Source organism: Leuresthes tenuis, unplaced genomic scaffold (genome assembly GCF_036924035.1).
Source record: "Leuresthes tenuis unplaced genomic scaffold, fLeuTen1.0.hap1 SCAF_40, whole genome shotgun sequence".
NCBI classification, from domain to species: Eukaryota; Metazoa; Chordata; class Actinopteri; order Atheriniformes; family Atherinopsidae; genus Leuresthes; species Leuresthes tenuis.
Window position 1 is genome coordinate 583703 of NW_027325394.1, and position 52854 is coordinate 636556.

A 52854-nucleotide genomic window follows, 5' to 3' on the forward strand; every position below is an offset into this window, starting at 1 on the left:
CAAACTATGGTCGGCCATTCACAGCTTCCTCTCCACCATACTTGTATGGTGGGATATTCACACCCACTTGCATCCGAAGACCTCCGCCCCCACTTTTGTTGATATTTAGTCGGTCATTCGCACCTTACCCGCTTTTGGCAAACTATGGCCTTCTTGCAGCCAAAAACCTCTGATCTCGCTTTTGATGATGTAAGGTTGGGCATTCAGACCTTGCTTCACCTGCTTTTCACCAAATATAGTCGGACATTCACACCTTCTTGCAGCCGAACACTTCCGCTCCACCTTTTAGTTTTCTATGGGGCATTCACACCTTTATTTTCACCGCATTTTATAAAAACACCACAGGAACACCGTATTGAGGCTTTGTTCTGACCGCTCATTCGGTGTCGCGTTTCTTTCAAGCATTTCTCCTGGTTAGCCCGCACTCGGCTCGCTCCCAGAGCCGTGTTAAAGTCTACTTCGCATTCACTCTCTTTTCTCAGCAGACTAAAAGAAACTTCCATCCTGCACCGCTGTTAGCTTTTTCACAAGAGCAGAGGAGAGCGCACCGTTCCCAGCGGCACTGCAGCACCGGGTCGATGCTTGGAGTGAACGGAGCAAGCTCCTTTTTCAACTCCTATTGATAAAAATCCATTTAATATGTAGTCCTTGCATAGACATATCACATATTAAACTGATAAGTACAGATGGATTATGTGCAATTAGTAAAGAGAGTAGAGGACGATCTCTCTCGTTGGAAGTCCTTACCTATATCACTTATGGGGAGAGTTACAACCATTAAAATGATGATACTACCAAAAGTTAACTATTTGTTCTCAATGATCCCCATAAAACCATCTGCTACTTGGTTTAAGTCACTAGATTCATGCATCTCCAAATTTCTGTGGAAAAACAAACCACCACGTATTAGTTTAAAAACCCTACAGAAGACCAAGGACAGTGGTGGATTAGATTTACCTCATTTTCAGCACTATTCCTTAGCCAATAGGTTACAATATATATCAAAATGGTTTAAACCTTGTTGTTGTCACAGTTCCCAGAGACGTTGTAATCGTTGAGGATTCTATATTCACCCCCTCATTAGAGGCACGTGTTGCAGATTGATGACACTGAATCTTCTTCTCTGTTCATTGCTGGCATCATTCCCAGCATCGTAAGTGTTCGTGGCATTGTTAGCCTCTTCTTCTGGATCTTGATATCGAGCATCCTTTTGTATTTCTGGTTTGTAAGTCCTCTCTCTTCGTTCACCGGAGTCTTCGTCTCTTTGTCCTTGAGTTTGGTGATTTTTTCTTCTTTTGATGCCTTGACACAGTGTGACAGGTGATACCACATGGGAGATCCTTTAACTTGGACTGCTGTCCCTGTGCTGCGAAATGGCTGTGCTGCTCAAATGGTCTCTCCTTCATCATATACACAGTTATTTATACATCACCTTCCACCATGAAGCGTTGTCCCTTTTTGTTTCTCTCTTTGTTCTTAAAATGCTGTTATGCATGTCTAAACCAATCCATTAAACTAGATCATTTTGGCAGTAAAGCGATCTACAATGTGCTTGGTCGCAAAGCTGCTCATCTGTGGTAAACAGCTCTTCAGAAAGGCATTCTTCAATTGATTTCACTCATTTTATGTAATAATTTTGTGATTTCCTACAAAACTACACTTCTTCTCCCATCTGTCTGAGTATTTAATATTGTCTGGGTCCCGTTAAAACATGTATTTTTCCCATCTAATTCCTTGTTTGCTTTAAAACAAGTATTCCCCATTTTCTATCCCTTCAGTAGCCAACCAGTTTGTATGGAGTACACTGGAGCAACTTGACTGATCAGTAAAACACTGCTTTTGTTGTCACCGCAAGGCTTCCCCCGTCGGTTGTTTCACTGAGACACTACTGAGTAACTACAACTCAACACAGTTTATACACATAACATTCATATACATACTAACAAACAAACAAACAATAATTTATCGCAATTTTCTCATCTCTGTTTGAACGTACACCCAGGTAAATATTCCTGTAGTCTTCTCATACCGACTATGGACCCATTCATTGTTTAACTTCACTGTTTTGCAAATCCTAATTGAATATTACACATTGACATTGAACTTTACTGGATAAGCAGGTCTTCATTGCATTCAGCAGCCTATATGTGAGCATTTATGTGTAAGCTGTTCTTCTTTGCATTTATCAGCAGCAAGCAATTCTTCACTGCACATGCATATGTAAATAGTAAAACAATTCCAATGTGTTAGCGAAACCTTCTATATCACAGTGGTTTCTAAGGTCTATTTTAAGTTCTTTGCCATCAGTGAGATGACATTGTTTACAAAGTGTGTCAAATTATCACTGAAGATCTTTTCAGGAATTTCAAATCTAGAAATGAGTTATTTTACGTGTGATTTTGCTACTGAGAGTGCATCTGCTTGTGCACATGGAAATATTTCAGACCATTTGGTAAAAACCTCTGTTGTCACTGAGCAGAATCGTTTCCCTTAACATTAATTTAGTTCAATGAAATCTACAAAATAATGAAATAATGAAATCCAAACAAATATGTTGAAAAAGATACACTGGCTTAGGGAATTATCTTCGTTTTGGTCTTAGATTGCCCTGTGGAATGTATTTTGCACATATTTGACCTGCTAGACAAAACTTTATTCATTTATTTATTCTAAAAAAATGTTTTTAATAATTAGTAAAACCATATGCTGTAAAAACCTGGTTCATTATTGCTTCCATCCCTCCCGTTGAGACATGACATGGTCCGTGGCTCAATACTGCAGCATATTTAAACAAATTCTTTGGCAGTATGGTTTTCCTTCCGGTCATTCATACGAGTCTATTGTAGATGGCAATTGAATAACATCTAATAATGCTAAAATATTTGTAGTTTATACATTTAGCTGTGGATGTCAACATACCTGTTTTTCCAATGCTGTGTTAACACATGTACAGTTGAGAAGGCATACTGACTGTCAGTATAAACGTTAACAACCTTTTTGTTATTTAATTTACAAGCTTCAGTTAAAGCTACCAATTCGACTGCTTGAACAGAGTAATTTTTTGGTAGTGGTTGTTTTAAGAAAACTTCAGTTTCTGTTACTACTGCAAATCCTGTAGCATTTGTGCCATCAGGGTTTTTTTCCTTGATCTGTTGAATAAATATAGTTATTTCTGCATTTTCATAACGTATATCAGTTAAGTCTGGCCTGGGTAAAACACTGATGGTTATTTCTGGCTTTCCATCTGTGGGGTAGGTAGCAGTGTGGATGGATTAAGTGTAGCACATCTCTCGACAACAAGGTGTGGCTGTGAAAGAAGAACTGTTATGTAGGAGAGATGTCTGGTAAAGATATTTTGTTAAGTAACCATATCACAGCCACTGCATGAGGTACCTTAAGTGTTAATGGGTGAAATAACACCATTATTGTTGATGCCTGCACTGCCAATGGCTTCTGGCCATTGATTCAAAAGTACGATCTCGTCCCTTTTTCCCCCTTTCAGTGGACACTGGCCCCTAATTACCGCAATTCAGCAGGGGGTCTTTCATTAGGAGTACTGTGCACGGTTTCAGCTCCGACCCTGGACAGCGGAAAAAACGTTGAGATCTGGTTTGAGGACCCAATTGTTGAGAAAAGTCTCTCAATGAGACTCAGAGTTGCTGGAGTCAGTTAATGCAAAGGTTTAATCTTGCAGCAAGTTCAAGAATGTGTGTGTGTATGGGTGTATGTGTGCGAACGTGTGTGAGTTTGTGTGTGTGAGAGTTTAAAGAACCTGTTATCCACAGGCAGGCCTTAACTAGTATGGCACGGGTCCAGCCTGTCTCATCTTTTTTGGAAGGTCCAGCGCTCGGCCGTAACCCTTCTGTCTGTTTGGACTCTCACATACATTCGGTTAATCATAGAAAAACGAGAACAAAACTTTTTAGCCCCTTAAATTCATAAAACAGACATGGTGCAGTTATTTCCATTCTAGAAAATAAGAGTAATCACCACCATTCCTATAAATTCTGGATATTCTAACAATCTGAATCTTTTTTAAATGTTCGATGAAGCCATTTGCTGTTCTGTTTAGAGACTCAGCTGATCATAAACCAAGTTTTGCTCTTGAACCAAGCTTCTAAACTCTTCACCTTTTTCATTTCTCAGTTAGTATTCACTTTAAAACTGATTAAAAGAAAAATTAAATGAATGCCTATCAACAAATGTGGGATCTAAACTCTAGTGCTTCCTCTAAAATAATTTCCTTTCTCAATTCAGAAATGTGTGTGTGTAAGTCACAACACCCGTGACACCAAAACGGCTTTCTTTTCTCTCTTTTCTCTACACTCTGCACTGTGAGCACACACAACAAATCAGAAAGGCTTTTTTCTCTCTTTTCTACATTATGGACTGTGGGGACACAAAACCGCTCTCTCTTTTTTTTTTTTTGATTGTGTGCCAGGGCGTTGTCTCACGTATTAGATTATGCTTAAGATACGAATGAGTTTATCAGTCACATCAGAATCCATACATACTGATCCTCCCGTAATAAAATGGTCGGATCTTATCAAACACACTTTGTTTCTTGTGACAAGTCAGCGAAACAGCGTATACACGTCAAGACACTGAATCAAGTTTGCCACAAGAACTCATAAGTTTGGCAGTATTGCTCTGCCGTCAGCAATCATACACCCATTTTATTTTCATGAGACATGTGCAGGCACCTGTTCATCTACTGTTCTATCACTATGAATTAGTTTATCTATTATCAATAAGGATACTTCTACAACTACTATCAAAGTATGTCCGGACTTCTTATGTTGTCAGTTGCTATATATGAATAAGTGGGTTGCTACTGAAAAGCATTAAGCATGTCACACAGCCCAAACATATAACATTTCAGGACACACCACACAGTTAACAACCACAGTGAAGCGTGTCAAAGCCCAAACATGTAACATTCAACAGGACACTTACACAACACATTCAAATCAAACAGTCAGACAACATACAAGAACCTATACCCCAGCCGGCATTGCTCCCTGCCTATTTTCCTACAACTCACTATGTGTGCGCACACCTTTATTCACAAACTCTTCAACTTATACTCTTTTACCGAAGCTGCTACAGCTCGATTGGCCAAATACCCTTAGATCCTATTTCGGTGAATTTGACATCTGCCTTGCATGTAACAGATTAGCGGTTTAGCAGTTTTAATTTAGTTTGAGTGAAGGAATTCATTTTATAGAAAAATCCGAAATCGTGAAGAACTCATGGAAGTAAGCTTATTCTCGGATTCCTGAATCTTTAGATTTGCTCTTTGTTTTACTGCAAAGTACAACGTTGAGCAGCACTAATGAGTTGTTTCTATTTTTGGCAGGCTTTACCTTTGCGGATGAAGCCCTTTCTGTCTGTGCAAAAGAAATCTTGTTACTGTGCAGAGTGACTTCTCTGAGTAGAGTCGCCTTACTTGTTGCGACTGTGCCAATGTTCGAAGCTGGAGTGCAAAGTTGTTGCTTGAATGGTGCTCGCTGGAGCGTGCGGTAGTGTAAAGTTATACCATTTAAAAGGGCTGAAGAGTGCTCAGTGCAGCGGGTGGGCCGAGGTGCAAAGTGACAATATGGCCATAAAAAGAACACCGCTACAAGTGCGCATTGTGCCAGGAAGGGCCCTCGGACGTGAACCAGTGGACAGTTATCGCTTCTCGGCCTTTTGGCTAAGATCAAGTGTAGTATCTGTTCTTATCAGTTTAATGTCTGATGTGTCCTCTATGCGAGGACTACATATTAAATGGATTTGTATCAATAGGAGTTGAAAAAGGAGCTTGCTCCGTTCACTCCAAGCATCGACCCGGTACTGTAGTGCCCCTGGGAACGGTGCGCTCTCCTCTGCTCTTGTGAAAAAGCAAACAGCGGTGCAGGATGGAAGTTTCAGGGAGCCCAAGATGAAACTTTCTTTTAGTCTGCTGAGAAAAGAGAGTGAATGCGAAGTAGACTTTAACACGGCTCTGGGAGCGAGCCGAGTGCGGGCTAACCAGGAGAATTGCTTGAAAGAAACGCGACACCGAATGAGCGGTCAGAACAAAGCCTCAATACGGTGTTCCTGTGGTGTTTTTATAAAATGCGGTGAAAAAAAAGGTGTGAATGCCCCATAGAAAACTAAAAGGTGGAGCGGAAGTGTTCGGCTGCAAGAAGGTGTGAATGTCCGACTATATTTGGTGAAAAGCAGGTGAAGCAAGGTCTGAATGCCCAACCTTAGATCATCAAAAGCGAGATCAGAGGTTTTTGGCTGCAAGAAGGCCATAGTTTGCCAAAAGTGGGTAAGGTGCGAATGACCGACTAAATATCAACAAAAGTGGGGGCGGAGGTCTTCGGATGCAAGTGGGTGTGAATATCCCACCATAGAAGTATGGTGGAGAGGAAGCTGTGAATGGCCGACCATAGTTTGCAAAAAGCGGGTGAGAAAAGGTGCGAATGTCCAACCATACATGATCAAAACAGGGAGCGGAGGTGTTTGGCTGCGACAAGGTGTGAATGTCCACCCATAATTAATGAAAAGCGGGCAACAAGTAGGTTCGAATGCCCAACCATACATCATCAAAAGCAGGAGTGGATGTGTTCGGCTACAAGAAGGTTTGAATGTCCGAGCATAGTTTGTAAAAAGCTGGTAAGAAAAGGTTCGAATGCCTGAACATACATCATCAAAAGCAGGACTGGATGTGTTCGGCTACAAGAAGGTTTGATTGTCCGACCATAGTTGGTAAAAAGTGGGTATGAAAAGGTTCGAATGCCCAAGTTCGGCTGAAAAAAACTGTGTTCGGCTGCAAAAAGGTGTGAATGTTTGACTAAAGTTTGTAAGACAAGGTTCGAATGCCTGACAATGTATGATCAAAAGCGGGAGCGGAGGTGTTCAGCTGCAAGAAGGTCTAAATGTCCATCATTAATTGCTAGAAAACATGAAAGAAAATTTTCGAAAATCAATCTGCACATGATCATAAGTGGGAGAGGAGGTGTTCAGCTGCAAGAAGGTGTGAATGGCCTACCATAATTGCTGAAAAATGTGTTAGAAACGGTAAGAATGCCGGACCATACATCATCAAAAGCTAGAGAGGTGGTGTTCGGCTGCAAGTAGGTGTGAATGTCTGACTAAAGTTCAAATATATTAACAAAAGCGGGAGGAGAGGTCTTCGGATGAGTGGTTGAGAATTTCCAACCATAATCTATAAAATGCGGTGAAAAAAAAGGTGTGATAGAAACCTAAAAGGTGGAGCGGAAGTGTTCGGCTGCAAGAAGGTGTGAATGTCCGTCTATAGTTGGTGAAAAGCAGGAAAAGCAAGGTCTGAATGCCCAATCTTACATCATCAAAAGCGAGATCAGAGGTGTTTGGCGGCAAGAAAACGGGTAAGGTGTGAACGACCGACTAAATATCAACAAAAGTGGGGGCGGAGGTCTTCGGATGCAAGTGGGTGTGAATATCCCACCATACAAGTATGGTGGAGAGGAAGCTGTGAATGTCCGACCATGGTTTGTAAAACGCGGGTAAGACAAGGTGCGAATGTCCGACAATGTATGATCAAAAGAGGGAGCGGAGGTGTTCGGCTGCAAGGTCTGAATTTCCAACCATAATTTGTAAACACCGTTGAAGAAAAGCCTCGAAAGCCCGACTATACACCATCAAAAGCAGAAGTGGATGTGTTCGGCCACAAGAAGGTTTGAATGTCCGACCATAGTTTGTAAAAGGCGGGTAAGAAAAGGTTTGAATGCCCGAACATACACAATCACAAGAGGGAGCGGAGGTGTTTCGCTGCAAGAAGGTGTGAATGTCCGAGCATAGTTTGTAAAAAGCGGGTAAGAAAAGGTTCGAATGCCCGAACATACACCATCAAAAGAGGGAGCGGAGGTGTTCCGCTGTAAGAAGGTGTGAATGTCCAACCATAGTTGGTAAAAAGCGGGTAAGAAAAGGTTAAAATACCCGACTCTACACAATCAATAGCGGGAGCGGAGTTGTTCGGCTAAAAGAAGGTGTGAAAGTCCGACCATGGTTTGTAAAAAGCGGGTAAGAAAAGGTTCGAATGCAAAAATACACACCATCAAAAGCGGAAGCCGAGGTGTTCGGCTGCAAGAAGGTATGAATGTCCACCCATAATTAATGAAAAGCGGGCAACAAGTAAGTTCGAATGCCCAACCATACATCAACAAAAGCAGGAGTGGATGTGTTTGGCTACAAGAAGGTTTGAATGTCCGAGCATAGTTTGTAAAAAGCGGGTAAGAAAAGGTGCGAATGCCCGACAATGTATGATCAAAAGAGGGAGTGGAGGTTTTCGGCTACAAGAAGGTTTGAATGTCCAACCATAGTTTGTAAAAAGCGGGTAAGAAAAGGTGCGAATGCCCGAAAATACACCATCAAAAGAGGGAGCGGAGGTGTTCCGCTGTAAGATGGTGCGAATGTCCGACCATAGTTGGTAAAAAGCGGGTAAGAAAAGGTTCGAATGCCCGAATATATACCATCATAAGCGGAAGCGGAGGTGTTCGGCTGCAAGAAGGTGTGAACGTCCGACCAAAGTTTGTAAAAAGCAGTTAAGAAAAGGTTCGAAAATCCAACCAAACATAATCAAAAGTGGGAGCAGAGCTGTTCGACTGCAAGTAGGTGTGAATTTCCACCCATAATTCCTGAAAAATGGGTAAGAAAAGGTGCGAATGCCCAACCATACATCATCAAAAGAAGAAGTGGATGTGTTCTGCTACAAGAAGGTTTGAATGTCCGACAATAGCTTGTAAAAAGTGGGTAAGAAAAAGTTCGAATGCTCGAACATACACCATCAAAATTGGGAGCGGAGGTGTTCCGCTGTAAGACGGTGTGAATGTCCGAACATAATTGGTAAAAAGCGGGTAAGAAAAGGTTAGAATACCCGACTGTACACAATCTATAGCGGGAGCGGAGTTGTTCGGCTACAAGAAGGTGTGAAAGTCCGACCATGGTTTGTAAAACGCGGGTAAGACAAGGTGCGAATGCCCGACAATGTATGATCAAAAGAGGGAGCGGAGGTGTTTGGCTGCAAGGTCTGAATTTCCAACCATAATTTGTAAACACCGTTGAAGAAAAGCCTCGAAAGCCCGACTATACACCATCAAAAGCGGGAGCAGAGGTGTTCAGCTGCAAGAAGGTCTGAATGTCCACCAATAATTACTGAGAAATGGGTAAGAAAAGGTGTGAATGCCCAACTATACATCATCACAAGCAGAGGTGGATGTGTTCGGCCACAAGAAGGTTTGAATGTCCGACCATAGTTTGTAAAAGGCGGGTAAGAAAAGGTTTGAATGCCCGAACATACACAATCAAAAGAGGGAGCGGAGGTGTTTCGCTGCAAGAAGGTGTGAATGTCCGAGCATAGTTTGTAAAAAGTGGGTAAGAAAAGGTTCGAATGCCAGAACATACACCATCAAAAGAGGGAGCGGAGGGTTTCCGCTGTAAGAAGGTGTGAATGTCCGACCATAGTTGGTAAAAAGCGGGTAAGAAAAGGTTAAAATACCCGACTCTACACAATCAATAGCGGGAGCGGAGTTGTTCGGCTAAAAGAAGGTGTGAAAGTCCGACCATGGTTTGTAAAAAGCGGGTAAGAAAAGGTTCGAATGCAAAAATACACACCATCAAAAGCGGAAGCCGAGGTGTTCGGCTGCAAGAAGGTATGAATGTCCACCCATAATTAATGAAAAGCGGGCAACAAGTAGGTTCGAATGCCCAACCATACATCAACAAAAGCAGGAGTGGATGTGTTTGGCTACAAGAAGGTTTGAATGTCCGAGCATAGTTTGTAAAAAGCGGGTAAGAAAAGGTGCGAATGCCCGACAATGTATGATCAAAAGAGGGAGTGGAGGTTTTCGGCTACAAGAAGGTTTGAATGTCCAACCATAGTTTGTAAAAAGCGGGTAAGAAAAGGTGCGAATGCCCGAAAATACACCATCAAAAGAGGGAGCGGAGGTGTTCCGCTGTAAGATGGTGCGAATGTCCGACCATAGTTGGTAAAAAGCGGGTAAGAAAAGGTTCGAATGCCCGAATATATACCATCAAAAGCAGAAACGGAGGTGTTCGGCTGCAAGAAGGTGTGAACGTCCGACCAAAGTTTGTAAAAAGCAGTTAAGAAAAGGTTCGAATATCCAACCAAACATAATCAAAAGTGGGAGCAGAGCTGTTCGACTGCAAGTAGGTGTGAATGTCCACCCATAATTCCTGAAAAATGGGTAAGAAAAGGTGCGAATGCCCAACCATACATCATCAAAAGAAGAAGTGGATGTGTTCTGCTACAAGAAGGTTTGAATGTCCGACCATAGTTTGTAAAAAGTGGGTAAGAAAAAGTTTGAATGCCCGAACATACACCATCAAAAGAGGGAGCGGAGGTGTTCCGCTGTAAGACGGTGTGAAAGTCCGACCATAATTGGTAAAAAGCGGGTAAGAAAAGGTTAAAATACCCGACTGTACACAATCAATAGCGGGAGCGGAGTTGTTCGGCTACAAGAAGGTGTGAAAGTCCGACCATGGTTTGTAAAACGCGGGTAAGACAAGGTGCGAATGCCCGACAATGTATAATCAAAAGAGGGAGCGGAGGTGTTCGGCTGCAAGGTCTGAATTTCCAACCAATAATTACTGAAAACTGGCGGGTAAGAAAAGGTGTGAATGCCCAACTATACATCATAAAAAGCAGAAGTGGATGTGTTCGGCCACAAGAAGGTTTGAATGTCCGACCATAGTTTGTAAAAAGCGGGTAAGAAAAGGTTCGAATGCCCGAACATACACAATCAAAAGAGGGAGCGGAGGGGTTTCGCTGCAAGAAGGTGTGAATGTCCGAGCATAGTTTGTAAAAAGTGGGTAAGAAAAGGTTCGAATGCCAAAATATACACCATCAAAAACGGAAGCCGAGGTGTTCGGCTGCAAGTAGGTGTGAATGTCAGATCATAATTTGCAAAAAAGTGATGAGAAAGGTGTGAATGACCGACAATAATTACTGAAAAATGTGTTAGAAAAGGTAAGAATGCCGGACTATTCATCATCAAAAGCAGAGAAGAGGTGTTCGGATGCAAGAAGCTGTGAATGTCCAGCCATAATTACTCAAAAACGGTTAAGAAAAGGTAGTATTGCCAGACCATAAATGATCAAAACAGGGAGCGGAGGTGTTCCGCTGTAAGAAGGTGTGAATGTCCAACCATAATTGGTAAAAAGCGGGTAAGAAAAGGTTAAAATACCCGACTGTACACAATCAATAGTGGGAGCGGAGTTGTTTGGCTACTAAAAGGTGTGAAAGTCCGACCATACATCCTCAAAAGCAGAACTGGATGTGTTCGGCTACAAGAAGGTTTGAATGTCCGACCATAGTTTGTAAAAAGCGGGTAAGAAAAGGTTCGAATGCCCAAACATACACCATCAAAAGAGGGAGCGGAGGTGTTCCGCCATAAGAAGGTGTGAATGTCCGACCGTAGTTGCTAAAAAGTGGGTAAGAAAAGGTTAAAATACCCGACTGTACACAATCAATAGCGGGAGCGAATGTGTTCGGCTACAAGAAGGTGTGAAAGTCCGACCATGTTTTGTAAATAGCGGGTAAGAAAAGGTGCGAATGCCCGACAATGTATGATCAAAAGAGGGAGCGGAGGTTTTCGGCTAAAAGAAGGTCTGAATGTCCAACCATAATTTGTAAAAACCGGGGAAGAAAAGGCTCGAAAGCCCGACTATACACCATCAAAAGCGGGAGCAGAGGGGTTCAGCTGCAAGAAGGTCTGAATGTCCATCAATAATTGCTAGAAAACATGAAAGAAAATTTTCGAATATCAAACCGCACATGATCATAAGTGGGAGCGGAGGTGTTTAGCTGCAAGAAGGTGTGAATGTCCACCCATAATTCCTCAAAAATGGGTAAAAAAAAAGGTGCGAATGCCCAACCATACATCATCAAAAGCAGGACTGGATGTGTTCGGCTACAAGGTTTGAATGTCCGAGCATAGTTTGTTAAAAGCGGGTAAGAAAAGGTTCGAATGCCCGAACATACACCATCAAAAGAGGGAGCGGAGGTGTTCCGCCATAAGAAGGTGTGAATGTCCGACCGTAGTTGGTAAAAAGCGGGTAAGAAAAGGTTAAAATGGCCGTCTGTACACAATCAATAGCGGGAAGGGATGTGTTCGGCTACAAGAAGGTGTGAAAGTCCGACCATGTTTTGTAAAAAGCGGTTAAGAAAAGGTGTGAATGCCCGACAATGTATGATCAAAAGAGGGAGCGGAGGTTTTCGGCTGCAAGAAGGTCTGAATGTCCAACCATAATTTGTAAAAACCGGGGAAGAAAAGGCTCGGAAGCCCGACTATACACCGTCAAAAGCGGGAGCAGAGGTGTTCAGCTGCAAGAAGGTCTCAATGTCCATCAATAATTGCTAAAAAACATGAAAGAAAATTTTCGAATATCAAACCGCACATGATCATATGCGGGAGAGGAGGTGTTCAGCTGCAAGAAGGTGTGAATGTCCACCCATATCTCCTGAAAAATGGGTAAAAAAAGGTGCGAATGCCCAACCATACATCATCAAAAGCAGGTGTGAATGTCAGATCATAATTTGCAAAAACTTGATGAGAAATGGTGAGAATGCCCGACTATACACCATCAAATGCGGGAGCGGAGGTGTTCGGCTGTGAGTAGGTGTGAATGTCCGACCATACTTGCTGAAAAATATGACAAAGCAGTTTTCACTTGGTTTGAGTGAAGGATTTCATTTTATATAGAAATCCGAAATTGTGTAGAACTCGTGGAAATAAGTTTATTCTCGGATTCCTAAAGGTTTAGTGTTGTTCTTTGGTATACTGCAAAGTAATACTTTTTATTTTGTTGAAACCGATTCAGACATGGATAAATATCAAGGAAAAAGCAGTTTTAACTTGGTTTGAGTGAAGGAATTCATTTTATATCAAAATCCGAAATTGTGTAGAACTCGTGGAAATAAGTTTATTCTCGGATTCCTAAAGGTTTAGTGTTGTTCTTTGGTATACTGCAAAGTAATACTTTCTATTTTGTTGAAACCGATTAAGTTAAAACTGCTTTGTCCTTCATATTTATCCATGTCATAATAGCTTTAAACAAAAAAGAACGTTGTACTTTGCAGGATAGGAAAGAACAACACTAAACCTTTTCAGGAATCCGAGAATAAGCGTCGATTGACGAGTTCTACACAATTTCGGATTTTGATATAAAATGAATTCCTTCACTCAAACCAAGTGAAAACTGCTTTGTCATATTTTTCAGCAAGTATGGTCGGACATTCACACCTACTCACAGCCGAACACCTCCGCTCCCGCATTTGATGGTGTATAGTCGGGCATTCTCACCATTTCTCATCAGGTTTTTGCAAATTATGATCTGACATTCACACATGCTTTTGATGTTGTATGGTTGGGCATTTGCACCTTTTTTTACCCATTTTTCAGGAATTATGGGTGGACATTCACACCATCTTGCAGCTGAACACCTCCTCTCCCGCATATGATCATGTGCGGTTTGATATTCGAAAATTTTCTTTCATGTTTTCTAGCAATTATTGATGGACATTGAGACCTTCTTGCAGCTGAACACCTCTGCTCCCGCTTTTGATGGTGTATAGTCGGGCTTTCGAGCCTTTTCTTCCCCGGTTTTTACAAATTATGGTTGGACATTCAGACCTTCTTGCAGCCGAAAACCTCCGCTCCCTCTTTTGATCATACATTGTCGGGCATTCGCACCTTTTCTTAACCACTTTTTACAAAACATGGTTGGACTTTCACACTTTCTTGTAGCCGAACACATCCCTCCCCGCTATTGATTGTGTACAGTCGGGTATTTTAACCTTTTCTTACCCGCTTTTTACCAACTACGGTCGGACATTCACACCTTCTTATGGCGGAACACCTCCGCTCCCTCTTTTGATGGTGTAGGTTCGGGCATTCGAACCTTTTCTTACCCGCTTTTTACAAACTATGCTCGGACATTCAAACCTTCTTGTAGCCGAACACATCCAGTCCTGCTTTTGATGATGTATGGTTGGGCATTCGCACCTTTTTTTTTACCCATTTTTGAGGAATTATGGGTGGACATTCACACCTTCTTGCAGCTGAACACCTCCTCTCCCACTTATGATCATGTGCGGTTGGATATTCGAACATTTTTTTTCATGTTTTCTAGCAATTATTGATGGACATTCAGACCTTCTTGCAGCTGAACACCTCCGCTCCCGCTTTTGATGGTGTATAGTCGGGCTTCCGAGCCTTTTCTTCCCCGGTTTTTACAAATTATGGTTGGACATTTAGACCTTCTTGCAGCCGAAAACCTCCGTTCCCTCTTTTGATCATACATTGTCCGGCATTCGCAACTTTTCTTACCCGCTTTTTACAAACCATGGTCGGACTTTCACACCTTTTACTAGCCAAACAACTCCGCTCCCGCTATTGATTGTGTACAGTCGGGTATTTTAACCTTTTCTTACCCGCTTTTTACCAATTATGGTGGGACATTCACACCTTCTTACAGCGGAACACCTCCGCTCCCTGTTTTGATCATTTATGGTCTGGAAATACTACCTTTTCTTACCCGTTTTTGAGTTATTATGGCTGGACATTCACAGCTTCTTGCAGCCGAACACCTCTTCTCCCGCTTTTGATGATGAATGGTCCGGCATTCTTACCTTTTCTAACACATTTTTCAGCAATTATTGTTGGTCATTCACACCTTTCTCATCAGCTTTTTACAAATTATGATCTGACATTCACACCTACTTGCAGCCGAACACCTCGGCTTCCGCTTTTGATGGTGTATATTTTGGCATTCGAACCTTTTCTTACCCGCTTTTTACAAACCATGGTCGGACTTTCACACCTTCTTTTAGCCGAACAACTCCGCTCCCGCTATTGATTGTGTAGAGTTGGGTATTTTAGCCTTTACTTACCCGCTTTTTACCAACTATGGTCGGACATTCACACCTTCTTACAGCGGAACACCTCCGCTCCCTCTTTTGATGGTGTATGTTCTGGCATTCGAACCTTTTCTTACCCACTTTTTACAAACTATGCTCGGACATTCACACCTTCTTGCAGTGAAACACCTCCGCTCCCTCTTTTGATTGTGTATGTTCGGGCATTCGAACCTTTTCTTACCCGCCTTTTACAAACTATGGTCGGACATTCAAACCTTCTTGTGGCCGAACACATCCACTTCTGCTTGTGATGATGTATAGTTGGGCATTCACACCTTTTCTTACCCATTTTTCAGTAATTATTGGTGGACATTCAGACCTTCTTGCAGCTGAACACCTCCGCTCCCGCTTTTGATGGTGTATAGTCGGGCTTTCGAGCCTTTTCTTCAACGGTGTTTACAAATTATGGTTGGAAATTCAGACCTTGCAGCCGAAACACTCCGCTCCCTCTTTTGATCATACATTGTCGGGCATTCGCACCTTGTCTTACCCGCTTTTTACAAACCATGGTCGGACTTTCACACCTTCTTGTAGCCGAACAACTCCGCTCCCGCTATTGATTGTGTACAGTCCAGTTTTTTAACCTTTTCTTACCCGCTTTTTACCAACTATGGTCGGACATTCGCAGCATCTTACAGCGGAACACCTCCGCTCCCTCTTTTGATGGTGTATGTTCGGGCATTCGAACTTTTTCTTACCCGCTTTTTACAAACTATGGTCGGACATTCAAACCTTCTTGTAGCAGAACACATCCACTTCTTCTTTTGATGATGTATGGTTGGGCATTCGCACCTTTTCTTACCCATTTTTCAGGAATTATGGGTGGATATTCACACCTACTTGCAGTCGAACAGCTCTGCTCCCACTTTTGATTATGTTTGGTTGGATATTCGAACCTTTTCTTAACTGCTTTTTACAAACTTTGGTCGGACGTTCACACCTTCTTGCAGCCGAACACCTCCGCTTCCGCTTTTGATGGTATATATTCGGGCATTCGAACCTTTTCTTACCCACTTTTTACCAACTATGGTCGGACATTCACACCGTCTTTCAAGTGTAACACTTCCGCTCCCTCTTTTGATGGTGTATGTTCGGGCATTCGCACCTTTTCTTACCCGCTTTTTACAAACTATGGTCGTACATTCAAACCTTGTAGCCGAAAACCTCCACTCCCTCTTTTGATCATACTTTGTCGGGCATTCGCACCTTTTCTTACCCGCTTTTTACAAACTATGCTCGGACATTCAAACCTTCTTGTAGCCAAACACATCCACTCCTGCTTTTGTTGATGTATGGTTGGGCATTCGAACCTACTTGTTGCCCGCTTTTCATTAATTATGGGTGGACATTCACACCTTGTCACAGCCAAACACCTCCGCTCCCTGTTTTGATCATGTATGGTTGGACATTCGCACCTTTTCTCACCCGCTTTTTGCAAACTATGGTCGGCCATTCACAGCTTCCTCTCCACCATACTTGTATGGTGGGATATTCACACCCACTTGCATCCGAAGATCTCCGCCCCCACTTTTGTTGATATTTAGTCGGTCATTCACACCTTACCCGTTTTCTTGCCGCCAAACACCTCTGATCTCGCTTTTGATGATGTAAGATTGGGCATTCATACCTTGCTTTTCCTGCTTTTCACCAACTATAGATGGACATTCACACCTTCTTGCAGCCGAACACTTCCGCTCCACCTTTTAGGTTTCTATCACACCTTTTTTTTCACCGCATTTTATAGATTATGGTTGGAAATTCTCAACCACTCATCCGAAGACCTCTCCTCCCGCTTTTGTTAATATATTTGAACTTTAGTCAGACATTCACACCTACTTGTAGCCGAACACCACCTCTCTAGCTTTTGATGAGGTATGGTCCGGGATTCTTACCGTTTCTAACACATTTTTCAGCAATTATGGTAGGATATTCACACCTTCTTGCAGCTTAACACCTCCTCTCCCACTTATGATCATGTGCGGATTGATTTTCGAAAATTTTCTTTCATGTTTTCTAGCAATTAATTATGGACATTTAGACCTTCTTGCAGCTGAACACCTCCGCTCCCGCTTTTGATCATACATTGTCAGGCATTCGCACCTTGTCTTACCCGCTTTTTACAAACTTTAGTCGAACATTCACACCCTTTTGCAGCCGAACACAGTTTTTTGCAGCCGAATTTGGGCATTCGCACCTTTTCATACCCACTTTTTACCAACTATGGTCGGACATTCACACCGTCTTACAGCGGTACACCTCCGCTCCCTCTTTTGATGGTGTATGTTCGGGCATTCGAACCTTTTCTTACCCGCTTTTTACAAACTATGCTCAGACATTCAAACCTTCTTGTAGCCGAACACATCCACTCCTGCTTTTGATGATGTATGGTATGGCATTCGAACCTACTTGTTGCCCGCTTTTCATTAATTATGGGTGGACATTCACACCTTGTCGCAGCCAAACACCCTGTTTCGATCATGTATGGTTGGACATTCGCACCTTTTCTCACCCGCTTTTTGCAAACTATGGTCGGCCATTCACAGCTTCCTCTCCACCATACTTGTATGGTGGGATATTCACACCCACTTGCATCCGAAGGCCTCCGCCCCCACTTTTGTTGATATTTAGTCGGTCATTCGCACCTTACCCGCTTTTGGCAAACTATGGCCTTCTTGCAGCCAAAAACCTCTGATCTCGCTTTTGATGATGTAAGGTTGGGCATTCAGACCTTGCTTCACCTGCTTTTCACCAAATATAGTCGGACATTCACACCTTCTTGCAGCCGAACACTTCCGCTCCACCTTTTAGTTTTCTATGGGGCATTCACACCTTTATTTTCACCGCATTTTATAAAAACACCACAGGAACACCGTATTGAGGCTTTGTTCTGACCGCTCATTCGGTGTCGCGTTTCTTTCAAGCATTTCTCCTGGTTAGCCCGCACTCGGCTCGCTCCCAGAGCCGTGTTAAAGTCTACTTCGCATTCACTCTCTTTTCTCAGCAGACTAAAAGAAACTTCCATCCTGCACCGCTGTTAGCTTTTTCACAAGAGCAGAGGAGAGCGCACCGTTCCCAGCGGCACTGCAGTACCGGGTCGATGCTTGGAGTGAACGGAGCAAGCTCCTTTTTCAACTCCTATTGATAAAAATCCATTTAATATGTAGTCCTTGCATAGACATATCACATATTAAACTGATAAGTATAGATGGATTATGTGCAATTAGTAAAGAGAGTAGAGGACGATCTCTCTCGTTGGAAGTCCTTACCTATATCACTTATGGGGAGAGTTACAACCATTAAAATGATGATACTACCAAAAGTTAACTATTTGTTCTCAATGATCCCCATAAAACCATCTGCTACTTGGTTTAAGTCACTAGATTCATGCATCTCCAAATTTCTGTGGAAAAACAAACCACCACGTATTAGTTTAAAAACCCTACAGAAGACCAAGGACAGTGGTGGATTAGATTTACCTCATTTTCAGCACTATTCCTTAGCCAATAGGTTACAATATATATCAAAATGGTTTAAACCTTGTTGTTGTCACAGTTCCCAGAGACGTTGTAATCGTTGAGGATTCTATATTCACCCCCTCATTAGAGGCACGTGTTGCAGATTGATGACACTGAATCTTCTTCTCTGTTCATTGCTGGCATCATTCCCAGCATCGTAAGTGTTCGTGGCATTGTTAGCCTCTTCTTCTGGATCTTGATATCGAGCATCCTTTTGTATTTCTGGTTTGTAAGTCCTCTCTCTTCGTTCACCGGAGTCTTCGTCTCTTTGTCCTTGAGTTTGGTGATTTTTTCTTCTTTTGATGCCTTGACACAGTGTGACAGGTGATACCACGTGGGAGATCCTTTAACTTGGACTGCTGTCCCTGTGCTGCGAAATGGCTGTGCTGCTCAAATGGTCTCTCCTTCATCATATACACAGTTATTTATACATCACCTTCCACCATGAAGCGTTGTCCCTTTTTGTTTCTCTCTTTGTTCTTAAAATGCTGTTATGCATGTCTAAACCAATCCATTAAACTAGATCATTTTGGCAGTAAAGCGATCTACAATGTGCTTGGTCGCAAAGCTGCTCATCTGTGGTAAACAGCTCTTCAGAAAGGCATTCTTCAATTGATTTCACTAATTTTATGTAATAATTTTGTGATTTCCTACAAAACTACACTTCTTCTCCCATCTGTCTGAGTATTTAATATTGTCTGGGTCCCGTTAAAACATGTATTTTTCCCATCTAATTCCTTGTTTGCTTTAAAACAAGTATTCCCCATTTTCTATCCCTTCAGTAGCCAACCAGTTTGTATGGAGTACACTGGAGCAACTTGACTGATCAGTAAAACACTGCTTTTGTTGTCACCGCAAGGCTTCCCCCGTCGGTTGTTTCACTGAGACACTACTGAGTAACTACAACTCAACACAGTTTATACACATAACATTCATATACATACTAACAAACAAACAAACAATAATTTATCGCAATTTTCTCATCTCTGTTTGAACGTACACCCAGGTAAATATTCCTGTAGTCTTCTCATACCGACTATGGACCCATTCATTGTTTAACTTCACTGTTTTGCAAATCCTAATTGAATATTACACATTGACATTGAACTTTACTGGATAAGCAGGTCTTCATTGCATTCAGCAGCCTATATGTGAGCATTTATGTGTAAGCTGTTCTTCTTTGCATTTATCAGCAGCAAGCAATTCTTCACTGCACATGCATATGTAAATAGTAAAACAATTCCAATGTGTTAGCGAAACCTTCTATATCACAGTGGTTTCTAAGGTCTATTTTAAGTTCTTTGCCATCAGTGAGATGACATTGTTTACAAAGTGTGTCAAATTATCACTGAAGATCTTTTCAGGAATTTCAAATCTAGAAATGAGTTATTTTACGCGTGATTTTGCTACTGAGAGTGCATCTGCTTGTGCACATGGAAATATTTCAGACCATTTGGTAAAAACCTCTGTTGTCACTGAGCAGAATCGTTTCCCTTAACATTAATTTAGTTCAATGAAATCTACAAAATAATGAAATAATTAAATCCAAACAAATATGTTGAAAAAGATACACTGGCTTAGGGAATTATCTTCGTTTTGGTCTTAGATTGCCCTGTGGAATGTATTTTGCACATATTTGACCTGCTAGACAAAACTTTATTCATTTATTTATTCTAAAAAAATGTTTTTAATAATTAGTAAAACCATATGCTGTAAAAACCTGGTTCATTATTGCTTCCATCCCTCCTGTTGAGACATGACATGGTCCGTGGCTCAATACTGCAGCATATTTAAACAAATTCTTTGGCAGTATGGTTTTCCTTCCGGTCATTCATACGAGTCTATTGTAGATGGCAATTGAATAACATCTAATAATGCTAAAATATTTGTAGTTTATACATTTAGCTGTGGATGTCAACATACCTGTTTTTCCAATGCTGTGTTAACACATGTACAGTTGAGAAGGCATACTGACTGTCAGTGTAAACGTTAACAACCTTTTTGTTATTTAATTTACAAGCTTCAGTTAAAGCTACCAATTCGACTGCTTGAACAGAGTAATTTTTTGGTAGTGGTTGTTTTAAGAAAACTTCAGTTTCTGTTACTACTGCAAATCCTGTAGCATTTGTGCCATCAGGGTTTTTTTCCTTGATCTGTTGAATAAATATAGTTATTTCTGCATTTTCAAGAATGTGTGTGTGTATGGGTGTATGTGTGCGAACGTGTGTGAGTTTGTGTGTGTGAGAGTTTAAAGAACCTGTAATCCACAGGCAGGCCTTAACTAGTATGGCACGGGTCCAGCCTGTCTCATCTTTTTTGGAAGGTCCAGCGCTCGGCCGTAACCCTTCTGTCTGTTTGGACTCTCACATACATTCGGTTAATCATAGAAAAACGAGAACAAAACTTTTTAGCCCCTTAAATTCATAAAACAGACATGGTGCAGTTATTTCCATTCTAGAAAATAAGAGTAATCACCACCATTCCTATAAATTCTGGATATTCTAACAATCTGAATCTTTTTTAAATGTTCGATGAAGCCCTTTGCTGTTCTGTTTAGAGACTCAGCTGATCATAAACCAAGTTTTGCTCTTGAACCAAGCTTCTAAACTCTTCACCTTTTTCATTTCTCAGTTAGTATTCACTTTAAAACTGATTAAAAGAAAAATTAAATGAATGCCTATCAACAAATGTGGGATCTAAACTCTAGTGCTTCCTCTAAAATAATTTCCTTTCTCAATTCAGAAATGTGTGTGTGTAAGTCACAACACCCGTGACACCAAAACGGCTTTCTTTTCTCTCTTTTCTCTACACTCTGCACTGTGAGCACACACAACAAATCAGAAAGGCTTTTTTCTCTCTTTTCTACATTATGGACTGTGGGGACACAAAACCGCTCTCTCTTTTTTTTTTTTTGATTGTGTGCCAGGGCGTTGTCTCACGTATTAGATTATGCTTAAGCTACGAATGAGTTTATCAGTCACATCAGAATCCATACATACTGATCCTCCCGTAATAAAATGGTCGGATCTTATCAAACACACTTTGTTTCTTGTGACAAGTCAGCGAAACAGCGTATACACGTCAAGACACTGAATCAAGTTTGCCACAAGAACTCATAAGTTTGGCAGTATTGCTCTGCCGTCAGCAATCATACACCCATTTTATTTTCATGAGACATGTGCAGGCACCTGTTCATCTACTGTTCTATCACTATGAATTAGTTTATCTATTATCAATAAGGATACTTCTACAACTACTATCAAAGTATGTCCGGACTTCTTATGTTGTCAGTTGCTATATATGAATAAGTGGGTTGCTACTGAAAAGCATTAAGCATGTCACACAGCCCAAACATATAACATTTCAGGACACACCACACAGTTAACAACCACAGTGAAGCGTGTCAAAGCCCAAACATGTAACATTCAACAGGACACTTACACAACACATTCAAATCAAACAGTCAGACAACATACAAGAACCTATACCCCAGCCGGCATTGCTCCCTGCCTATTTTCCTACAACTCACTATGTGTGCGCACACCTTTATTCACAAACTCTTCAACTTATACTCTTTTACCGAAGCTGCTACAGCTCGATTGGCCAAATACCCTTAGATCCTATTTCGGTGAATTTGACATCTGCCTTGCATGTAACAGATTAGCGGTTTAGCAGTTTTAATTTAGTTTGAGTGAAGGAATTCATTTTATAGCAAAATCCGAAATCGTGAAGAACTCATGGAAGTAAGCTTATTCTCGGATTCCTGAATCTTTAGATTTGCTCTTTGTTTTACTGCAAAGTACAACGTTGAGCAGCACTAATGAGTTGTTTCTATTTTTGGCAGGCTTTACCTTTGCGGATGAAGCCCTTTCTGTCTGTGCAAAAGAAATCTTGTTACTGTGCAGAGTGACTTCTCTGAGTAGAGTCGCCTTACTTGTTGCGACTGTGCCAATGTTCGAAGCTGGAGTGCAAAGTTGTTGCTTGAATGGTGCTCGCTGGAGCGTGCGGTAGTGTAAAGTTATACCATTTAAAAGGGCTGAAGAGTGCTCAGTGCAGCGGGTGGGCCGAGGTGCAAAGTGACACTATGGCCATAAAAAGAACACCGCTACAAGTGCGCATTGTGCCAGGAAGGGCCCTCGGACGTGAACCAGTGGACAGTTATCGCTTCTCGGCCTTTTGGCTAAGATCAAGTGTAGTATCTGTTCTTATTAGTTTAATGTCTGATGTGTCCTCTATGCGAGGACTACATATTAAATGGATTTGTATCAATAGGAGTTGAAAAAGGAGCTTGCTCCGTTCACTCCAAGCATCGACCCGGTACTGTAGTGCCCCTGGGAACGGTGCGCTCTCCTCTGCTCTTGTGAAAAAGCAAACAGCGGTGCAGGATGGAAGTTTCAGGGAGCCCAAGATGAAACTTTCTTTTAGTCTGCTGAGAAAAGAGAGTGAATGCGAAGTAGACTTTAACACGGTTCTGGGAGCGAGCCGAGTGCGGGCTAACCAGGAGAATTGCTTGAAAGAAACGCGACACCGAATGAGCGGTCAGAACAAAGCCTCAATACGGTGTTCCTGTGGTGTTTTTATAAAATGCGGTGAAAAAAAAGGTGTGAATGCCCCATAGAAAACTAAAAGGTGGAGCGGAAGTGTTCGGCTGCAAGAAGGTGTGAATGTCCGACTATATTTGGTGAAAAGCAGGTAAAGCAAGGTCTGAATGCCCAACCTTACATCATCAAAAGCGAGATCAGAGGTTTTTGGCTGCAAGAAGGCCATAGTTTGCCAAAAGTGGGTAAGGTGCGAATGACCGACTAAATATCAACAAAAGTGGGGGCGGAAGTCTTCGGATGCAAGTGGGTGTGAATATCCCACCATAGAAGTATGGTGGAGAGGAAGCTGTGAATGGCCGACCATAGTTTGCAAAAAGCGGGTGAGAAAAGGTGCGAATGTCCAACCATACATGATCAAAACAGGGAGCGGAGGTGTTTGGCTGCGACAAGGTGTGAATGTCCACCCATAATTAATGAAAAGCGGGCAACAAGTAGGTTCGAATGCCCAACCATACATCATCAAAAGCAGGAGTGGATGTGTTCGGCTACAAGAAGGTTTGAATGTCCGAGCATAGTTTGTAAAAAGCGGGTAAGAAAAGGTTCGAATGCCTGAACATACATCATCAAAAGCAGGACTGGATGTGTTCGGCTACAAGAAGGTTTGAATGTCCGACCATAGTTGGTAAAAAGTGGGTATGAAAAGGTTCGAATGCCCAAAATCGGCTGAAAAAAACTGTGTTCGGCTGCAAAAAGGTGTGAATGTTTGACTAAAGTTTGTAAGACAAGGTTCGAATGCCTGACAATGTATGATCAAAAGCGGGAGCGGAGGTATTCAGCTGCAAGAAGGTCTAAATGTCCATCATTAATTGCTAGAAAACATGAAAGAAAATTTTCGAAAATCAATCTGCATATGATCATAAGTGGGAGAGGAGGTGTTCAGCTGCAAGAAGGTGTGAATGTCCTACCATAATTGCTGAAAAATGTGTTAGAAACGGTAGGAATGCCGGACCATACATCATCAAAAGCTAGAGAGGTGGTGTTCGGCTGCAAGTAGGTGTGAATGTCTGACTAAAGTTCAAATATATTAACAAAAGCGGGAGGAGAGGTCTTCGGATGAGTGGTTGAGAATTTCCAACCATAATCTATAAAATGCGGTGAAAAAAAAGGTGTGATAGAAACCTAAAAGGTGGAGCGGAAGTGTTCGGCTGCAAGAAGGTGTGAATGTCCATCTATAGTTGGTGAAAAGCAGGAAAAGCATGGTCTGAATGCCCAATCTTACATCATCAAAAGCGAGATCAGAGGTGTTTGGCTGCAAGAAAACGGGTAAGGTGTGAATGACCGACTAAATATCAACAAAAGTGGGGGCGGAGGTCTTCGGATGCAAGTGGGTGTGAATATCCCACCATACAAGTATGGTGGAGAGGAAGCTGTGAATGTCCGACCATGGTTTGTAAAACGCGGGTAAGACAAGGTGCGAATGTCCGACAATGTATGATCAAAAGAGGGAGCGGAGGTGTTCGGCTGCAAGGTCTGAATTTCCAACCATAATTTGTAAACACCGTTGAAGAAAAGCCTCGAAAGCCCGACTATACACCATCAAAAGCGGGAGCAGAGGTGTTCAGCTGCAAGAAGGTCTGAATGTCCACCAATAATTACTGAAAAATGGGTAAGAAAAGGTGTGAATGCCCAACAATACATCATCAAAAGCAGAAGTGGATGTGTTCGGCCACAAGAAGGTTTGAATGTCCGACCATAGTTTGTAAAAGGCGGGTAAGAAAAGGTTTGAATGCCCGAACATACACAATCAAAAGAGGGAGCGGAGGTGTTTCGCTGCAAGAAGGTGTGAATGTCCGAGCATAGTTTGTAAAAAGTGGGTAAGAAAAGGTTCGAATGCCCGAACATACACCATCAAAAGAGGGAGCGGAGGTGTTCCGCTGTAAGAAGGTGTGAATGTCCAACCATAGTTGGTAAAAAGCGGGTAAGAAAAGGTTAAAATACCCGACTCTACACAATCAATAGCGGGAGCGGAGTTGTTCGGCTAAAAGAAGGTGTGAAAGTCCGACCATGGTTTGTAAAAAGCGGGTAAGAAAAGGTTCGAATGCAAAAATATACACCATCAAAAGCGGAAGCCGAGGTGTTCGGCTGCAAGTAGGTCTGAATGTCCACCCATAATTAATGAAAAGCGGGCAACAAGTAGGTTCGAATGCCCCACCATACATCAACAAAAGCAGGAGTGGATGTGTTTGGCTACAAGAAGGTTTGAATGTCCGAGCATAGTTTGTAGAAAGCGGGTAAGAAAAGGTGCGAATGCCCGAAAATACACCATCAAAAGAGGGAGCGGAGGTGTTCCGCTGTAAGATGGTGCGAATGTCCGACCATAGTTGGTAAAAAGCGGGTAAGAAAAGGTTCGAATGCCCGAATATATACCATCAAAAGCGGAAACGGAGGTGTTCGGCTGCAAGAAGGTGTGAACGTCCGACAAAAGTTTGTAAAAAGCAGTTAAGAAAAGGTTCGAATATCCAACCAAACATAATCAAAAGTGGGAGCAGAGCTGTTCGACTGCAAATAGGTGTGAATGTCCACCCATAATTCCTGAAAAATGGGTAAGAAAAGGTGCGAATGCCCAACCATACATCATCAAAAGAAGAAGTGGATGTGTTCTGCTACAAGAAGGTTTGAATGTCCGACCATAGTTTGTAAAAAGTGGGTAAGAAAAAGTTCGAATGCCCGAACATACACCATCAAAAGAGGGAGCGGAGGTGTTCCGCTGTAAGACGGTGTGAAAGTCCGACCATAATTGGTAAAAAGCGGATAAGAAAAGGTTAAAATACCCGACTGTACACAATCAATAGCGGGAGCGGAGTTGTTCGGCTACAAGAAGGTGTGAAAGTCCGACCATGGTTTGTAAAACGCGGGTAAGACAAGGTGCGAATGCCCGACAATGTATGATCAAAAGAGGGAGCGGAGGTGTTCGGCTGGAAGGTCTGAATTTCCAACCATAATTTGTAAACACCGTTGAAGAAAAGCCTCGAAAGCCCGACTATACACCATCAAAAGCGGGAGCAGAGGGGTTCAGCTGCAAGAAGGTCTGAATGTCCACCAATAATTACTGAAAAATGGGTAAGAAAAGGTGTGAATGCCCAACTATACATCATCAAAAGCAGAAGTGGATGTGTTCGGCCACAAGAAGGTTTGAATGTCCGACCATAGTTTGTAAAAAGCGGGTAAGAAAAGGTTCGAATGCCCAAACATACACAATCAAAAGAGGGAGCGGAGGGGTTTCGCTGCAAGAAGGTGTGAATGTCCGAGCATAGTTTGTAAAAAGTGGGTAAGAAAAGGTTCGAATGCCAAAATATACACCATCAAAAACGGAAGCCGAGGTGTTCGGCTGCAAGTAGGTGTGAATGTCAGATCATAATTTGCAAAAAGCTGATGAGAAAGGTGTGAATGACCGACAATAATTACTGAAAAATGTGTTAGAAAAGGTAAGAATGCCGGACTATTCATCATCAAAAGCAGAGAAGAGGTGTTCGGATGCAAGAAGCTGTGAATGTCCAGCCATAATTACTCAAAAACGGGTAAGAAAAGGTAGTATTGCCAGACCATAAATGATCAAAAGAGGGAGCGGAGGTTTTCGGCTAAAAGAAGGTCTGAATGTCCAACCATAATTCGTAAAAACCGGGGAAGAAAAGGCTTGAAAGCCCGACTATACACCATCAAAAGCGGGAGCAGAGGGGTTCAGCTGCAAGAAGGTCTGAATGTCCATCAATAATTGCTAGAAAACATGAAAGAAAATTTTCGAATATCAAACCGCACATGATCATAAGTGGAAGCGGAGGTGTTTAGCTGCAAGAAGGTGTGAATGTCCACCCATAATTCCTCAAAAATGGGTAAAAAAAAAGGTGCGAATGCCCAACCATACATCATCAAAAGCAGGTGTGAATGTCAGATCATAATTTGCAAAAACCTGATGAGAAATGGTGAGAATGCCCGACTATACACCATCAAATGCGGGAGCGGAGGTGTTCGGCTGTTAGTAGGTGTGAATGTCCGATCATACTTGCTGAAAAATATGACAAAGCAGTTTTCACTTGGTTTGAGTGAAGGATTTCATTTTATATCAAAATCCGAAATTGTGTAGAACTCGTGGAAATAAGTTTATTCTCGGATTCCTAAAGGTTTAGTGTTGTTCTTTGGTATACTGCAAAGTAATACTTTTTATTTTGTTGAAACCGATTCAGACATGGATAAATATCAAGGACAAAGCAGTTTTAACTTGGTTTGAGTGAAGGAATTCATTTTATATCAAAATCCGAAATTGTGTAGAACTCGTGGAAATAAGTTTATTCTCGGATTCCTAAAGGTTTAGTGTTGTTCTTTAGTATACTGCAAAGTAATACTTTCTATTTTGTTGAAACCGATTAAGTTAAAACTGCTTTGTCCTTCATATTTATCCATGTCATAATAGCTTTAAACAAAAAAGAACGTTGTACTTTGCAGGATAGGAAAGAACAACTCTAAACCTTTTCAGGAATCCGAGAATAAGCTTCTTATCACCAGTTCTACACAATTTCGGATTTTGATATAAAATGAATTCCTTCACTCAAACCAAGTTAAAACTGCTTTGTCCTTCATATTTATCCATGTCTGAATAGGTTTCAACAAAAAAGAAAGTATTAATTTGCAGTATACCAAAGAACAACACTAAACCTTTAGGAATCCGAGAATAAGCTTCTTATCACCAGTTCTACACAATTTCGGATTTTGATATAAAATGAATTCCTTCACTCAAACCAAGTTAAAACTGCTTTGTCCTTAATATTTATCCATGTCTGAATAGGTTTCAACAAAAAAGAAAGTATTACTTTGTAGTATACCAAAGAACAACACTAAAACTTTAGGAATCCGAGAATAAGCTTCTTATCACCAGTTCTACACAATTTCGGATTTTGATATAAAATGAATTCCTTCACTCAAACCAAGTTAAAACTGCTTTGTCCTTCATATTTATCCATGTCTGAATGGGTTTCAACAAAATAGAAAGTATTACTTTGCAGTATACCAAAGAACAACACTAAACCTTTAGGAATCCGAGAATAAACTTATTTCCACGAGTTCTACACAATTTCGGATTTTGATATAAAATGAATTCCTTCACTCAAACCAAGTGAAAACTGCTTTGTCATATTTTTCAGCAAGTATGGTCGGACATTCACACCTACTCACAGCCGAACACCTCCGCTCCCGCATTTGATGGTGTATAGTCGGGCATTCTCACCATTTCTCATCAGGTTTTTGCAAATTATGATGACATTCACACCTGCTTTTGATGTTGTATGGTTGGGCATTCGCACCTTTTTTTACCCATTTTTCAGGAATTATGGGTGGACATTCACACCATCTTACAGCTGAACACCTCCTCTCCCGCATATGATCATGTGCGGTTTGATATTCGAAAAATTTTCTTTCACGTTTTCTAGCAATTATTGATGGACATTGAGACCTTCTTGCAGCTGAACACCTCTCCTCCCGCTTTTGATGGTGTATAGTCGGGCTTCCGAGCCTTTTCTTCCCCGGTTTTTACAAATTATGGTTGGACATTCAGACCTTCTTGCAGCCGAAAACCTCCGCTCCCTCTTTTGATCATACATTGTCGGGCATTCGCACCTTTTCTTAACCACTTTTTACAAAACATGGTTGGACTTTCACACTTTCTTGTAGCCGAACACATCCCTTCCCGCTATTGATTGTGTACAGTCGGGTATTTTAACCTTTTCTTACCCGCTTTTTACCAACTACGGTCGGACATTCACACCTTCTTATGGCGGAACACCTCCGCTCCCTCTTTTGATGGTGTAGGTTCTGGCATTCGAACCTTTTCTTACCCGCTTTTTACAAACTATGGTTGGACATTCAAACCTTCTTGTAGCCGAACACATCCAGTCCTGCTTTTGATGATGTATGGTTGGGCATTCGCACCTTTTTTTTTACCCATTTTTGAGGAATTATGGGTGGACATTCACACCTTCTTGCAGCTGAACCCCTCTGCTCCCACTTATGATCATGTGCGGTTGGATATTCGAACATTTTTTTTCATGTTTTCTAGCAATTATTGATGGACATTCAGACCTTCTTGCAGCTGAACACCTCCGCTCCCGCTTTTGATGGTGTATAGTCGGGCTTCCGAGCCTTTTCTTCCCCGGTTTTTACAAATTATGGTTGGACATTTAGACCTTCTTGCAGCCGAAAACCTCCGTTCCCTCTTTTGATCATACATTGTAGGGCATTCGCACCTTTTCTTACCCGCTTTTTACAAACCATGGTCGGACTTTCACACCTTTTAGTAGCCAAACAACTCCGCTCCCGCTATTGATTGTGTACAGTCGGGTATTTTAACCTTTTCTTACCCGCTTTTTACCAATTATGGTGGGACATTCACACCTTCTTACAGCGGAACACCTCCGCTCCCTGTTTTGATCATTTATGGTCTGGCAATACTACCTTTTCTTACCCGTTTTTGAGTTATTATGGCTGGACATTCACAGCTTCTTGCAGCCGAACACCTCTTCTCCGGCTTTTGATGATGAATGGTCCGGCATTCTTACCTTTTCTAACACATTTTTCAGCAATTATTGTCGGTCATTCACACCTTTCTCATCAGCTTTTTACAAATTATGATCTGACATTCACACCTACTTGCAGCCGAACACCTCGGCTTCCGCTTTTGATGGTGTATATTTTGGCATTCGAACCTTTTCTTACCCGCTTTTTACAAACCATGGTCGGACTTTCATACCTTCTTTTAGCCGAACAACTCCGCTCCCGCTATTGATTGTGTAGAGTTGGGTATTTTAGCCTTTTCTTACCCGCTTTTTACCAACTATGGTCGGACATTCACACCTTCTTACAGCGGAACACCTCCGCTCCCTCTTTTGATGGTGTATGTTCTGGCATTCGAACCTTTTCTTACCCACTTTTTACAAACTATGCTCGGACATTCACACCTTCTTGCAGTGAAACACCTCCGCTCCCTCTTTTGATTGTGTATGTTCGGGCATTCGAACCTTTTCTTACCCGCCTTTTACAAACTATGGTCGGACATTTAAACCTTCTTGTGGCCGAACACATCCACTTCTGCTTGTGATGATGTATAGTTGGGCATTCACACCTTTTCTTACCCATTTTTCAGTAATTATTGGTGGACATTCAGACCTTCTTGCAGCTGAACACCTCCGCTCCCGCTTTTGATGGTGTATAGTCGGGCTTTCGAGCCTTTTCTTCAACGGTGTTTACAAATTATGGTTGGAAATTCAGACCTTGCAGCCGAACAACTCCGCTCCCTCTTTTGATCATACATTGTCGGGCATTCGCACCTTGTCTTACCCGCTTTTTACAAACCATGGTCGGACTTTCACACCTTCTTGCAGCCGAACACCTCCGCTTCCGCTTTTGATGGTATATATTCCGGCATTCGAACCTTTTCTTACCCACTTTTTACAAACTATGCTCGGACATTCAAACCTTCTTGTAGCCGAACACATCCACTCCTGCTTTTGATGATGTATGGTATGGCATTCGAACCTACTTGTTGCCCGCTTTTCATTAATTATGGGTGGACATTCACACCTTGTCGCAGCCAAACACCCTGTTTCGATCATGTATGGTTGGACATTCGCACTTTTTCTCACCCGCTTTTTGCAAACTATGGTCGGCCATTCACAGCTTCCTCTCCACCATACTTGTATGGTGGGATATTCACACCCACTTGCATCCGAAGACCTCCGCCCCCACTTTTGTTGATATTTAGTCGGTCATTCGCACCTTACCCGCTTTTGGCAAACTATGGCCTTCTTGCAGCCAAAAACCTCTGATCTCGCTTTTGATGATGTAAGGTTGGGCATTCAGACCTTGCTTCACCTGCTTTTCACCAAATATAGTCGGACATTCACACCTTCTTGCAGCCGAACACTTCCTTCCGCTCCACCTTTTAGTTTTCTATGGGGCATTCACACCTTTATTTTCACCGCATTTTATAAAAACACCACAGGAACACCGTATTGAGGCTTTGTTCTGACCGCTCATTCGGTGTCGCGTTTCTTTCAAGCATTTCTCCTGGTTAGCCCGCACTCGGCTCGCTCCCAGAGCCGTGTTAAAGTCTACTTCGCATTCACTCTCTTTTCTCAGCAGACTAAAAGAAACTTCCATCCTGCACCGCTGTTAGCTTTTTCACAAGAGCAGAGGAGAGCGCACCGTTCCCAGCGGCACTGCAGTACCGGGTCGATGCTTGGAGTGAACGGAGCAAGCTCCTTTTTCAACTCCTATTGATAAAAATCCATTTAATATGTAGTCCTTGCATAGACATATCACATATTAAACTGATAAGTACAGATGGATTATGTGCAATTAGTAAAGAGAGTAGAGGACGATCTCTCTCGTTGGAAGTCCTTACCTATATCAATTATGGGGAGAGTTACAACCATTAAAATGATGATACTACCAAAAGTTAACTATTTGTTCTCAATGATCCCCATAAAAAACTATTTGCTACTTGGTTTAAGTCACTAGATTCATGCATCTCCAAATTTCTGTGGAAAAACAAACCACCACGTATTAGTTTAAAAACCCTACAGAAGACCAAGGACAGTGGTGGATTAGATTTACCTCATTTTCAGCACTATTCCTTAGCCAATAGGTTACAATATATATCAAAATGGTTTAAACCTTGTTGTTGTCACAGTTCCCAGAGACGTTGTAATCGTTGAGGATTCTATATTCACCCCCTCATTAGAGGCACGTGTTGCAGATTGATGACACTGAATCTTCTTCTCTGTTCATTGCTGGCATCATTCCCAGCATCGTAAGTGTTCGTGGCATTGTTAGCCTCTTCTTCTGGATCTTGATATCGAGCATCCTTTTGTATTTCTGGTTTGTAAGTCGTCTCTCTTCGTTCACCGGAGTCTTCGTCTCTTTGTCCTTGAGTTTGGTGATTTTTTCTTCTTTTGATGCCTTGACACAGTGTGACAGGTGATACCACATGGGAGATCCTTTAACTTGGACTGCTGTCCCTGTGCTGCGAAATGGCTGTGCTGCTCAAATGGTCTCTCCTTCATCATATACACAGTTATTTATACATCACCTTCCACCATGAAGCGTTGTCCCTTTTTGTTTCTCTCTTTGTTCTTAAAATGCTGTTATAAATGTCTAAACCAATCCATTAAACTAGATCATTTTGGCAGTAAAGCGATCTACAATGTGCTTGGTCGCAAAGCTGCTCATCTGTGGTAAACAGCTCTTCAGAAAGGCATTCTTCAATTGATTTCACTCATTTTATGTAATAATTTTGTGATTTCCTACAAAACTACACTTCTTCTCCCATCTGTCTGAGTATTTAATATTGTCTGGGTCCCGTTAAAACATGTATTTTTCCCATCTAATTCCTTGTTTGCTTTAAAACAAGTATTCCCCATTTTCTATCCCTTCAGTAGCCAACCAGTTTGTATGGAGTACACTGGAGCAACTTGACTGATCAGTAAAACACTGCTTTTGTTGTCACCGCAAGGCTTCCCCCGTCGGTTGTTTCACTGAGACACTACTGAGTAACTACAACTCAACACAGTTTATACACATAACATTCATATACATACTAACAAACAAACAAACAATAATTTATCGCAATTTTCTCATCTCTGTTTGAACGTACACCCAGGTAAATATTCCTGTAGTCTTCTCATACCGACTATGGACCCATTCATTGTTTAACTTCACTGTTTTGCAAATCCTAATTGGATATTACACATTGACATTGAACTTTACTGGATAAGCAGGTCTTCATTGCATTCAGCAGCCTATATGTGAGCATTTATGTGTAAGCTGTTCTTCTTTGCATTTATCAGCAGCAAGCAATTCTTCACTGCACATGCATATGTAAATAGTAAAACAATTCCAATGTGTTAGCGAAACCTTCTATATCACAGTGGTTTCTAAGGTCTATTTTAAGTTCTTTGCCATCAGTGAGATGACATTGTTTACAAAGTGTGTCAAATTATCACTGAAGATCTTTTCAGGAATTTCAAATCTAGAAATGAGTTATTTTACGCGTGATTTTGCTACTGAGAGTGCATCTGCTTGTGCACATGGAAATATTTCAGACCATTTGGTAAAAACCTCTGTTGTCACTGAGCAGAATCGTTTCCCTTAACATTAATTTAGTTCAATGAAATCTACAAAATAATGAAATAATGAAATCCAAACAAATATGTTGAAAAAGATACACTGGCTTAGGGAATTATCTTCGTTTTGGTCTTAGATTGCCCTGTGGAATGTATTTTGCACATATTTGACCTGCTAGACAAAACTTTATTCATTTATTTATTCTAAAAAAATGTTTTTAATAATTAGTAAAACCATATGCTGTAAAAACCTGGTTCATTATTGCTTCCATCCCTCCTGTTGAGACATGACATGGTCCGTGGCTCAATACTGCAGCATATTTAAACAAATTCTTTGGCAGTATGGTTTTCCTTCCGGTCATTCATACGAGTCTATTGTAGATGGCAATTGAATAACATCTAATAATGCTAAAATATTTGTAGTTTATACATTTAGCTGTGGATGTCAACATACCTGTTTTTCCAATGCTGTGTTAACACATGTACAGTTGAGAAGGCATACTGACTGTCAGTGTAAACGTTAACAACCTTTTTGTTATTTAATTTACAAGCTTCAGTTAAAGCTACCAATTCGACTGCTTGAACAGAGTAATTTTTTGGTAGTGGTTGTTTTAAGAAAACTTCAGTTTCTGTTACTACTGCAAATCCTGTAGCATTTGTGCCATCAGGGTTTTTTTCCTTGATCTGTTGAATAAATATAGTTATTTCTGCATTTTCATAATGTATATCAGTTAAGTCTGGCCTGGGTAAAACACTGATGGTTATTTCTGACATGCAATCATGAGGCTTTCCATCTGTGGGGTAGGTAGCAGTGTGGATGGATTAAGTGTAGCACATCTCTCGACAACAAGGTGTGGCTGTGAAAGAAGAACTGTTATGTAGGAGAGATGTCTGGTAAAGATATTTTGTTAAGTAACCATATCACAGCCACTGCATGAGGTACCTTAAGTGTTAATGGGTGAAATAACACCATTATTGTTGATGCCTGCACTGCCAATGGCTTCTGGCCATTGATTCAAAAGTACGATCTCGTCCCTTTTTCCCCTTTCAGTGGACACTGGCCCCTAATTACCGCAATTCAGCAGGGGGTCTTTCATTAGGAGTACCGGACTCCCCCGTGCACGGTTTCAGCTCCGACCCTGGACAGCGGAAAAAACGTTGAGATCTGGTTTGAGGACCCAATTGTTGAGAAAAGTCTCTCAATGAGACTCAGAGTTGCTGGAGTCAGTTAATGCAAAGGTTTAATCTTGCAGCAAGTTCAAGAATGTGTGTGTGTATGGGTGTATGTGTGCGAACGTGTGTGAGTTTGTGTGTGTGAGAGTTTAAAGAACCTGTAATCCACAGGCAGGCCTTAACTAGTATGGCACGGGTCCAGCCTGTCTCATCTTTTTTGGAAGGTCCAGCGCTCGGCCGTAACCCTTCTGTCTGTTTGGACTCTCACATACATTCGGTTAATCATAGAAAAACGAGAACAAAACTTTTTAGCCCCTTAAATTCATAAAACAGACATGGTGCAGTTATTTCCATTCTAGAAAATAAGAGTAATCACCACCATTCCTATAAATTCTGGATATTCTAACAATCTGAATCTTTTTTAAATGTTTGATGAAGCCCTTTGCTGTTCTGTTTAGAGACTCAGCTGATCATAAACCAAGTTTTGCTCTTGAACCAAGCTTCTAAACTCTTCACCTTTTTCATTTCTCAGTTAGTATTCACTTTAAAACTGATTAAAAGAAAAATTAAATGAATGCCTATCAACAAATGTGGGATCTAAACTCTAGTGCTTCCTCTAAAATAATTTCCTTTCTCAATTCAGAAATGTGTGTGTGTAAGTCACAACACCCGTGACACCAAAACGGCTTTCTTTTCTCTCTTTTCTCTACACTCTGCACTGTGAGCACACACAACAAATCAGAAAGGCTTTTTTCTCTCTTTTCTACATTATGGACTGTGGGGACACAAAACCGCTCTCTCTTTTTTTTTTTTTGATTGTGTGCCAGGGCGTTGTCTCACGTATTAGATTATGCTTAAGATACGAATGAGTTTATCAGTCACATCAGAATCCATATATACTGATCCTCCCGTAATAAAATGGTCGGATCTTATCAAACACACTTTGTTTCTTGTGACAAGTCAGCGAAACAGCGTATACACGTCAAGACACTGAATCAAGTTTGCCACAAGAACTCATAAGTTTGGCAGTATTGCTCTGCCGTCAGCAATCATACACCCATTTTATTTTCATGAGACATGTGCAGGCACCTGTTCATCTACTGTTCTATCACTATGAATTAGTTTATCTATTATCAATAAGGATACTTCTACAACTACTATCAAAGTATGTCCGGACTTCTTATGTTGTCAGTTGCTATATATGAATAAGTGGGTTGCTACTGAAAAGCATTAAGCATGTCACACAGCCCAAACATATAACATTTCAGGACACACCACACAGTTAACAACCACAGTGAAGCGTGTCAAAGCCCAAACATGTAACATTCAACAGGACACTTACACAACACATTCAAATCAAACAGTCAGACAACATACAAGAACCTATACCCCAGCCGGCATTGCTCCCTGCCTATTTTCCTACAACTCACTATGTGTGCGCACACCTTTATTCACAAACTCTTCAACTTATACTCTTTTACCGAAGCTGCTACAGCTCGATTGGCCAAATACCCTTAGATCCTATTTCGGTGAATTTGACATCTGCCTTGCATGTAACAGATTAGCGGTTTAGCAGTTTTAATTTAGTTTGAGTGAAGGAATTCATTTTATAGCAAAATCCGAAATCGTGAAGAACTCATGGAAGTAAGCTTATTCTCGGATTCCTGAATCTTTAGATTTGCTCTTTGTTTTACTGCAAAGTACAACGTTGAGCAGCACTAATGAGTTGTTTCTATTTTTGGCAGGCTTTACCTTTGCGGATGAAGCCCTTTCTGTCTGTGCAACAGAAATCTTGTTACTGTGCAGAGTGACTTCTCTGAGTAGAGTCGCCTTACTTGTTGCGACTGTGCCAATGTTCGAAGCTGGAGTGCAAAGTTGTTGCTTGAATGGTGCTCGCTGGAGCGTGCGGTAGTGTAAAGTTATACCATTTAAAAGGGCTGAAGAGTGCTCAGTGCAGCGGGTGGGCCGAGGTGCAAAGTGACACTATGGCCATAAAAAGAACACCGCTACAAGTGCGCATTGTGCCAGGAAGGGCCCTCGGACGTGAACCAGTGGACAGTTATCGCTTCTCGGCCTTTTGGCTAAGATCAAGTGTAGTATCTGTTCTTATCAGTTTAATGTCTGATGTGTCCTCTATGCGAGGACTACATATTAAATGGATTTGTATCAATAGGAGTTGAAAAAGGAGCTTGCTCCGTTCACTCCAAGCATCGACCCGGTACTGTAGTGCCCCTGGGAACGGTGCGCTCTCCTCTGCTCTTGTGAAAAAGCAAACAGCGGTGCAGGATGGAAGTTTCAGGGAGCCCAAGATGAAACTTTCTTTTAGTCTGCTGAGAAAAGAGAGTGAATGCGAAGTAGACTTTAACACGGCTCTGGGAGCGAGCCGAGTGCGGGCTAACCAGGCGAATTGCTTGAAAGAAACGCGACACCGAATGAGCGGTCAGAACAAAGCCTCAATACGGTGTTCCTGTGGTGTTTTTATAAAATGCGGTGAAAAAAAAGGTGTGAATGCCCCATAGAAAACTACAAGGTGGAGCGGAAGTGTTCGGCTGCAAGAAGGTGTGAATGTCCGACTATATTTGGTGAAAAGCAGGTGAAGCAAGGTCTGAATGCCCAACCTTACATCATCAAAAGCGAGATCAGAGGTTTTTGGCTGCAAGAAGGCCATAGTTTGCCAAAAGTGGGTAAGGTGCGAATGACCGACTAAATATCAACAAAAGTGGGGGCGGAGGTCTTCGGATGCAAGTGGGTGTGAATATCCCACCATAGAAGTATGGTGGAGAGGAAGCTGTGAATGGCCGACCATAGTTTGCAAAAAGCGGGTGAGAAAAGGTGCGAATGTCCAACCATACATGATCAAAACAGGGAGCGGAGGTGTTTGGCTGCGACAAGGTGTGAATGTCCACCCATAATTAATGAAAAGCGGGCAACAAGTAGGTTCGAATGCCCAACCATACATCATCAAAAGCAGGAGTGGATGTGTTCGGCTACAAGAAGGTTTGAATGTCCGAGCATAGTTTGTAAAAAGCTGGTAAGAAAAGGTTCGAATGCCTGAACATACATCATCAAAAGCAGGACTGGATGTGTTCGGCTACAAGAAGGTTTGAATGTCCGACCATAGTTGATAAAAAGTGGGTATGAAAAGGTTCGAATGCCCAAGTTCGGCTGAAAAAAACTGTGTTCGGCTGCAAAAAGGTGTGAATGTTTGACTAAAGTTTGTAAGACAAGGTTCGAATGCCTGACAATGTATGATCAAAAGCGGGAGCGGAGGTGTTCAGCTGCAAGAAGGTCTAAATGTCCATCATTAATTGCTAGAAAACATGAAAGAAAATTTTCGAAAATCAATCTGCACATGATCATAAGTGGGAGAGGAGGTGTTCAGCTGCAAGAAGGTGTGAATGTCCTACCATAATTGCTGAAAAATGTGTTAGAAACGGTAAGAATGCCGGACCATACATCATCAAAAGCTAGAGAGGTGGTGTTCGGCTGCAAGTAGGTGTGAATGTCTGACTAAAGTTCAAATATATTAACAAAAGCGGGAGGAGAGGTCTTCGGATGAGTGGTTGAGAATTTCCAACCATAATCTATAAAATGCGGTGAAAAAAAAGGTGTGATAGAAACCTAAAAGGTGGAGCGGAAGTGTTCGGCTGCAAGAAGGTGTGAATGTCCGTCTATAGTTGGTGAAAAGCAGGAAAAGCAAGGTCTGAATGCCCAATCTTACATCATCAAAAGCGAGATCAGAGGTGTTTGGCTGCAAGAAAACGGGTAAGGTGTGAATGACCAACTAAATATCAACAAAAGTCGGGGCGGAGGTCTTCGGATGCAAGTGGGTGTGAATATCCCACCATACAAGTATGGTGGAGAGGAAGCTGTGAATGTCCGACCATGGTTTGTAAAACGCGGGTAAGACAAGGTGCGAATGTCCGACAATGTATGATCAAAAGAGGGAGCGGAGGTGTTCGGCTGCAAGGTCTGAATTTCCAACCATAATTTGTAAACACCGTTGAAGAAAAGCCTCGAAAGCCCGACTATACACCATCAAAAGCGGGAGCAGAGGTGTTCAGCTGCAAGAAGGTCTGAATGTCCACCAATAATTACTGAAAAATGGGTAAGAAGAGGTGTGAATGCCCAACTATACATCATCAAAAGCAGAAGTGGATGTGTTCGGCCACAAGAAGGTTTGAATGTCCGACCATAGTTTGTAAAAGGCGGGTAAGAAAAGGTTTGAATGCCCGAACATACACAATCAAAAGAGGGAGCGGAGGTGTTTCGCTGCAAGAAGGTGTGAATGTCCGAGCATAGTTTGTAAAAAGCGGGTAAGAAAAGGTTCGAATGCCCGAACATACACCATCAAAAGAGGGAGCGGAGGTGTTCCGCTGTAAGAAGGTGTGAATGTCCAACCATAGTTGGTAAAAAGCGGGTAAGAAAAGGTTAAAATACCCGACTCTACACAATCAATAGCGGGAGCGGAGTTGTTCGGCTAAAAGAAGGTGTGAAAGTCCGACCATGGTTTGTAAAAAGCGGGTAAGAAAAGGTTCGAATGCAAAAATATACACCATTAAAAGCAGAAGCCGAGGTGTTCGGCTGCAAGTAGGTCTGAATGTCCACCCATAATTAATGAAAAGCGGGCAACAAGTAGGTTCGAATGCCCAACCATACATCAACAAAAGCAGGAGTGGATGTGTTTGGCTACAAGAAGGTTTGAATGTCCGAGCATAGTTTGTAAAAAGCGGGTAAGAAAAGGTGCGAATGCCCGACAATGTATGATCAAAAGAGGGAGTGGAGGTTTTCGGCTACAAGAAGGTTTGAATGTCCAACCATAGTTTGTAAAAAGCAGGTAAGAAAAGGTGCGAATGCCCAAAAATACACCATCAAAAGAGGGAGCGGAGGTGTTCCGCTGTAAGATGGTGCGAATGTCCGACCATAGTTGGTAAAAAGCGGGTAAGAAAAGGTTCGAATGCCCGAATATATACCATCATAAGCGGAAGCGGAGGTGTTCGGCTGCAAGAAGGTGTGAACGTCCGACCAAAGTTTGTAAAAGCAGTTAAGAAAAGGTTCGAATATCCAACCAAACATAATCAAAAGTGGGAGCAGAGCTGTTCGACTGCAAGTAGGTGTGAATTTCCACCCATAATTCCTGAAAAATGGGTAAGAAAAGGTGCGAATGCCCAACCATACATCATCAAAAGAAGAAGTGGATGTGTTCTGCTACAAGAAGGTTTGAATGTCCGACCATAGCTTGTAAAAAGTGGGTAAGAAAAAGTTCGAATGCTCGAACATACACCATCAAAATTGGGAGCGGAGGTGTTCCGCTGTAAGACGGTGTGAATGTCCGACCATAATTGGTAAAAAGCGGGTAAGAAAAGGTTAAAATACCCGACTGTACACAATCAATAGCGGGAGCGGAGTTGTTCGGCTACAAGAAGGTGTGAAAGTCCGACCATGGTTTGTAAAACGCGGGTAAGACAAGGTGCGAATGCCCGACAATGTATGATCAAAAGAGGGAGCGGAGGTGTTCGGCTGCAAGGTCTGAATTTCCAACCATAATTTGTAAACACCGTTGAAGAAAAGCCTCGAAAGCCCGACTATACACCATCAAAAGCGGGAGCAGAGGTGTTCAGCTGCAAGAAGGTCTGAATGTCCACCAATAATTACTGAGAAATGGGTAAGAAAAGGTGTGAATGCCCAACTATACATCATCACAAGCAGAAGTGGATGTGTTCGGCCACAAGAAGGTTTGAATGTCCGACCATAGTTTGTAAAAGGCGGGTAAGAAAAGGTTTGAATGCCCGAACATACACAATCAAAAGAGGGAGCGGAGGTGTTTCGCTGCAAGAAGGTGTGAATGTCCGAGCATAGTTTGTAAAAAGCGGGTAAGAAAAGGTTCGAATGCCCGAACATACACCATCAAAAGAGGGAGCGGAGGTGTTCCGCTGTAAGAAGGTGTGAATGTCCAACCATAGTTGGTAAAAAGCGGGTAAGAAAAGGTTAAAATACCCGACTCTACACAATCAATAGCGGGAGCGGAGTTGTTCGGCTAAAAGAAGGTGTGAAAGTCCGACCATGGTTTGTAAAAAGCGGGTAAGAAAAGGTTCGAATGCAAAAATATACACCATCAAAAGCGGAAGCCGAGGTGTTCGGCTGCAAGTAGGTCTGAATGTCCACCCATAATTAATGAAAAGCGGGCAACAAGTAGGTTCGAATGCCCAACCATACATCAACAAAAGCAGGAGTGGATGTGTTTGGCTACAAGAAGGTTTGAATGTCCGAGCATAGTTTGTAAAAAGCGGGTAAGAAAAGGTGCGAATGCCCGACAATGTATGATCAAAAGAGGGAGTGGAGGTTTTCGGCTACAAGAAGGTTTGAATGTCCAACCATAGTTTGTAAAAAGCGGGTAAGAAAAGGTGCGAATGCCCAAAAATACACCATCAAAAGAGGGAGCGGAGGTGTTCCGCTGTAAGATGGTGCGAATGTCCGACCATAGTTGGTAAAAAGCGGGTAAGAAAAGGTTCGAATGCCCGAATATATACCATCAAAAGCGGAAACGGAGGTGTTCGGCTGCAAGAAGGTGTGAACGTCCGACCAAAGTTTGTAAAAAGCAGTTAAGAAAAGGTTCGAATATCCAACCAAACATAATCAAAAGTGGGAGCAGAGCTGTTCGACTGCAAGTAGGTGTGAATGTCCACCCATAATTCCTGAAAAATGGGTAAGAAAAGGTGCGAATGCCCAACCATACATCATCAAAAGAAGAAGTGGATGTGTTCTGCTACAAGAAGGTTTGAATGTCCGACCATAGTTTGTAAAAAGTGGGTAAGAAAAAGTTCGAATGCCCGAACATACACCATCAAAAGAGGGAGCGGAGGTGTTCCGCTGTAAGACGGTGTGAAAGTCCGACCATAATTGGTAAAAAGCGGGTAAGAAAAGGTTAAAATACCCGACTCTACACAATCAATAGCGGGAGCGGAGTTGTTCGGCTACAAGAAGGTGTGAAAGTCCGACCGTGGTTTGTAAAACGCGGGTAAGACAAGGTGCGAATGCCCGACAATGTATGATCAAAAGAGGGAGCGGAGGTGTTCGGCTGCAAGGTCTGAATTTCCAACCAATAATTACTGAAAAATGGGTAAGAAAAGGTGTGAATGCCCAACTATACATCATAAAAAGCAGAAGTGGATGTGTTCGGCCACAAGAAGGTTTGAATGTCCGACCATAGTTTGTAAAAAGCGGATAAGAAAAGGTTCGAATGCCCGAACATACACAATCAAAAGAGGGAGCGGAGGGGTTTCGCTGCAAGAAGGTGTGAATGTCCGAGCATAGTTTGTAAAAAGTGGGTAAGAAAAGGTTCGAATGCCAAAATATACACCATCAAAAACGGAAGCCGAGGTGTTCGGCTGCAAGTAGGTGGGAATGTCAGATCATAATTTGCAAAAAGCTGATGAGAAAGGTGTGAATGACCGACAATAATTACTGAAAAATGTGTTAGAAAAGGTAAGAATGCCGGACTATTCATCATCAAAAGCAGAGAAGAGGTGTTCGGATGCAAGAAGCTGTGAATGTCCAGCCATAATTACTCAAAAACGGGTAAGAAAAGGTAGTATTGCCAGACCATAAATGATCAAAACAGGGAGCGGAGGTGTTCCGCTGTAAGAAGGTGTGAATGTCCGACCATAATTGGTAAAAAGCGGGTAAGAAAAGGTTAAAATACCCGACTGTACACAATCAATAGCGGGAGCGGAGTTGTTTGGCTACTAAAAGGTGTGAAAGTCCGACCATACATCCTCAAAAGCAGAACTGGATGTGTTCGGCTACAAGAAGGTTTGAATGTCCGACCATAGTTTGTAAAAAGCGGGTAAGAAAAGGTTTGAATGCCCAAACATACACCATCAAAAGAGGGAGCGGAGGTGTTCCGCCATAAGAAGGTGTGAATGTCCGACCGTAGTTGCTAAAAAGTGGGTAAGAAAAGGTTAAAATACCCGACTGTACACAATCAATAGCGGGAGCGAATGTGTTCGGCTACAAGAAGGTGTGAAAGTCCGACCATGTTTTGTAAATAGCGGGTAAGAAAAGGTGCGAATGCCCGACAATGTATGATCAAAAGAGGGAGCGGAGGTTTTCGGCTAAAAGAAGGTCTGAATGTCCAACCATAATTTGTAAAAACCGGGGAAGAAAAGGCTCGAAAGCCCGACTATACACCATCAAAAGCGGGAGCAGAGGGGTTCAGCTGCAAGAAGGTCTGAATGTCCATCAATAATTGCTAGAAAACATGAAAGAAAATTTTCGAATATCAAACCGCACATGATCATAAGTGGGAGCGGAGGTGTTTAGCTGCAAGAAGGTGTGAATGTCCACCCATAATTCCTCAAAAATGGGTAAAAAAAAAAGGTGCGAATGCCCAACCATACATCATCAAAAGCAGGTGTGAATATCAGATCATAATTTGCAAAAACCTGATGAGAAATGGTGAGAATGTCCGACCATACTTGCTGAAAAATATGACAAAGCAGTTTTAACTTGGTTTGAGTGAAGGAATTCATTTTATATCAAAATCCGAAATTGTGTAGAACTCGTGGAAATAAGTTTATTCTCGGATTCCTAAAGGTTTAGTGTTGTTCTTTGGTATACTGCAAAGTAATACTTTCTATTTTGTTGAAACCGATTAAGTTAAAACTGCTTTGTCCTTCATATTTATCCATGTCATAATAGCTTTAAACAAAAAAGAACGTTGTACTTTGCAGGATAGGAAAGAACAACACTAAACCTTTAGGAATCCGAGAATAATCTTCTTTTCACGAGTTCTACACAATTTCGGATTTTGATATAAAATGAATGCCTTCACTCAAACCAAGTTAAAACTGCTTTGTCCTTCATATTTATTCATGTCTAAATAGCTTTAAACAAAAAAGAACGTTGTACTTTGCAGGATAGGAAAGAACAACTCTAAACCTTTTCAGGAATCCGAGAATAAGCGTCGATTGACGAGTTCTACACAATTTCAGATTTTGATATAAAATGAATTCGTTCACTCAAACCAAGTTAAAACTGCTTTTGTCCTTCATATTTATCCATGTCTGAATAGGTTTCAACAAAAAAGAAAGTATTACTTTGCAGTATACCAAAGAACAACACTAAACCTTTAGGAATCCGAAAATAAGCTTCTTATCACCAGTTCTACACAATTTCGGATTTTGATATAAAATGAATTCCTTCACTCAAACCAAGTTAAAACTGCTTTGTCCTTAATATTTATCCATGTCTGAATAGGTTTCAACAAAAAAGAAAGTATTACTTTGCAGTATACCAAAGAACAACACTAAACCTTTAGGAATCCGAGAATAAGCTTCTTTTCACCAGTTCTACACAATTTTGGATTTTGATATAAAATGAATTCCTTCACTCAAACCAAGTTAAAACTGCTTTGTCCTTCATATTTATCCATGTCTGAATGGGTTTCAACAAAATAGAAAGTATTACTTTGCAGTATACCAAAGAACAACACTAAACCTTTAGGAATCCGAGAATAAGCTTCTTTTCACCAGTTCTACACAATTTTGGATTTTGATATAAAATGAATTCCTTCACTCAAACCAAGTTAAAACTGCTTTGTCCTTCATATTTATCCATGTCTGAATCGGTTTCAACAAAATAGAAAGTATTACTTTGCAGTATACCAAAGAACAACACTAAACCTTTAGGAATCCGAGAATAAACTTATTTCCACGAGTTCTACACAATTTCGGATTTTGATATAAAATGAATTCCTTCACTCAAACCAAGTGAAAACTGCTTTGTCATATTTTTCAGCAAGTATGGTCGGACATTCACACCTACTCACAGCCGAACACCTCCGCTCCCGCATTTGATGGTGTATAGTCGGGCATTCTCACCATTTCTCATCAGGTTTTTGCAAATTATGATCTGACATTCACACCTGCTTTTGATGTTGTATGGTTGGGCATTCGCACCTTTTTTTACCCATTTTTCAGGAATTATGGGTGGACATTCACACCATCTTGCAGCTGAACACCTCCTCTCCCGCATATGATCATGTGCGGTTTGATATTCGAAAATTTTCTTTCATGTTTTCTAGCAATTATTGATGGACATTGAGACCTTCTTGCAGCTGAACACCTCCGCTCCCGCTTTTGATGATGTAGAGTCGGGCTTTCGAGCCTTTTCTTCCCCGGTTTTTACAAATTATGGTTGGACATTCAGACCTTCTTGCAGCCGTAAACCTCCGCTCCCTCTTTTGATCATACATTGTCGGGCATTCGCACCTTTTCTTAACCACTTTTTACAAAACATGGTCGGACTTTCACACTTTCTTGTAGCCGAACACATCCCTTCCCGCTATTGATTGTGTACAGTCGGGTATTTTAACCTTTTCTTACCCGCTTTTTACCAACTACGGTCTGACATTCACACCTTCTTATGGCGGAACACCTCCGCTCCCTCTTTTGATGGTGTAGGTTCGGGCATTCGAACCTTTTCTTACCCGCTTTTTACAAACTATGCTCGGACATTCAAACCTTCTTGTAGCCGAACACATCCAGTCCTGCTTTTGATGATGTATGGTTGGGCATTCGCACCTTTTTTTTTACCCATTTTTGAGGAATTATGGGTGGACATTCACACCTTCTTGCAGCTGAACACCTCCTCTCCCACTTATGATCATGTGCGGTTGGATATTCGAACATTTTTTTTCATGTTTTCTAGCAATTATTGATGGACATTCAGACCTTCTTGCAGCTGAACACCTCCGCTCCCGCTTTTGATGGTGTATAGTCGGGCTTCCGAGCCTTTTCTTCCCCGGTTTTTACAAATTATGGTTGGACATTTAGACCTTCTTGCAGCCGAAAACCTCCGTTCCCTCTTTTGATCATACATTGTCCGGCATTCGCAACTTTTCTTACCCGCTTTTTACAAACCATGGTCGGACTTTCACACCTTTTAGTAGCCAAACAACTCCGCTCCCGCTATTGATTGTGTACAGTCGGGTATTTTAACCTTTTCTTACCCGCTTTTTACCAATTATGGTGGGACATTCACACCTTCTTACAGCGGAACACCTCCGCTCCCTGTTTTGATCATTTATGGTCTGGCAATACTACCTTTTCTTACCCGTTTTTGAGTTATTATGGCTGGACATTCACAGCTTCTTTCAGCCGAACACCTCTTCTCCCGCTTTTGATGATGAATGGTCCGGCATTCTTACCTTTTCTAACACATTTTTCAGCAATTATTGTCGGTCATTCACACCTTTCTCATCAGCTTTTTACAAATTATGATCTGACATTCACACCTACTTGCAGCCGAACACCTCGGCTTCCGCTTTTGATGGTGTATATTTTGGCATTCGAACCTTTTCTTACCCGCTTTTTACAAACCATGGTCGGACTTTCATACCTTCTTTTAGCCGAACAACTCCGCTCCCGCTATTGATTGTGTAGAGTTGGGTATTTAAGCCTTTTCTTACCCGCTTTTTACCAACTATGGTCGGACATTCACACCTTCTTACAGCGGAACACCTCCGCTCCCTCTTTTGATTGTGTATGTTCTGGCATTCGAACCTTTTCTTACCCACTTTTTACAAACTATGCTCGGACATTCACACCTTCTTGCAGTGAAACACCTCCGCTCCCTCTTTTGATTGTGTATGTTCGGGCATTCGAACCTTTTCTTACCCGCCTTTTACAAACTATGGTCGGACATTCAAACCTTCTTGTGGCCGAACACATCCACTTCTGCTTGTGATGATGTATAGTTGGGCATTCACACCTTTTCTTACCCATTTTTCAGTAATTATTGGTGGACATTCAGACCTTCTTGCAGCTGAACACCTCCGTTCCCGCTTTTGATGGTGTATAGTCGGGCTTTCGAGCCTTTTCTTCAACGGTGTTTACAAATTATGGTTGGAAATTCAGACCTTGCAGCCGAAACACTCCGCTCCCTCTTTTGATCATACATTGTCGGGCATTCGCACCTTGTCTTACCCGCGTTTTACAAACTATGGTCGGACATTCAAACCTTCTTGTAGCAGAACACATCCACTTCTTCTTTTGATGATGTATGGTTGGGCATTCGCACCTTTTCTTACCCATTTTTCAGGAATTATGGGTGGATATTCACACCTACTTGCAGTCGAACAGCTCTGCTCCCACTTTTGATTATGTTTGGTTGGATATTCGAACCTTTTCTTAACTGCTTTTTACAAACTTTGGTCGGACGTTCACACCTTCTTGCAGCCGAACACCTCCGCTTCCGCTTTTGATGGTGTATGTTCGGGCATTCGCACCTTTTCTTACCCGCTTTTTACAAACTATGGTCGTACATTCAAACCTTGTAGCCGAAAACCTCCACTCCCTCTTTTGATCATACTTTGTCGGGCATTCGCACCTTTTCTTACCCGCTTTTTACAAACTATGCTCGGACATTCAAACCTTCTTGTAGCCAAACACATCCACTCCTGCTTTTGTTGATGTATGGTTGGGCATTCGAACCTACTTGTTGCCCGCTTTTCATTAATTATGGGTGGACATTCACACCTTGTCACAGCCAAACACCTCCGCTCCCTCTTTTGATCATGTATGGTTGGACATTCGCACCTTTTCTCACCCGCTTTTTGCAAACTATGGTCGGCCATTCACAGCTTCCTCTCCACCATACTTGTATGGTGGGATATTCACACCCACTTGCATCCGAAGATCTCCGCCCCCACTTTTGTTGATATTTAGTCGGTCATTCACACCTTACCCGTTTTCTTGCCGCCAAACACCTCTGATCTCGCTTTTGATGATGTAAGATTGGGCATTCAGACCTTGCTTTTCCTGCTTTTCACCAACTATAGATGGACATTCACACCTTCTTGCAGCCGAACACTTCCGCTCCACCTTTTAGGTTTCTATCACACCTTTTTTTTCACCGCATTTTATAGATTATGGTTGGAAATTCTCAACCACTCATCCGAAGACCTCTCCTCCCGCTTTTGTTAATATATTTGAACTTTAGTCAGACATTCACACCTACTTGTAGCCGAACACCACCTCTCTAGCTTTTGATGAGGTATGGTCCGGGATTCTTACCGTTTCTAACACATTTTTCAGCAATTATGGTAGGATATTCACACCTTCTTGCAGCTGAACACCTCCTCTCCCACTTATGATCATGTGCGGATTGATTTTCGAAAATTTTCTTTCATGTTTTCTAGCAATTAATTATGGACATTTAGACCTTCTTGCAGCTGAACACCTCCGCTCCCGCTTTTGATCATACATTGTCAGGCATTCGCACCTTGTCTTACCCGCTTTTTACAAACTTTAGTCGAACATTCACACCTTTTTGCAGCCGAACACAGTTTTTTGCAGCCGAATTTGGGCATTCGCACCTTTTCATACCCACTTTTTACCAACTATGGTCGGACATTCACACCGTCTTACAGCGGAACACCTCCGCTCCCTCTTTTGATGGTGTATGTTCGGGCATTCGAACCTTTTCTTACCCGCTTTTTACAAACTATGCTCGGACATTCAAACCTTCTTGTAGCCGAACACATCCACTCCTGCTTTTGATGATGTATGGTATGGCATTCGAACCTACTTGTTGCCCGCTTTTCACTAATTATGGGTGGACATTCACACCTTGTCACAGCCAAACACCCTGTTTCGATCATGTATGGTTGGACATTCGCACCTTTTCTCACCCGCTTTTTGCAAACTATGGTCGGCCATTCACAGCTTCCTCTCCACCATACTTGTATGGTGGGATATTCACACCCACTTGCATCCGAAGACCTCCGCCCCCACTTTTGTTGATATTTAGTCGGTCATTCGCACCTTACCCGCTTTTGGCAAACTATGGCCTTCTTGCAGCCAAAAACCTCTGATCTCGCTTTTGATGATGTAAGGTTGGGCATTCAGACCTTGCTTCACCTGCTTTTCACCAAATATAGTCGGACATTCACACCTTCTTGCAGCCGAACACTTCCGCTCCACCTTTTAGTTTTCTATGGGGCATTCACACCTTTATTTTCACCGCATTTTATAAAAACACCACAGGAACACCGTATTGAGGCTTTGTTCTGACCGCTCATTCGGTGTCGCGTTTCTTTCAAGCATTTCTCCTGGTTAGCCCGCACTCGGCTCGCTCCCAGAGCCGTGTTAAAGTCTACTTCACATTCACTCTCTTTTCTCAGCAGACTAAAAGAAACTTCCATCCTGCACCGCTGTTAGCTTTTTCACAAGAGCAGAGGAGAGCGCACCGTTCCCAGCGGCACTGCAGTACCGGGTCGATGCTTGGAGTGAACGGAGCAAGCTCCTTTTTCAACTCCTATTGATAAAAATCCATTAAATATGTAGTCCTTGCATAGACATATCACATATTAAACTGATAAGTACAGATGGATTATGTGCAATTAGTAAAGAGAGTAGAGGACGATCTCTCTCGTTGGAAGTCCTTACCTATATCACTTATGGGGAGAGTTACAACCATTAAAATGATGATACTACCAAAAGTTAACTATTTGTTCTCAATGATCCCCATAAAACCATCTGCTACTTGGTTTAAGCCACTAGATTCATGCATCTCCAAATTTCTGTGGAAAAACAAACCACCACGTATTAGTTTAAAAACCCTACAGAAGACCAAGGACAGTGGTGGATTAGATTTACCTCATTTTCAGCACTATTCCTTAGCCAATAGGTTACAATATATATCAAAATGGTTTAAACCTTGTTGTTGTCACAGTTCCCAGAGACGTTGTAATCGTTGAGGATTCTATATTCACCCCCTCATTAGAGGCACGTGTTGCAGATTGATGACACTGAATCTTCTTCTCTGTTCATTGCTGGCATCATTCCCAGCATCGTAAGTGTTCGTGGCATTGTTAGCCTCTTCTTCTGGATCTTGATATCGAGCATCCTTTTGTATTTCTGGTTTGTAAGTCCTCTCTCTTCGTTCACCGGAGTCTTCGTCTCTTTGTCCTTGAGTTTGGTGATTTTTTCTTCTTTTGATGCCTTGACACAGTGTGACAGGTGATACCACATGGGAGATCCTTTAACTTGGACTGCTGTCCCTGTGCTGCGAAATGGCTGTGCTGCTCAAATGGTCTCTCCTTCATCATATACACAGTTATTTATACATCACCTTCCACCATGAAGCGTTGTCCCTTTTTGTTTCTCTCTTTGTTCTTAAAATGCTGTTATAAATGTCTAAACCAATCCATTAAACTAGATCATTTTGGCAGTAAAGCGATCTACAATGTGCTTGGTCGCAAAGCTGCTCATCTGTGGTAAACAGCTCTTCAGAAAGGCATTCTTCAATTGATTTCACTCATTTTATGTAATAATTTTGTGATTTCCTACAAAACTACACTTCTTCTCCCATCTGTCTGAGTATTTAATATTGTCTGGGTCCCGTTAAAACATGTATTTTTCCCATCTAATTCCTTGTTTGCTTTAAAACAAGTATTCCCCATTTTCTATCCCTTCAGTAGCCAACTAGTTTGTATGGAGTACACTGGAGCAACTTGACTGATCAGTAAAACACTGCTTTTGTTGTCACCGCAAGGCTTCCCCCGTCGGTTGTTTCACTGAGACACTACTGAGTAACTACAACTCAACACAGTTTATACACATAACATTCATATACATACTAACAAACAAACAAACAATAATTTATCGCAATTTTCTCATCTCTGTTTGAACGTACACCCAGGTAAATATTCCTGTAGTCTTCTCATACCGACTATGGACCCATTCATTGTTTAACTTCACTGTTTTGCAAATCCTAATTGAATATTACACATTGACATTGAACTTTACTGGATAAGCAGGTCTTCATTGCATTCAGCAGCCTATATGTGAGCATTTATGTGTAAGCTGTTCTTCTTTGCATTTATCAGCAGCAAGCAATTCTTCACTGCACATGCATATGTAAATAGTAAAACAATTCCAATGTGTTAGCGAAACCTTCTATATCACAGTGGTTTCTAAGGTCTATTTTAAGGTTGAAATGCCCGAACATACACCATCAAAAGAGGCAGCGGAGGTGTTCCGCCATAAGAAGGTGTGAATGTCCGACCGTAGTTGGTAAAAAGTGGGTAAGAAAAGGTTAAAAAACCCGACTGTACACAATCAATAGCGGGAGCGGAGTTGTTCGGCTACAAGAAGGTGTGAAAGTCCGACCATGGTTTGTAAAACGCGGGTAAGACAAGGTGCGAATGCCCCACAATGTATGATCAAAAGAGGGAGCGGAGATTTTAGGCTGCAAGGTCTGAATTTCCAACCATAATTTGTAAACACCGTTGAAGAAAAGCCTCCAAAGCCCGACTATACACCATCAAAAGCGGGAGCGGAGGTATTCAGCTGCAAGAAGGTCTGAATGTCCACCAATAATTACTGAAAAATGGGTAAGAAAAGGTATGAATGCCCAACTATACATCATCAAAAGCAGAAGTGGATGTGTTCGGCCACAAGAAGGTTTGAATGTCCGACCATAGTTTGTAAAAGGCGGGTAAGAAAAGGTTCGAATGCCCGAACATACACAATCAAAAGAGGGAGCGGAGGTGTTTCGCTGTAAGAAGGTGTGAATGTCCGACCATAGTTGGTAAAAAGCGGGTAAGAAAAGGTTAAATTACCCGACTCTACACAATCAATAGCAGGAGCGGAGTTGTTCGGCTAAAAGAAGGTGTGAAAGTCCGACCATGGTTTGTAAAAAGCGGGTAAGAAAAGGTTCGAATGCCAAAATATACACCATCAAAAGCGGAAGCCGAGGTGTTCGGCTGCAAGTAGGTGTGAATGTCAGATCATAATTTGCAAAAAGCTGATGAGAAAGGTGTGAATGACCGACAATAATTGCTGAAAAATGTGTTAGAAAAGGTAAGAATGCCGGACAATTCATCATCAAAAGCGGGAGAAGAGGTGTTCGGCTGCAAGAAGCTGTGAATGTCCAGCCATAATTACCTAAAAACGGGTAAGAAAAGGTAGTATTGCCAGACCATAAATGATCAAAACAGGGAGCGGAGGTGTTCCGCCGAAAGAAGGTGTGAATGTCCGACCATAATTGGTAAAAAGCGGGTAAGAAAAGGTTAAAATACCCGACTGTACACAATCAATAGCGGGAGCGGAGTTGTTTGGCTACTAAAAGGTGTGAAAGTCCGACCATGGTTTGTAAAAAGCGGGTAAGAAAAGGTTCAAATGCCAAAATATACACCATCAAAAGAGGGAGCGGAGGTGTTCAGCTGCAAGAAGGTCTGAATGTCCATCAATAATTGCTAGAAAACATGAAAAAAAAATTTCGAATATCCAACCGCACATGATCATAAGTGGGAGAGGAGGTGTTCAGCTGCAAGAAGGTGTGAATGTCCACCCATAATTCCTAAAAATGGGTAAAAAAAAAGGTGCGAATGCCCAACCATACATCATCAAAAGCAGGACTGGATGTGTTTGGCTTCAAGAAGGTTTGAATGTCCGACCATAGTTTGTAAAAAGCGGGTAAGAAAAGGCTCGAATGCCCGAACATACACCATCAAAAGAGGCAGCGGAGGTGTTCCGCCATAAGAAGGTGTGAAAGTCCGACAATGGTTTGTAAAAAGCGGGTAATAAAAGGTTCGAATGCCAGAATATACATCATCAAAAGCGGAAGCGGAGGTGTTCGGATGCAAGAAGGTGTGAACGTCCGACCAAAGTTTGTAAAAAGCAGTGAAAAGCGAGAAAAAGCTTTTCGTGAGTTCTGCATGATTTGGGTTTCACTCTAACTATGTTAAAACTGATTTGTCCTTCATATTTACCATGTCTAGAAAGATTTAAACAAAAAAACAACGTTGTACTTTGCAGTAAAAGAAAGAGCAAATCTAAAGTTTCAGGAATCCGAGTATAAGCCTGCTTTCATGAGTTCTGCACGATTTCGGATTTTGCTATAAAATGAATTGCTTTGCTCAAACCAAGTTAAAACTGCTTTGTCCTTCCATATTCATCAATGTCTAGATCGACTTCAACAAAGAAAAACATTGGACTTTGCAGTAGAAGAAGTTGAAATCCATCTACACATTGATAAATATGAAGGACAAAGCAGTTCCCACTTGCCCATAAGAAAATAAGCTTATTCTCGGATTCCTGATCCTTCAGTTTTGCTCTTTCTTCTACTACTTCATACATTGTCGGGCATTCGCACCTTTTCTTACCCGCTTTTTACAAACTTTAGTCGGACATTAACACCTTCTTGCAGCTTAACCACCTCCGCTCCCTGTTTTGATCATGTATGGTCTGGCAATACTACCTTTTCTTACCCATTTGTGAGTAATTATGGCTGGACATTCACACCTACTTGCAGCCGAACACCACCTCTCCCGCTTTTGATGATGTATGGACCGGCATTCTTACCTTTTATAACACATTTTTCAGCAATTATGGTTGGAGATTCACACCTACTCACAGCCGAACACCTCCGCTCCCGCATTTGATGGTGTATATTCGGGCATACGAACCTGTTCTTACCCGCTTTTTACAAACCATGGT

General features: G+C 41.8%; 3 non-coding genes and 4 pseudogenes across 3 annotated transcripts; 3 read left to right on the forward strand and 4 right to left on the reverse strand.

Moving 5' to 3' along the window:
* Nucleotides 1-537: 537 nt before the first annotated feature.
* LOC140285400 (U2 spliceosomal RNA) lies at nucleotides 538-714 on the reverse strand (annotated as a pseudogene).
* Nucleotides 715-5675: 4961 nt separating this feature from the next.
* Nucleotides 5676-5866, forward strand: LOC140285438 (U2 spliceosomal RNA). Its single transcript, XR_011910477.1, has one exon. It is a non-coding gene; the product is annotated as a U2 spliceosomal RNA (small nuclear RNA).
* Nucleotides 5867-18006: 12140 nt separating this feature from the next.
* Nucleotides 18007-18183, reverse strand: LOC140285405 (U2 spliceosomal RNA; annotated as a pseudogene).
* A 4442-nt stretch (nucleotides 18184-22625) lies between these two features.
* On the forward strand, nucleotides 22626-22816 carry LOC140285453 (U2 spliceosomal RNA). Its single transcript, XR_011910490.1, has one exon. It is a non-coding gene; the product is annotated as a U2 spliceosomal RNA (small nuclear RNA).
* An 8429-nt stretch (nucleotides 22817-31245) lies between these two features.
* Nucleotides 31246-31422, reverse strand: LOC140285392 (U2 spliceosomal RNA; annotated as a pseudogene).
* Nucleotides 31423-36409: 4987 nt separating this feature from the next.
* LOC140285440 (U2 spliceosomal RNA) lies at nucleotides 36410-36600 on the forward strand. Its single transcript, XR_011910478.1, has one exon. It is a non-coding gene; the product is annotated as a U2 spliceosomal RNA (small nuclear RNA).
* Nucleotides 36601-48588: 11988 nt separating this feature from the next.
* On the reverse strand, nucleotides 48589-48765 carry LOC140285404 (U2 spliceosomal RNA; annotated as a pseudogene).
* Between the last annotated feature and the right edge of the window lie 4089 nt (nucleotides 48766-52854).